At 44.8% G+C, this 72,089-nt stretch overlaps 1 protein-coding gene across 1 annotated transcript; it reads left to right on the forward strand.

The window, feature by feature from the left end:
* Positions 1-18,764: 18,764 nt before the first annotated feature.
* Positions 18,765-33,069, forward strand: CX3CR1 (C-X3-C motif chemokine receptor 1). Its single transcript, XM_045863743.2, has 2 exons — positions 18,765-18,848; positions 30,112-33,069. The coding sequence occupies exon 2, from the start codon at positions 30,121-30,123 to the stop codon at positions 31,189-31,191; it is 1,071 nt and encodes a 356-aa protein (XP_045719699.2). The 5' UTR covers positions 18,765-18,848; positions 30,112-30,120; the 3' UTR covers positions 31,192-33,069.
* The last annotated feature ends 39,020 nt before the right edge of the window (positions 33,070-72,089 follow it).

Here is a 72,089-nt window from a genome sequence, read left to right on the forward strand (position 1 = left end):
TACAAGGCAAGGTGGTGTTCATAGCAGCTCCTTAGAGGGACACCGCTAGTCACTTTGGCACCAGGAACCTCTGACATTTCCTGTGTGGAATGCCATCTGGGAGTTGGGGGGGGCGTGCAGAATTTTCTTGGTAATGGAACTTCTTTGTTTCTTTTTCACTTCCCAAGGACTTTTAACCCACTGGAAATAATTCAGATTGCAAGATTTAAGAAACCTTCTGGTCTTCTGTAACACTGCATGGCCTCAGTACTCCTTAGGAGATGAGGGAAAATGGCCTGTTAATGGGACATTAAGCTTCAATACGATGTATCCATTAGATCTCTTCTGCAGGAAACAGTGCAAATGGATTGAGATACCCTACGTTCAGACCTTCATGGCCCTAAATCAGGATCTAAGGGCCTTTTACAGAATGTGTTTGGCCACTAACCAGGCTAGAAAACCCCATCCTAATATATTGGATGATGATTGAACAGGCTTCTTTCAAATAAACCCAGGTTGCTGGAGGAATCCCTGACAAAGGGGACACTGACTCTCTTTCACTGTTCCTCCTAGTAGACCCAGATTACTCTTACTGTACCTATGGTCTTCTTTCTCATTCATTTCCCAGGTTAATGACTGTGATGACTGGAGCCAACTGTGGTTAGTCTACCTTGGGATGGGGACTTAAAGGAATATTCCCAAGCAGCTGCTGAAACTCCTTTTTTTCGGGGAAGTTCCCTGTCTTCTCCAGCCCCACATGGACTGCCTATTTCCACTTGTTGGTAGAAAGAAAACCTGTCTTTTCATCTGTCCTAGCTGATGAGCTTTAAGACCAAGGAATCCTCATTCTCTGCCCTCTGGGCTTTTATCCACCTCCAGACTTGCTGGCAGCACCTCACCTCTCCTGCCTTCCCCTCCCCCTCCTTCTGTTTCTTCACTTCCTTGGGTGCAGCTTGCATAACTGGCTCCTACCATCCTGGGTGCCTCTGGCACCATTGGCCCCTGCTCCTCCTCCCCTCACTGTCAAGGAGCAAAGAGCACCCCTTTGGACTTACACCACCCACTTCAGATTTCCCCACCAGTGCCCCAGGTAAAAATTGACAATGGGGAACAAATTGATTGACATTTAAGTGAACCCAGGTGAAACATATTCGATCTTTAAACTAATTTAAGTTTGTTGGTTTAATTAAGATAGACATGTCTTTTTTTTTTTTCTTTTTTTTCTTTTTTTAGGATTTTATTTGCGAGAGAGAGAATGAGAGACAGAGAGCATGAGAGGGAGGAAGGTCAGAGGGAGAAGCAGACTCCCTGCTGAGCAGGGAGCCTGATGTGGGACTCGATCCCGGGACTCCAGGATAATGACCTGAGCCAAAGGCAGTCGCCTAACCAACTGAGCCACCCAGGCGCCCAAGATAGACATGTCTTTAGAGTTGTCAGCATTAAATATAAAACTTTTATTCTACCAAGGTTTGTTGAAGGTCAAATAAGCTCATGATCTTTATTGCAATTTGTCAACAAAAAGACTTAAAATGGTGGTTCATTTTGTCAGTCTCAAAGTTTTCATGGGTAATTGTTAAGATAGCTTTCAAAGTCTTTGGTAACCTGAAACCTTAAAGTTTTGCTTGGATGATAAATTGGATTGAATTCATTGGACACCTAGGTTTTTTCCAAATAAAACAAAATACTAAAGCATTGATTACTGAACATAGGTTTGTGCTTTTGACTTCTTATTGCAGGGAAGCCGAGGATGCTTGGGTCTATTGATACACATGTTTTGTGCTTTCTTAAAATGCTGCACCATGGAGAAACAGGTCTTTAAAATTATGAAATATATTCATAAATTTGCCAACTAAAGAATTTTGGTGTAACAGATAGTTCACATTGGAAACATGGGTTATTTTACCAAAGCTTTTTACTAGAATGCCATATTTGAGAGACATGCATGGACTCAGATATGACTATACAGTTTTAAGGAACTAAGACTGACTTTATGAAGCATGAAGGCAATAGAGCCCCTTAGGAATGCTGGCCTGATACCTTGCTTACAGAATTCCCTGCAGCCTTACCTGGTGAGCAAAGAATGTCACTTCCTGGCAGGTGCAGGCAACTCAGGATATATTTGAGACCTCAAGCAGAGGAATTCACCCAAATCTACAGATATTGCAGGCTTGTCTGATAGCAAGCACTTGGCTTGGCTTCTGGCCTAGAGAGGCTACTAAAAGTTCAATTGAGATTCCGTACAGAAGTTCCAACAAAGCAGATTCTGAAAGATTTATATGATCAATCACTATTCTTGGTGAGCTTATGTAAATCCTTAGGCCAAGTTTGTTAAAATTGGGCTTTTCTTTTTCCCAAGTGAATTAGTCTTGATTTGGCTGCCTATCTTTGATAAAAATGAGGGTGATTATAGAGAGAAAGTATCTCAATAACTTATCTTTATAGATAGTATATTTTAATACTATTTCTCATAAACTAGACTAGATTCTGAATTTTTCTGGTTTCCTCAAATATCTAGCTAATGAATACTCAGACTGATGAAGAATAGTTGGAAGACAGGCAGGCAGGGACGAGTCCCCCGCCCCCCTCCCCACCCTAAGAGGAAACCACCCTTAAAAGGATTTTACACTGCCCAGGAAGGAGCCCTCCACCCTTTCCCATATGATAGGTGACAAAAACCTGATTGGATGACGGGTGCAGGGAGGGTTAATCATATTAAAACAGCCCACACCAGAGAACCCATAAAACTCCTAGACTTAGAAACTCTGGTGGCAACCCACTTGGGTCCCCTCCCTCCTCTGGAGCTTTCTACTCTCACTTTGCTATCGCTCAATGAACCTTGCTTTGCTGCCCACCACTCCGTCTGGTCTACCTCTTCATTCCTCGAAGCTGTGTGACCAAGAACCGCGAGCACCAACAGAGAAAAATTCTGTAACAAGACCACATGCTCCCTAAAACTGATCTGACAGTCACTAGCAACCTACCCCATATAAACCCAGGAGACAAGGTTTATTTAAAGGATTAGAAGTCTAATACAACAGGGGATTTTAACTCCAAAATGCAAGGGCCCCTACTGGGTCATATTATGTACTCCCACGGTCATAAAATTAGAAGGACATTCCTCATGGGCTCATATATCAAGAATTAAACCTGTACATTCCTCACAGAAATCCTGTGTTACCAGCTAACACACGTTCTTTTTCCTGTGAACCTGTGGAAGACCCCAAACTTCTCTTCAAATGACAACGAAGGACTGGAGGAGAATTTTGGCCAACTATTGGAAGTCTTTTTTATTAGGCTTCTTTTTCTCATAATAATATTAACCTTATTTTATTGTCTTTTCTGGTTTCTCCCTACCTGGTGCCAAGACTCCTTCAAGCCAACAGATGGTCCTTTCTACTCAAGGAGGTTCAAATATGTTGTCTACATTGGATTCGGCTGCCGGGCTTTGGTAACTCCTATATGTAAGTTCCCCAGCTGACCAATGTTGACCCATAAGTAGGGACATCTCTACACCCCTATTTAGCAGGAAGAAGTTACAGAAGATAAGACCTTCCACACTCAGCAACCTTAAAGATGTAAAGGTCAAAATTGCTCAGGGGGAAAAATGATGAGAACAAAGTCAAGAAAACTGTTGCTTAAATTAAATCTCCTTACAACCTGTAGCCCACTGATAAATACTTGAGACAGGCAGAGCGTGACGTTCCTCAAGGAACTCATGGCTGCCTTCATGTTGATGTTTTGCAGCAACCTTATCTTGACAATAGCCAGACCTCCAAGGTCTTGTAGACCTTGCTTTCTGCGTACAGATATTCCTTAGAAACTTACCTTATCTCTACCTCCGCCCCTCCACAAACTTAAATGTATATAATCAGTCACTCTTCACAATCACAGATGCAGTTCTTTCTGCCCATGGGTCCTGTCCCTGTGCAATAACAAAAACACCTTTTTGTACCATAAACGTCTTGAGAATTCTTTCCTGACTGTTTGCTCTCAGACCCAAACTTCAAATCACATTACCATCAACTTGTTGCCTGTGTAGGGGAGAAAATTTAATCCTCCTTCCACTCTAGGTTCTTTGAGCTGATCTAAAAATTAAATTGATATGAGACAGATTAACAGGAGAGAAACAAAAGTTTAATAACTTGCATACTTCCTGTATACACGGAAGAGACCCAGGAACACTGAGTAACTCTCTGAAATGGCAGAAACCATCACCTTAAACACCATCTTCAGCTAAGGACAAAAGAAGATGTTGAGGGTGGGGGTTCAGTTTGGGGAACTTACCAGGAAAAGCACAGTGAACATGAGTAAGGTCGTTATGTACATTTAAGTCCTTGCTTCTCCACTGAGAAGAGTTCTAGACATTTAGAGTCATCCCCCTCTTCATGGTACAGTGAGGGACCTGCACTTACAAGTTGAGATTTCCCTTATAAATGTCAATGTCTCTCACAAGAGTAACTTTTATATGGTTTTTAGAGGTTCTCCAGTGTTTGCAGTTTCCTCATGCCAAAGAGACATATTTTTGGGTTGGCAAATTCTGCTCCCTTTTGCCTGCACCCACCAGCCATCAGGACCCTGTGGTCTTCTCCCCTTGGTTCTGCTGCGCCAAGATAAGCACAAACCCTCTGAGATTTCAGGGCTTGGATACTGCCCACCCTGGGAAGCATGTTATCTCCTAAAGAACAGAGTAGAGCCAAGCTTGAAGGGATGAGCAAGTTCCTCTGAGATGGAAACTGAAAGCAGGGGCCACCCCCTGGTGAGGTGGAAAGCACTGGTATGGGAACCTGCCAGGCCTGGCTTCTAGTCCTGTTCCTGCTCTCACCCCACGGTGACTTTGGGTAGGTGGCTTTCCCTCCCAAGCTGGTGTTCCACCCCATAACTTAATTGTGACAGTGGCGGGGGCTGCCATGGGAAGTGATGACAAGGTGACACAGTGCCTACCGCAGAGTGGGTCCCTGGCAAAGAACCACTTCTCCCCTAATTGTGCCAAGAGTCAATGACAAATCCTTGCCGAGAGTTGACCATGTTGGTACTGCTTACAGCAGTGGACAGATCCCTGCACCCATGATGCTCCTGTTTAGTGAGCAGACAGACATTAAACACATTCCATACACAAGGGGTAGTGATGAAGTGTGCTTAGCTCTGTGAAGAGGAAATAATGGACTGAGACAATCAACAGTGTGGGAAACCTAATACAGCTTAGAGGGACAGGGAGTTCTCTATACAGAACCAACTTGCCATCTAGAGGGGCAGCCAAGTAGAGCATCCTGTTCTCTGCTCCCCTGTCTCCTGGCTAGAGGAACACTTCAGTGTGCCCATCTGGCAGAGAGACAAGACTTTAAGGTCACCTCTCCCCCAACCCCACCAGCCACCCCTAAATACTTCAGCAGACAAGCAGGCCTGCATTGTGGGACATCTCCAGGGCTTCCAGTATGTCATGAGTGTGTTAAAAAGAAAACCACAGGCACCTGGGTGGCTCAGTCAGTTGAGTGTCTGATTCTTGATTTCAGCTCAGGTCATGATCTCAGGGTCGTGGGATGGAGCCCTGCATCAGGCTCCGTGCTCAGCAGGGAGCCTGCTTGAGATTCTCTCTCCCTTGCCCTCTGCCCCTCCCCCCCACAAGCACATGTGTGCATGCTCTATTTTTCTTAAATAAATAAATCTTAAAAAAAAATCATTAAAAAAAAAAGAAAGAAAGAAAAGAAAACCATAAGCCCCAAGATGGGGACTTAGGCTAGGCAAGTCACCAAACTAGGGCTTAATACCTAACTTAATTGCAGTTTCAAGCTCCCTGAGAAATAAAGTCTAAACCGGTCAGTCAGGAATTTTCTGGTCAGCATGAGTGAGGTAATCCGTCACCTGGGCCCCCCATTCCCCAAAGGAGATGACATAATCTGCATGATAAGACCCTCTGCCCTTATCCCTAAACTAAGGTGACTTTGCTTGGAACAATCTTTCTTTTCTTTTCCTAATAACTTCTTGCCCCACCCTCCTTCCTATAAAAACCTTCCACTTTGTACAACTCAGAACATCTGTCAGTTTGCTGGACAGCCTGCTGCCCCGTTCAAGAATCGCTTCAGAAAGCCAATCAGATCTTCAAATCCACTTGGTTGAATTTTGCTTTTACTAAGGGTCAACCTAAATCTGTCAGGAGGCAATAATTAAGCAAAAGCATTGATTTGGGATCAAAGAATTGCAATTCAGCATACAGAGGTACAGGCAGCAACCAAATTGTGTCCCAGTAGGGAGCAAATGTCCCAGGTTTGCAGAGCAAAAGGGAATGCTTATATATGTTGTTTACAAAGAATTGTGACTGGTGCTGGTGGCAGAAAGCTGATCTTCACCAAACGTAATTCGTTGCTAAGGTTATCACTAAGCAAAAGTCCATCATTGTAACAAGCTTCAGGTGTTCATGCAGAGTCCTTGGAGTAGGTGTTCATGCAGAGTCCTTGGCTTAATTCAAAAGTTCAGGGTTCCACATGATGAGGACGTGAATAGAGGACGCACATATGGCTCATCTCTTTAATGGCCTTCTGGCTCCATTTTAAAACCCTTGGCCTCATTTTACTTCACCTTTCACATAAGCAAATTCACCAAGACCAAAACTCTAGATCAGTGATATCCAGTAGTAACATAATGCAAGCCACATAGGGTAATTTAAAATTTTCTGGTAGTGACTTTAAAAGTAAAGAGAAAAAGCTAAAATTAATTTTAGTAAATACTTTTTATTTCTTTCTTTTTATTCTTATGTTAATCCCCATACATTACATCATTAGTTTTAGATGTAGTGTTCCATGATTCATTGTTTGTGCATAACACCCAGTGCTCCATGCAGAATGTGCCCTCCTCAATACCCACCACCAGGCTAACCCATCCTCCCACCACCCTCCCCTCCAGAACCCTGTTTGTTTTTCAGAGTCCATCGTCTCTCAAGGTTCGTCTACCCCTCCGATTTCCCCCGCTTCATTCTTCCCCTCCCGCTACCTTCTTCTTCTTCTTTTTTTTTTTCTTAACATATATTGCATTATTCGTTTCAGAGGTACAGATCTGAGATTCAACAGTCTTGCACAATTCACAGCGCTTACCAGAGCACATACCCTCCCCAGTGTCTATCACCCAGTCACCCTATCCCTCCCACCCCACCCTAATTTTAATAAATACTTTTTAAACCAAATACCTCCAAAATCGTATTTCAACAGGTAACTAATGCAAAATTATTGCATATATATCATATATAATATATTCTACATATTAGATTACATTGTATTATTATACAAATATAATGCTACATTATATTATATATAATGTAATATATATGACACATATATATTATACATTATATCACATTATATATATTACATATTACATATATTCTTTTTCATACTAAGTCTTCAAAAAATCTGGTAAAATATTTTACATTTACATCACATTGCAATTGAGACTAGCCAAATTTCAAGTACTTGATCACTAACACGTGGCCAGTGCTAGACCTTGTAATATTGAAACCACCGCTTCCAGGAGACACGGACCCATCAGCACAGGCTTTGGTCACCTGCCAGAGCTGCTCTAGAACCATAGTGGGGGTGGGGGCGGGGGGCAGCCAGCACTTACAGCAACTTGTGTGGAATGACAAGGCACTCCCTCCTCCAGGGACATACAGTCAGGCCTGGAGAGGAGCCTCGACCTCCGTCCCCTCTTGCAGAGCCCCCCTCCCCAGGAGTCTGCTCTCATGCATCTTTCCAACTTGTTCTTTCTCCCCAAAAACTGACTGTACCTGATCTTTTTTTTCTCTCTCTCTCTAAGCTTTCACCTGTAGCGTTACCTGCAGATACTGCAACCGGATGTCAGGGCCAGTGTGAGGTGGGAGAAAGAACGTGATCCAGTGTGTCAGAGAAGACAGGTCCCAGTTCCTGTCCATCTTTTACCAGACATTGATAAATGGTGATTAGTAAACCCTGCTTTATAGGGTTCTGTGAGGACCCCAAGAAATGACAAATGTGGAAATGTCTTGTGAAACCGGGAAGCCCTTTGTAAAGCCAGAAACAACTCCTGAGTTCCACAGCCTCGTCCAGGCCCTGCCTCTAAAAAGCCATTACAAACTCACAGTTAGGAAGGGGAGTCTGTGTTAGACCGGGAGCTCCCTCCCCGGACGAAGTCTAAAGCCCAAGCTTCAGCACCCTTTTCCTGAATAAACTCTGGTTTCAGTTCCGTCTTCTCATTTTTGTGATGTGCTATGAACACCCGGCTCAGGGTGTTCAGGTCAACAGGCTGAGGATCAAATGAGCCCCTGGCTATGGCGCGCCTGGCACACGGGCCACCGAGGGGACCTTGCTGCCTTCAAAGGGCTCAGCCCTGGCCTTGGCCCGCAGTTCATGTGATAACCACTAGAGGGAGCGCCAAGACTTCCATTTCGAACATGCTTCCACCCACCAGCAACCCCAGCTGCTCTCCAGAGCCAGGAGGAAAGCCCTTTAGGAAGGAGCTGTGGTTGCCCACCTTGAGCGTGCCTGGAAGGCATCTGTGTTGTGTTCTGTAAGCTCAAGAGAAACAGCCAGACACTGCATGTAGGGAAATTCCTGACCTCGGGGGACTCCCTGCCCACCCACCAACCTACATGCCAAGTGGCCACAGGTAGGTTACTCCTCTAACCTCCTCACTTGAAAGGGGACCGGAGCTCATGGGCATGCTTCATAAACCGTGTCTGAGCTGCCCATGCACATCGTGGCTGGCCTGTGCATCGTTCCCATTCTGTGGGCTGACCATGTGGGAATCCCTCATATAAGAAAAGAGAAGGAAAACTTGCCTGTCAGTGGCCTGACCAAGAAGTTCCCCCCGAACATCACCGATGCTCAGACAGGACCACCCCACAACTGCAAAATTACCAAAACACCCATCATCCCTGACCAGCATCAGTAATCCCTGCCTCTTTACCAGTGAAGTCTCTCAGCCAACTCCAATCCCCCCGCCCCCAACCTCCCAGGCAGAATTTCATAATATACCCGTCACTGAATGCCTCTGTGTCCTCACAGCCTCTGACCCAGAACTGACTCTGTCTCCTGCATCCCTCCTGAGCCTCATCCATCAGGAGCCCAGATCCTCTATGTCCTTCCCAACTGCCCCTTACGGAGATGCTCCCTCATTCCTCTGGCTCCTCACTGTTGCTCACAGTCTTCAGTCTGCAAACACTGAGAAAGAATTCCATTCGGACTGACATCAAACTGGGGGTATTTGTTTGTTACAGCTGCGAGAACAAAATACCATAGACTGGGTGGCTTAATCGACGGAATTTATTTCTTACATTTCTGGAGGCTGGAAATCCCAGATCAAGGTGTTGGCGGGGTTTGTTTCTCTGGTGTCAATGGTAACGTTCGTGCTGTGCCTTTGCATGGCCTGTCTTCGACATGCACATCCCTGGTGTCTCTTCCCCTTCTTGTATGGACACTGGTCCTGTTGGATCCGGGCCCTACTCTTATGAACTCACTGAACCTTAATTACCTCCTTAAAGATCATATCTCCAAATACGGTCACATTAGAGGTTAGGGCTGTAACATGAATTATGGAGGGATGCAAACATTCAGTCCATAACACTTGGATTTTAATTTTTCTTTAAGCACAGTACAAAGGTCATTTGGGGGAGGACCTGGAGAAGACTGTCAGAGTTCGAAGTAGAAGAGTCACTGTCACTCAGAAATCCTAAGCCCTGGAGACCCCAGGAGAAGGGGCACATTGAACGGCTTCCCCGGTGTGAGGCCTCTGACCCTCTGTACAGCTCGGTCCGTCTGCTGGCGTGTCCTCACGAGGGGCACACATCCACCAAGCCCTCTTAGGAAAAGATTATTCCTTCCCCCACGTGACCCCAGCATTCAGATTTCTAGTACTCATGACCCCATTTGGGACCTTCTTGCTTTGAATAATCCTTGATTTGCTGAAGGCCCACCATGTTCCAGGCACCGTGTGAGGTACTTGACCTGTGTTGTTGCTAATCCTCATGCCACCCTGCCACATGGGTTTTATTATCTTGACTTTCACAGAGAAATAACTTGTTCGAGGCCACGCAGCTTGAAAGTGGCAGGGTCCGCCTTTTAACCAGCACAACGTGACTCCAGATAATTGTAGGTCTGCAGGTTCTATATAAAATCGTCATCCAAAACCTCACAGTGTCACCCACACATACCACTCCTTCCTGGGAAATGCAGCTGTGGCAGATGTTTTGGGACACAAAGCCATGAGCTTTGAATGAAACCAGTAAACTGGGAAGAGTCCTGCAGACAAAAGTTGTCCCTGAGGCTGGGCCGTGTCTGCTGATGGGCAGCCCAGCCAGATGCTCCTGACCCTGGGGAGTGCTATGGAGAGGTGGAGCCAGGATGGGGAGGGAAACAAAAGAGCTGGTTGGGCAGAGGCAAGACAGAGCATTCCTGCATCCGGATCCCTACCTGTTAACTAACATTCCCTCAGCTGTCTCTTTTTGCAGCCTCGGACAGTGGAAGGCTGCCCTGTTCATCTTTGTGGTGCACACAACCAGCCCTGAGAATGAGCATCAATAAATACCTGACAAGTGAATGAGCGAGCAGAGTCAGGCAGATGATGCATGGCCTGTGAACAAAAGTGTAATGCAGACAACAGGGCTTACTAAAGACTGCTGAACAGTTAACGTGCAAATGATTACTTGTTTGGGAATAAAGGGGCACTTTTGCTTTAGTTTGCAATGAGCCTTTAAGACTTCTGCCTCCACCTACTGAGATTGAGAAATAATTCAATGCAAGGGAGACTCCTGGAGAAGAACGACACACATTTTCTTTTCTTTTCTTTCCTTTTTTTAAAAAAGATTTTGTTTATTCATTTAAGAGAGAGTGAGCACGAGTGGGGTGCGGGGCAGAGGGAGAAGCAGAGTCCCCACTGAGCAGAAAGCCCGAACGCGGGCCTTGATCCCGGGACTCCGGAATCGTGACCCAAGCTGAAGGCAGACGACCAAACAACTGAGCCACCCAGGCGCCCCCATAGTTTCTTTTTAAAAAAAATTTCCAGGGACGCCTGGGTGGCTCAGCCTGTTAAGCATCTGCTTTGGCTCAGGTCATGATCCCAGGGTCCTGGGGTCGAGCCTGCTTCTCCCTCTCCCTCTGCTGCTCCCCTTGCTGTGCTCTCTCCCGCGTGCAGTCTCTCACTCTCTCAAATAAATAAATAAATTATTTTAAAAATAAAATAATAAAAATTTTAAAATTTCCAGTATTTTTTCCGGCTTTATAGTGTTATTGACATACAACATAGTATAAATCTAAGGCGTACAATGTGATGATTCGATACACATATATTGCAAAATGTTTACCACAGTAAGGTTAGGTGATACATCCTTTGCCTCACATAATTACCATTTTGTTGTTGTTGTTATGATGGAACATTAAGAAGCAACTTTCAAGTATATGACACAGTATTGTTAACTACAGTCACCATGCTGTGGATGAACTTATTCATCTTATAATTGAAAGTTTGTACCCTCTGGCCCACATCACCCCATTTTCCTCACCCCTCAACCCCTGGTAAACACCATTCTACTCTCTGTTTCTCTGAGTTTGGTATTTTTAGATTCCACACATAAATGAGATCATACAAGTATTTATCTTTCTTGGACAGACACATTTCCACATATGAATCACAGATGGATTTCATTTATTTTTAAAAAGCATACTAGGGACGCCTGGGTGGCTCAGTCGGTTAAGTGACTGCCTTCAGCTCAGGTCATGATCCCAGGGTCCTGAGATAGAGTCCCGCCTCGGACTCCTTGCTCAGCGGGGAACCTGCTTCTCCCTCTGACTTCTGATCCCCCTGCTTGTGCTCCCTCTGACAAATAAATAAAATCTTTAAAAATAAATAAATAAATACAAAAGCGCACTAATCATCACACACACACACACGTGAGCTTTGGAATATAAAAAATGTTGCCTAATCTGAGTCTTAAATGCTCCATATGGAGAAATGTCATAATCCAGGAATTATAGTTACATTGCTGGATATACAATTTCACCCAATGTTGGCTTCTTTACAAGAGCCCAGACATACACTTAAGCTGCAGGACATGTACTGGCTTTGAGGAAATATACCTCTTTGGCCTCTTTTGCAAGCAAGTTAAATTGACTTGACATCGGAGGTTTACAAAATCTTGGTCATTGATCGAAAAACATTTTTGAAAAGGGGATTTTTAAGTGAATTTCCCATCTAATCCACTCACAGTGTTGAAAGATATGCCTCTTTGTGGCCAATTCAGATTTGAGGATATTCCAAATTTGTCAGAAGTCAAAGTGCTCACGGTACTGAAACAGCCTGATGTCTAGTCACCAAGTAGAACGTTGAAGCCTTTGAAGGAAGCCTGGCGTCAGCATGTGGCTCTTTTTAAGCTGAAGTGTTACTGCAGATTCCATCACGAAGAAGTGTACCAACTGAGTAAAATGACTCACCATCGCTCCCTGGCCACCAAGCATGCCCTTCTTGCAGCTGTCCCTTGAGGACCCATCAGCATGTCTACAGGATAGCAAACAGTCAGAGATGTCCTCAGCAGCTGCATGCGAGCCCAAGCCTTCGTTACCTACAAAGGTGCATCGAAATGTAACTGGGATTTACTCAGAACTGATTCTTTGGGCAGCTGGTTCAAACAGAAATAAATATTGATATTCTGTTTTAGAATTGAGATTCGAAGCTGGCTCTGAATAAAATACAGATCGATCTATTATAACAAGATTTTTTTTTTTTTTTTGCTATAAGAGTAAAAGCCTATAAAAGTACCTAAGAAGAAAGCATCTCACTGTAACAACAAGATGATTGTTGTGCAGAAACTCTGCAATCTGGTTTGCCTCTATTCACCTGTGGCCACAGCCATAACTTCACGGTGTCCAAGTTTGCAATGACAAGTGCTGCCATTTCAGATGCTCCGCATGCTAAGAAATTAGATGGCCAAAGATTTTTTTCACAGCCTTTTCTATCTTTGTACCTTATAACGTACCTTTGAAACAAATTTCAGTCACTTCAGGTGACATTATTGGTCCTGAAGGATTACAAAGTGTACCTGAGGTGCCTAAAATCTTGGTTCAAGTCCATCTGACCAAGGAAGTTCATCAGGAGCTAATCTGGAAGCACCGGACGCCAAATCCACCTTCTGTTTTGTGGTCCAATTACAGTCTTACATTAAACAGTATCCACTCCAGCCCCCAAAGCACAATAGGACCTCATAACACCCTGGCATCCATTTCTTAGGGTCAAGGGGAGCTGACGCAGTCGTGCAAACTAGTGCAAGCCTACCACTGGATTTGCCCCTCTACATTTGTACTTCACTATGAAGTTTTTGTTATGTTTTGAATGACAGTGTTCGAAATAAAGAAGATCCTCCTGGACACGTGAGTTTGTCTGTCACTGCTATAGTTACTGATGCCACATACAAGGTTATCCTGTAGGTGAGCATATACACAGGCAACTGGCGGACCTGACAGCTTATTTTTTTTTAAAGATTTTATTTATTTATTTGATGGAGAGAGCAAGCACACGCAGGGAGAGCAACAGAGGGAGAAGGAGAAGCAGACTCCCCGCTGAGCAAGGAACCTGACTCGGGACTCGATCCTAGGACTCTGGGATCATGACCTGAGCCGAAGGCAGACGCTTAACCAACTGAGCCACCCAGGTGCCCCAACAGCTTATTTTCAAGAGCTCCTCAATGATGGGGACCCAGGAGCTCTACTTTATTGCCCCTGGGTATTGAGCACTAGATCATCTCTAAGGCAGCAATAGAAAAAACTGCTTTAAGGGCATTGCTTGTGAAAGACAGCTATTATATATATATACATATTTTTTTCCCCTAAAGCAGACCCTCCAGAACATTAGAAAGCAATATAAAGACATTCTGGGAATTAATTTGAATTCCTTATGTAGTTCAAAGGGCTAAAATGGAAATATTTTTATAACTCCAGTTGGCAGTTCATTTGTTCATTTTCTTTTTTTTTTTTAAGATTTTATTTATTTATTTGAGAGAGACAGTGACAGAGAGAGAGAGAGAGCACAAGAGGGGGGAGCGGAGGAAGGAGAAGCAGACTCCCTGCTGAGCAGGTAGCCCGATGCGGGACTCGATCCTGGGACTCCAGGATCATGACCTGAGCCGAAGGCAGTCGCTTAACCAACTGAGCCATCCAGGCGCCCTATTTGTTCATTTTCTATTATTCTCCGTTAGTAAGTCCTACATGATTGGGAACACACACCATGTTTGGAGGGAGCAAAGTGGAATTTTTTAATATTTCCAAGAAAATAACTTAATGATGCCTAAAAATATTTTATCCAAAATGCTCCTGGAGCTCTTTGCCAGGTCATTACCTGTGTACCAAAGAGGAATGTTTTTTGTCCCTGTTGAGCAGAAATTATGAAACAAGCCTAAGAAATTGCAACCAGTGGTGTTAAAATGTAAACATTAGGGCAGAGGGAACAAGTAATTAGTATTTATTTTGTCTAACTTTACTCCTTTCTAACTTCTTAATTTTCTACGTCTGGTACTTCTCTTTTGGGGAAGAAGAAGAATGAGGAACCTCCTTCTGCTTCTGAAACCTTCTGGTATAATGGTACTGACTTTTTGGTAGCAAAATGGTCCCTGGCTCCTTGCTTGTTCCTAAATCAGCCCAATCTTTCACCGATTCTGTGCACTCTCCATTAGCCAAATCACCCTCTCTCTCCTGCTGTCCACCCCCTCCATGTCCTTCTCCCTGCCTACATTTAGAATCAGGAAGTTCAAGTCCTGCCCCGGCCCTTTTCCAGCTGGTGGCCGAGGACCTGTTGCTCCTGTCTCCTCATCTCCTCATCTGAAAGCGTGAAGGTGAAGATCAAAAGGAGACCTTATAGGCGGTGTACCCTGGCCCAGTGCCTGGCACGGAGAAGCACCTGACATGCCTCTGCTCCTTCCCTTGTATTCCGGCAGCTTTCCCTCATGTCCACTCAACCATCGGTGTATTTTTCTGAAGATGTCACTCTTGTCCTATTACGCCCTGACCCCAGGTTTTAAGCACGAGACACAGCTCCGTGGTCTGATTAAGAGCAGAGACAACGGTTTCTCAACCTTTTTTCCATTATCATCCTCCACGGAGGTCTTTTTAAACATTATATTCTTAATCACCTGTCATGAAATTTCTACAACATAGATACATTATCTATTTATGTGTGTGTATCTGCACAGTAGACACAAAGCACAAGAATCAATTGTCACCCCCTGGGAAACAATGTCACACACACACACACACACACACACACACACACACACACCAAGAATGCATGGCATAGACCAGGAAACCGAAAGGCTAAATTCAGATTCTGGCTCTGCCACATATAAGCTGTGTGGTCTTGAGCAAGTCCCATCACCTCTCCTCCCCTCAGTGTCCTCAACTGTCCATGTCAAGGTGCTTCTGGGGTCACTGGGTTATGTGAGTTCACATGCACAGAGGACTTAGCTCACTGCCTAGCACATCTGCTGTGCAGAGTAAAGGTTTGCTGTGCTTACCCCCAGTGCCCCCTCAGCCTGTAGTGTAAAGTGGGAACACACTAGCCTGGCCTTCAAGGCATAATCGTATCCTCATTTCCCTTTGCTGTGTCCCTCCCACAGAGCTTTATTCAAACCAAGTCTCCAGTTCTCCCCTGCCTTGTGTGTCTGTGCATGTCACTGCCAAGCTGTCCCCACCATCCCCACGGCCTCTCTTGCCTGGAAGCCCGCCCAGCCCCCCTTACCCTTCCACCCAACAGAAACCAGGCTACGGTAGGCAGTTACTGGCTCAACTGGAAGAGAAACCGAGGGCGACAAGGACTTACAAGCAAGTGTGGGGAAGACAAATAATTCTTATCCTTCACTGGCTTTTGCCTGTGTTCCCAGACTCTCATCTGTAAGGCGTCTCAGAGGTCCTGTCTGGGTCACCAGAAACTGTCAGGGAGGAAAAATAATTTTCCCTCTACCCTTCTAAGTTCTAGGCTGAGGCTGTTGTCATAAAGACAGATTGCCAAAAGAAACACAAAAAGATTATTAACACGTATGTATTATATATACATGGGAGGTACGTAGAGAAAAATAAGTGCCTCCTCAGGGTGGATTAGAATTCAGGCTTAAATACCAGCCTCGTAGAGAAAGTGTGGGGAGGGTGTTCTTCTTAGAGAGTAAATGATTTGTAGGAAAGATGAACAGGTCCTTAGAAGAACAGATGGGAAGTATGTTGGTTTGTGACCAAGTGTGCCTAGGTGTGGGGACTTCTAGTTCCTTCTCTCGTGACAAACATCAATGCTCCCTGGTTCTTGAAACTCCTGGGGGGAAGATCTGTGACAACCAAGCTCCTTTTGGAGGCTCTGTCTTGAGGCAGATAGGAAGAGTTCAGAAAAACCTCCCCCTGTATTTGCTATTTCTTGAGGGCTTGCAGCTCAAAATAATGGATATACCCAAGTGGCATATCTGGTGCTGGCGTATTCCGTTACCCTTCATTAGGAACAGCTCAGACAAAGGGTGAAGCCAAAAGGGCTGTGAAAATGAGGGATGGAGACCGGCCCAAGGCAGCACAGCATGGGAGCACTGGGGAGGGAAGAACAGGGGTCCAGGGAGGAGAGGGTCCCCTGGGCAGAACCTGAGGGGCCTCCTCCGAGGTCCGCAGAGGTGGGGCCCAAGTGGGAAGGTTGCTGCGCTCTGCCATCTCTCGGAGCTGCCCTTTCCTTGGCCCATTTCTCAGGGTGGTGTTTGCAGCCTGAGGGATGAGGTAATGTCTCCCTCGGGGCCACTAAGCAGGCTTGCTCACTGCTGGCTATAAAATGGTGTGTTCCTCAAGCTCACACTTCCTCTCTCGTCATGCAGCCTCCTTCGTGTGCAAGCATCCATCTGGGTCCACCATGCACGTCGTTCTGGAATTTGGGAGGCCAGGGAACTGGCACCAGCGTGGCACTTGCTGGGCTGCGAGTCACAGTCCTGTCTGCTTCTAGCTCCTATGGGACAGTGGAAGCCGGCTCGTTAGCTTCAAGGAAGTGAAATCAAAGCCAGGCCTGCCAGCCTGGTGAGGTGGGAAGGGAAAAGCCGCCCACACATGCACTTGGGGTGGGGGTGGGGGGCTGGTTAGAACAGATTGGGATGTCCAAAGGGGTGGGATCATGCCAAGGCCATGTTCACAAGCCTGGGACTGAAACTCACAGTGAGGAGAAACCCTGGAGGGTTTAGGTGGGCAGTTCGCACTTTGGAAAGAGCTCTCTGGCTTCCAGATGGAGGAGAATTGTCAATGGGGTAAACTGCAAGAGGTATGAAGGACACAGATGGGCACTGGAGGTTACTCAGGCCCTGGCTGGAGACAAAGATGGGGAATCAGAGCACAGAGGTGGTCACTGATGAGCAGTGAGCGAGGTTGTCCAGGAAGACAGGACAGCTGATGAGGATAACAGGGCAGTGGATGAGGTTGTCCAGGAAGACTGTGTGACTGGAAGAGAGAGCGCCTTGGCAGGATCCCAGAGAGGAGCATTCAGAGAAGCAGGAGGGGGGTCTCCAGCAGGCAAAGGGAAGCTGAAGCAGCTGGCCCCACTGGGTGGGCCCTGGGACAGGTGGCTGTGGGGTAGAGATGAGGAAGGGGTGCTGCAGGCTCCTGGCCGGAAGAAGGGAAACCGACCACAGACTTCCTCAAACGCCAGCAGGTCGCCCAGCCCGGGACACTGCAGTCCCACCCACAGCTCTGTCCTGGCCGCCAGGACGTAGGAGGAGAGCCGGTGGGGAGCACGCAGGACAGCCCTGCCCGCGGGAAGACACAGCTACGGGAGCCACAGTGGTGCCGGCGAGCAGGCTGCAAGACGGGCAGTGAGGAGCCAGGAAGGCCTTGGAGGAGTCCCTGACCCTCTAATAAATGTGTGCCAGGGGTGCTAGACCCAGGGTAGGCCCCAGGAGAGGGAGCCATCAGAAGTAGTGTTTGCCTTGTGGGTGAGCCAGGCAGGCAAGGAAGTGGTGGGAAGGCAGTGAGACCACGGTGGTGGAGGTTCGAGCTGCAGAGAGGGAGCAGGCTGGCCGGGGCAGGGAGCAGGGACTCGGCCTGGAGGAGTCAGGAACAGCGTGGCCTGGGGGAGACAGCGGGGAACGAGTCTGAGCCAGTTTGTGGGTGAAGCCTGTGCCCAGGAGACACGGACCTTAGGCTTGACCGGAGGGTATAGGGGAGTCGCCAAACGCCTTGGAGGAGGGAGGCTAGGAGTAAAAAGTTTGGAAGCACCTACCAGGTGCCCGGTACTCACTAAGTGCTTTTTGTGCCAACGCATCTCAAAATTCATGTACTGATCAATCTCCTAAGAATTTCATCAAAATGCAGAGTCTCGTTCAGTGGCGGAGCCCCAGGGGCTGCATTTATAGTAAGCTCCCAGTACCTGGGACTGTCCTTTGAAGAGAGAAGCTGTAGTTCATCTCATCTGCATGCCAATGCAGCCTGGTGAGTGCTGTGGGCCCCTTTTTACAGGCAGGAAAACTGAGGTTCAGTGGGCGTTAGTGGTTCCTGAGAACTGCACTGTTCCCTGGCCTCCCCCGAAGGGGGCAAAAACACAGCCTCCACATCCTCACTTCCTCCAAGCTGTGGGGGGCAGACCCACACCCCCCACCCCCACCGTGGCTCTGTCCTCCAGGTTTGTGCATTCAAACCCTCCTGCCATCCGATGGTCTCCAGCCTGGAGCTTCTGCGCTTGACTGCGCCAACATCTAAAGATAGTCGACCTCACAGGAAACCCACTACTATTGGCTAACTTGGCAAATAAAGATGCTCTCAGAGGGAGGGAGAGGGAAATACTCTGTGACAGAGACAGAGACAGTGGGACGGGGTGGCTGATTGTCACGTCCGGAGGTTTCCTTCCCAGGCCCGGCCCAGGTAGGAGCAGGGAACTTGCCAGCACCTGTGGGCTTGCGGGGCGGGGCACCATGGTCAGAGGTCATGGTGGGTGCAGATGCTGGTTTGCTTTCCACGCTAACAAGAGAGACCGTTTTCCCAAAGCTGTTGCAGCCTAATGTCCAAGGGGCTTGAGGGGTGCCGGGCGGTGGGTGATTAGACCATCTTGGATGCACTCGACATGGGATACGATTAGAAGCAACAGTAATTACATGTTAGGGGCATGGAGAACGTTCATGGGTAGGTATTACCTGAAAGAATCATCATTTGAAAGTGCATCTGGATGACCGTGAGGATTTAGTAACTTCTTAAAGTGAGAAATAGTATCAAAGTTACTATTTTGTTTAAAAAGAGTTCTTATTCTTTTGGAGACTCATACTTACCTGTTTATGGGTGAAATGGTATGACACCTGGATTTATTTTGAAATAATCTAGTAAGACACAGAGTGGGGAATAGATGAAATCGTGACCATTAGTTGCTAATTGAAGCTATGTGGTGCGCGCCTGGTGGTGTTCTCTGCTTTTATTTATGTTTGAAAATTTTATAATAAAAATGGTTTAATATAACACTTGCATCTTAAATGTAAATATAACTACACTTAATATAAATATAAAAACACGCAGAGTGATTTCACGGGAAAAGGCAGAAAGCTCGCTGTGGTTGATTCTGGGAAGTTGGATGGTAGATCGTTCGCTTCTATGTTGTTTTTCCTTTTCTTTCCATGCTTTTTTTGTGCCACCTACATTTGTTACAAAGAGCACCTATTGCATTTACAATGACAACTATTTTAATGAATAAATTGCCAACACAAATTCGATGTCCACTATTAATATATGCTGTTATAATCATTGTGAGGACACGGGCTCAGAAGGTTTGTGTCATGGGAAAACAGTCTCAGGAATTCAGAGAGGACACACGCATGGGTGTATGAGAGGAGGAACTACATGGAGGACCCAGGCAAGGACTGACAGGGCCTCTCATTTCTCCTTGCTTGACCTTTATCTGGCCATCTCAGCCTGACAGATTCCACAGTCTCTGCTCTGTAGGTTCTCAGCTGAGCTCAGAGAGAAGCCAGGGAGTTTTAGGATTTCCCCTCCCCCCAAAAAGTTCATTTTCTTTTTCAAATACTTTAGATAGATAACTCAAGGTAGAAAAAAGTTGAACCTAAAGGAGAAAAGAAGACTGGATTGTGTGAGAAGCATACAAGAAAGCTTCCTGGCGGAGCCCCCCGGGTGGCTCAGTCGGTTGAGCCTCTTGGTTTGGGCCCAGGTCATGATCTCAGGGTCGTGAGATCCAGCCCCATGGCGGGCTCCACGCTCAGTACAATCTGCTTGTCCCTCTCCTTCCCCCTCTGTTCCTGCCCCTACTCAGCGTGCTCTCTCTCTTCCCTCTTTCAAATAAATAAATAAAATCTGAAGGAAGGAAGGAAGTTAGCTTCCTGGTGAAGCTTCTGCGGAGCTTCCAGGGTCTGCTCAGGGGCAGGTCATCCCATGCCCAGGGGTGCCTGGAGGGGACTGGGTTCTATGAGAGGAGGTAGGTGGCCACTGGGCACCACTGCGTGTGGGTGTGTGTGTGGGTGTGTGTGGGTGTGTGTGTGTCCGTGTGCATGCGAGCTGGTTCGGATTTACAACCTTTGCCTGCCTCTTGGCTTGGCTTCATTTTCACACAGGGATGCAGGGCAGGATGTGGCTCTTGCCCACACCCCCCAGAAGGGAGCCGGGACTGTGTGTCAGCCACATGCTGACCATACCCTAAGCCAGGTTCCACAAGTGTCACTGTCTCCGCTTCACAGTGGGTGGGAGAGGGAACTTGGCTTTGGAATGAAGGCTTGGCTCTGCACTTGACCTTGCTACGCCTCAGGTCCTGCTGTAAAATAAATACTAGTCATCGCTGAAGCCGAGTGATGGGTATAGGTTGAATATCTGTGAGAATTACGGGCAAGGTAGATAAAGTTCTGACCGCACTGTCTGGCCATGTTTGGTGCTTAATAAACAATATGTGTTGTCATTGTGGGAAGCTGAAGATCGGAAGGTTTGTGTACCTTAAGACCACTAACCACGTTCAAATGAGGTTGGGAGGGGCAGGGAGAAGGGGTCTGCCAGAGCCCACCCAAGTCAAAACCAGCTTCCACTCCCCACCCACCCCCTTCCACCGTGGCCGGGCTGTGGAAGGGCAGCAATATCAGGTATGGTCCCACTCCAGAGACCCTGGCCTCAAAGACCCTCCTTCTCAGGGTCTGGGACATTCAGCTACCCCCTCCCCTCCCTGGCCAGACCTCTGACCCAGAACAGAGTCCTCGGCTACCCCTGTTTCACTCAGGCACACAGATTCCCCCTCGGAGAGGGCCAGAGTCAGCACCCACAGCAGCTGAGCTGGACAGGGAAGGCAACCCCTGCGGTCCCACAGCGGGTTCCAGGGACGAGGAGGGGGCGCACAGGCCCGGTCTCTGCTGGCTTTTCCGGGCACTGGCTCCAAGTCCCAGCGGCACAATCCAGGGGTTCCAAGGGCTGGCCTCACCCACTCTGCCCAGGAGCACCAAAGCTGGGGCTTCCAGCTGAGTCCTGATCCTGCGCGCCCGCCGTGGGGGCTCAGAATGCACCGGCTGCCCCGGGGGCTGCCCCAGTCGGGCTTCAACTACCCCCTCTTCTGATCTGGCCAAAGAGCAACTCTTTGGGGTTATGCATCTTTGTAGGGAAGAAAACCTATATCACATCTCTATAAATATATATTTTTATATTATATATTATATATAGATTTTATTTTATTTTTTAAGATTTTATTTATTTATTTATTTATTTATTTATTTATTTATTTATTATTTATTTGAGAGAGAGAGAGAATCTCAAGCAGACTCCGCACTGAGTGCAGAGCCTGACGTGAGGCTCGATCTCACGACCCCGAGATCATGACCTGAGCCAAAATCAACTGACTGAGCCACCAGGAACCCCTCTTTAAATATCAAAAAAGAAATTTTGCAGGCCCTCTTTATCCCTTTCCTTAAACCTATGTTCATTGTGAAATATGGCACACTCAAAGAACAGTGGGCAGATTAACAACTTATAAATCAACCTGCCACCCAACCAACCACCAGCCAGACAGCAGGAGAAACCCAGGCCGGCCCCCAGCAGCCTCCCTTACGTCCCTTCCTGACTGCCACCCCGCCCTCCCAGAAGTCACCGCTTCCTTACTCATCCTTAGAGTTCTACCCCTTAGATATGCATCCCAAAATAATATGCATCATCGTTACTGGTTTTTGACCTTCGTAGGCATGCATTCACACAGTAGGTCTGCTTTTGGGTCTGCATTTTTAAAATGCATCCATGCTGTGGGAGATGTAAATGCACACACACCACTGTTCGTGACGGTGTTGTCCACAGCGGCCCCGGGCCGAAAGCCACCCAGGCGTGCATCAACAGTGGAAGAGATCACCGTGGAACGCTCACACGGTGCCCATCTGTTCAGCAATGGCAGTGAGCAGACACCAGCCACCGCAGTAGCGTGGATGAGATACTTTCAGAAACACTGGGAGAACATACAGATACATGCAAAATTGGTCCATAACCACAAGGGCAGTTATCAAGCACGTCTCCACCAGACACAGTTTCTATTTCTGCAAACAAGATTATTGCATTGCTATCAGTATCCTGAACTTAGAGAGCTGTATGTAGGCCAGAAAATGAAAGGGGAGGTAGCCCAGAAGGGTGTGCTAGCCAGGACACCCAGGAATTTCCCCTCTCTTTCAAAGTCTTATAATTCTCCTACAGTTCCTTAGCATGGAATTTGAGGACCCTCTGTTCACCTCTCTTCTGTCTTCTCGGCCCTTGCTCTCTCTGCATCTTTTCCTGAACCCTCCACACAGACTAAACTCGACTTCCATGAAGGCTCCAGGAGCATGCCGGCCCCTTCTAACCCCACCATCCTCACTTCCATCTGTTTCTAGTATATTCCCTCACACCCCCTCTGCAGAGTCTTGACCCTGGAAAACATCCCTGTGCTCAGACCTTCCAGTGCCTTTGGCTTCAATACCCCCACCCCGCTTCCCACCTCCACATTAGTCTACCTGGAAGAAACCCCCAGCTTTAAGACTCAGCTTAAATGATCCAATCCTTGGGTTTCCCCTAACTTTTCTTATATTCTGTTACTGAACATTAACAGCAACTTAAAGACTGTATCTTAGCCATTTTTACCTCCACCAAATGGAGCACAGAGCCTAGTGTTGCAGAAATAAAATTAAAAATAAGATCTCCAACCCAGAAAAACCTCTCACAGAGATAATAGAGAAAGAAGACATCTTTATTATTAACTAGGCATGAAACCAGAATGTGATGCCCATCTCGGGCAATCTGCTAAGAGATTGCAGAGATGGGGGGAAAAATCCTACCTCTTTACACAGCCAAGCAGATACAGTCCCTAACGTGAGAGACACATACCTAGTCCTCACTCGAGAGAACTCGACAGTCACACACATCCTAACTTTACCATGGTAACTGGGGTGACCATCTGTGTTAGCTGATTGGCTTCATCCCGAGAAGAAATAGACTCATATCTTTATGACGGGAAGTATTTTTGTAACTTGGAGCAAGGCACCCACCTACTCTTCCACAGAAACTGGGTGACAGGGGCACTAATTCTTTTTTTTTTTTTTTTAAGATTTTATTTATTTGAGAGAGAACGCAAGGAGGGGGAGTGGGAGAGGGAGAGGCAGACTCCCCGCTGAGCAGGGAGCCTGACATGGGGCTCGATTCCAGGGCCCCAGGATCATGACCTGAGCTGAAGGCAGATGCTTAACCGACTGAGCCACCCAGGTGCCCCAAGGGTGCTGATTCTTGATGTTTGCTTTTCAAAGAGAAGGCCCCCAGGTCCTTGAGAAAGATTCCTGGGTCATAAAGCTGACAAAAGAGGTGATCACATTTTCAAAAGGACACATACCTACATTTCAGAGTGGAGAATGTACTTCCAGTGACAAGTTTTCTAAAGCAAGCATCCTAGGAAGGAGGAGGCAAAGGAGAATCTCATCCCTTACTTTCAAGGGGGAGAAGTAAACCTCTTACGCACAATTTTTTTTGTCCTTACACAAGCATATGGTTAATATACATAACAGATATTGGCTTAGTTAATAATTACTTTAAAATCCACCTCTTCCTCAGTTACTAGACAAAAGTCCTAAAGCATTTCCTTTCAGAACCTCACAGTGTGGCGGAGATAAGAAAATGGCATAGTGTACTTGGAAGAGGAAACGAGAGGGAGACGCGTCAAACCCAGACCCACGGCGGCTTCCGTGAAAGGTCGGCTCACCGAGCAGCCTCAGGGTTGTTTTCTCCTGCTGCTGGTCTTGGAGGGGCATCCGTGTGGCCGGTCCAAATGCTGGTGGGTGGGTGAGGCTGTGTTGTTTCAGGTGGGCTGCTTGCTGACGTAGAGAGGGCCACTCGGGTCACCTGCACAGGGTAGGGGCTACAAGGTGTAAAATGTGCCCTTAGAGCTCCTCTGTGTGCAATTCGGGTCCCCTCCATATGCCCCTCTTTTGCCTTCACATCCTCACCTCTCCCTGCATCCCACAGGGTGTCTCAGAAAGTTAGCCGTCCCTGTAAATGGGAAAACCATCAGGACCTGGTAAGACTCTGGCGCCCAAACAGCTGAGGGTGTAGGCTTGGGCCCAGACCCAAAAGCCTCCTATCCAGGGCAAAGTGAAGCCCAAGACTTGTTAGGACCACAGTCAACTGACCCAGCTCTCTGTCTCCAAACAGAACCCCACCTGGATGCTGGCAGGCTGCCAGCCCAGAAGATTCATGTTCATGAGCAGCCACTTCTCTTGACACTAGGCCATGCTCTCCCTGACCCAGGACTCATGTTGTGCTTGAGTTTGGTTCTTGTTGGAAACTTAAGTGCGCCAGACTGGCCAGGCCCTTAGGGTCTGTCCGGTCTGATGCTTTCATTTCACATATGAGGAAACTGAGGCAGAGCCAGAGTGAGCTGCCCAGGGCCTCCCAGCCATCTGTGGGATGTGTGGGCCTCTGTGAAGCACACGGCTCAGAAGAGCATCACCCTTTTTTTGTTAACTTTTTATTTTAATTCCAGTATGGTTACCATACAGTGTTATATGAATTTCAGGCGTACCATACAGTGACTCAACAATTGCGTACTTTTCTCCGTACTCTGCATGAGAAGGGTACTGCGTCACCATATATTTGAAGGCAGGAAATAAGCCGACCCTACAGCCTTCAGCCTCTTCTTCTCCAGAGAAAAGGATTCCAGATTTCTTCACCAGCATTGATGAGAGCTAGATTCCGGGGGTCTGGCAGTGAGGACCCCCTGGTGGAGGCTGGAGGTCGTGAATATCCCCCCCCACACCTTCATCTCCCGACTTCCTGCCTTTCCCCTCAGGGTCTTGTGGGTTCTGAGTCCAGAGGGGAAAAATGCAGGACAAGTGTTCAGGCTGGCATCATGGGTCATATTCTTTCCAGGGGGTGCTGAGTCTGCTATTTCTCAGTTCTAGATCTAGAGAAGTGGTGTGCGTTAAGCTGCAGACTTCTGCTCCAAGAGGGAGAGCCTGGTGCCGTGCAGGGAGCGTGGCTCTGTGGAGAGGCTCATGTGGGCTGAAATCCTGGCTCTGTTGCTCCTTGAACGAGTTTCCCGGATCTCTCAGAGCTGCTGTTGGTTCAGTCGTACAGGAAGGACAACCATTCTCATGGGGGGTTGTCAAAGGAATGAAATAGGGTCTTGTGTATGGAGCGGGGCACTCAGGGGGCACCCGAGAATGGTAGCTTCCTCTTCTTCCACACTGGGCTTTCCGAGGACAGCTTCAGGCTCTGGGACATTTTCAGCATGGTGGCACCCCCATGCAGAACGTTGGGGTCAGGGCTCAAGCAATCTTTACCATCCTCTAATTTCCTTTGCAAAGGAAAAGCATTCAACCACACTTTTCTTGGCATTAGAAACCAACAGAACCTCAAACCCGGTCTTCACTCAGGGGTCTAAAAAGCCATAAGCAGAGAGCAAAGAGGGAAAAACAAACCAACAGAAAACAAAAAAGGACGCACTGGGTCTAGCAGACAATAAGCAGGATGTGAAGCCAAAGATGGGGGAAGCAGCCCAAAAAGGATGTGGGACAGAATAGGAAAGTGGACCCGGGCTGTTTAAATGAAAAGGGAAGTAGAGAACAGGGAAGCTGATTGGAAACAATGGGTAAATGATGACCCCAAAAAAGTTGAAATATAAATGAGCAGGCCTGAGAAAAGGAAGTGGGCCGGAGGAAGCAGAGCAGGATCGGAGATGGGAGGCGAGCGAGTGAGTTGATCGAGCAGGTTTGTTTCTACTGGAGTATGCAACCCATGTGCACTCAAAGCTCTGCTTCTGGGCTCAGCTCAAACTCTTGCAGTTCAACAGCATTTGGTAAACCTTGACTGAGGGGACAAGAGGCTGAGGAGAACTGAGAACAGCCTGGAGCGGTTTCTGTTCTTGCCACGGCCCTCAGCTCATCCGGCATGCATCTCTCCTCTGGAATCCCCATCTGTATGAGACTCAGCCGAGGAGGCCCTGCAAAGAAGGCTAATCTCCTCGGATTCCTGCGCTTGGTCCCTGCTGTCCTCAGGGGCCAGGAAAGCCGGTGTCCAGCCAATCAGATCCCTGGTGGCCCTTCAGCCTGCCCGGAAGACCGCCCTCAAGGACTGGCCCTGCTCCCATCTGCTGCCAGAAGGCCCCATTGTTAGGCTTGTCTCCCAATCATGGGACATCTCAGAGGACCCAGAAATAATAAGAGGACCACCGAGCTCAGACCCACCGTTCCTAAAAAGGTCCCTCCTTTGATCAGGCTGTCCAGTTCAGCGGCATAATTCAGTGACGTCCTTCCTGGCTGTCAGGTTTCTGATGTAAATGGTGCCCTCGCATGCTCTGGGCTTCTCAGCCAGCAAAGCTGGGTTCAGACTGGCCCGCGGGCTCAGACTGCATAGAAACCTGGGCCACCCCGAGCTGCGCCGCAGGGAGGCAGGGCTGGGCCCTGACACCAGCACAGAAGAGTCTGCGGCCGCAGGCAGCTGTGATTTCTGAGCCTGGAGAGCTGGTGGGTCTGGGCTTGTCTCCAAGGGCTCTCCAAGGGTGGCCAAAGTGGCACTTCTGTTTCTGTATGCCCTCCATTCATTCATTCGCTCACTCATTCATTCCTTCATTCAACACACTAGGCATCCACTAAGCATCCAGAGTTCAAGCAAGGGCCCCTGGCCCAGGATCAGGAAGGACATCCGGGTGCCCTATGGGCACCTCTGGGAACCGGACAATCGAAAGGCCACTGTCACTATTCCTCCCACAGAGCAATTTGGAATGAAAGTCTAGGAGACAGTATTTACCCTCCTGCAAATATTCCTGTGGCATTGGCTTAGGGCCAGGCCTCTCCCTCTGTTGAACACCAGTCTGCAGAGCTGAAGGAGACCCTGTTCCTCTCTCAGGAACTCCCAGTCTTGGGCAGGGCAGACAGCCTGGCCACACATGGGCCCAAACAGTAGCCCTGCCACATGCCAGCTGTGTTGCCTTGAGCAAGTTACTCACCCTCTCTGAGTGCATCTACTTGCCCATAAAGCAGAGAGAAGTATCCTGTTATGTGTTGGCTACCATTTCTTGAGCATGTACTATGTGCTGGTTATCATATTAGACTATTTACTTACTTATTTATTTTAATTTTTCATATAACTCATATTATATTTTTATTTTTATTTTTAAAACTTCAAGGCAATTCATGAATGTTTTTCCCAAAATAGGTGATAAGTGTTTAGCAATGAGCCTAACAGCTGAGTAAAAACTCAGTAAAGGTATGCTTTTTTTACTCCCCTACATCCCCCCCCCCCAAAAAAAAACCCTGAAAAGAAAATATTTTTTATTTCAGGGAAAAAAATAAAACCAACTTTACAGACCAATACCTCGGGTGGGAGTGAACAACACAAGAGTTCACAGGCAAACTGGATGATTGCAAAGGTCTGAAATGTTTCTGCTTCCTCACCAAAAGCATTTATTAAGTGCCTGCTGTGTGCAACACACCGTGCCAGGTGCTGTCCTCAGAACAGCACTGTGGGCAGACATGAGAATGAGTCTCAGTCTTGCAGATGAGGAATGTCAGACTCAGAGGTTCCAAGTTCACCCAGGGTCACTTGGCCAGAGAAACAGACATGAGATTCAGCCACGGGATAGCCCGAGTCTGCCCACCTCCCTGTTCTCCCTCCTCGGTGACCCAGGGACACCTGCTGGAAGATTTAGAGGAGGTCCCTATGTATAAGGCACAGTGCCAGGAGTGGAAATTAAACCTACGCCATGCAGCTTTGGCAAAATCAAGCCAATGCACCAGCACAAAGTTCCTGGGCCACAGGACTGAGCATAGGTATGAAGAGATACCACGCAATCTTCCTTGTCCTTGACCTCCTCTCAAGGCCAACTGTGTCAGCTCCTTTCACTGGGGGAAAATGGAGAAGGAAGAGGGTGGTAGCTCAGGTTCCCTAACTTATGATCACTGAGGGCTTGACTATTTCCACTCTCACACAACTGCGCATCTGGGAAGATGGGCTGCTACCATAAGCCACGTGCACGGAGTAGGAATGTCCCCGTCTCCCCATATCTCAGCTTGAACCATTTGAAACTGACACTTGTGTAGCTCAAAAGGGATAGCACATCAGCCATTTTATGTGGTTAAATTAAATATTATTGATTAGGGTCACAAGTAGAGGTTCATCTCTGAGGAAAGGGGGGGTGCGGCTTAAAACAAAGAAAGCATACACTCTCCCTGGGGGTTGGGCACTCCATCCCAGCCTGAGATGCCCAGGTCAGAAAGGCTTAACCAACTTCATGCTGGAAGAATTTGGGGAAGATGCAGAGATGGGCCAGAACACAAAGCAGAGGCTGAGAAGGGAGAAGCAAAGCCCTGGCTGGAAGGGTGGGCCCTCACCTTGGCAGAGACACAGTCTTGGTAAAACCAGAATGAAAAGGATGCAGTGAGGTGTGAAAACTCCCTTGGTTAAAGAGGTGTGTACTTTGTTTTTAGTTGTGGTGGGAGGGAGGCAGCAACAACCAGGAGGTGTGCTCTGAACATACTTGGGGGTTTTCGGGGGCCTGTCTGTGGCATCACAAGGAAGAGGAGGAGGCCCCAGCAGGCCAGAGTGAAAGGGTTGCCCTTGTAGCCTCTGCAGTGACAAACGAGTCCTGGCTGGGGAGGTCAAGGGAGAAGGGGACAAGTGTTACTTCTCTACCTGTGCAGAAATGTCTTGTCTTTCAATTTTTGTTCCGAAGAAACAAAATTCTTATGAATCGCCAGGCCACAGTGAGTGCAGCACTGGTAATTATGGGATAAATTAGCCACCTGGGCCCAGTACAGCAGGCTAACTGAGCATGATCCCCCATACAGGATCAATCAGTCCTTTCATAACAGCAGAGGCCCTATGATGGCAATGGCAACACTCCTCTCTCTTCACTTGGATTTGTGGGATGGCCATCCATGGCTGTCTACTTAGAACTGAGGGGTTTCCAACTTTGGGTGCTAAAACCAGAAAGTCTTGGGCAAACCAAGACAAGGTGGTCACTTTAGAGTGTATGACTCTGTGTCTTATCCCTTAAGGAAGAGAAGGACCTGTTGGTTCCAAGAGAAAGAGAAAGGGTTCTCAAAAACAAAGATGAGGGACTTCTGGGTACAGGTCTGCTCAGGGCTCTGTGTGTCTGAAGAGTGTCTGAGACCTCTCTCTTCAATCTCAGCCTCCTGCAGGAGAAATTGGGATCCAGAGGGTAAAGGAGGTGGGAATAAGGAAAGAGTTGGAGAATTGCTTCAGCGAAGTTTGGACTAGACATGTGAATTATGGCTGCACCCCCCTACCATCCTACCCCCTCTTCTCCACACCCATAGTCCTCTCTCCCACTATCCACACACTGGTCAACCTTTTGGATACATGTTTGAAAATCAAAGAAAAGATCTGTCTCAAGCTTCAAAAGGTCTAGATTCAAATGCTAGCTGAGCCATTCACTGTGTAGCTCTGGGCAAATCTCTGAACCTCTCAGAGACCTGGTTTCCTCTTCTGTCAGAGGAATCTGTTATAGCCTCCATCAAGAGTCTATTGTGGAGATTAAACAAGATGAAGTGCGTGACATTGGGAAGTGTATTGGTTAGGCACCCAACCAATATTTGTTCCTTCCAGCCTTGCTTATGTATGGGGCCAGATACAATCCCAACTTTGTTTCTCTGAGAACTAATGCTGTTACTTGTTTTCCTTCCTGATCCAGGCCCTCACCATGCCCACCCACTCCCCTGAATCAATTTTAGAATACTTTGAGTATGATGAGTCTGCTGAAGCCTGTGATATGGGGGACATCGTGGCCTTTGGGACCGTCTTCCTGTCCATACTCTACTCCCTTGTCTTTGCCTTTGGCCTGCTGGGAAATTTGCTGGTGGTGTTTGCCCTCACCAACAGCCGGAAGCCCAAGAGTATCACCGACATTTACCTCCTGAATCTGGCCTTGTCTGATCTGCTCTTTGTAGCCACCTTACCCTTCTGGACTCACTACCTGATAAGTGAACAAGGCCTTCACAACGCTGTGTGCAAACTCACCACCGCCTTCTTCTTCATCGGCTTTTTTGGAGGCATATTCTTCATCACTGTCATCAGCATTGATAGGTACCTGGCCATTGTCCTGGCAGCCAACTCCATGCACAACCGGACTGTGCAGCATGGCGTCACCATCAGCCTAGGCGTCTGGGCGGCAGCCATCTTGGTGGCAGCACCTCAGTTCATGTTCACAAAACAAAAAGAAAATGAATGCCTCGGTGACTACCCTGAGGTCCTGCAGGAACTCTGGCCTGTGCTCCGCAACGTGGAAGCAAATTTGCTTGGCTTCCTGCTCCCCCTGCTCATTATGAGTTACTGTTACATCAGAATCATGCAGACACTGTTTTCCTGTAAGAACCACAAGAAAGCCAAAGCCATTAAACTGATCTTTCTGGTGGTCATCATGTTTTTCCTCTTCTGGACACCCTACAACATCATGATTTTCTTAGAGACACTTAATCTCTATGACTTCTTTCCCAGTTGTGACATGAAGAGGGATCTGAGGTTGGCCCTCAGTGTGACCGAGACAATTGCGTTTATCCACTGTTGCCTCAATCCCTTTATATACGCATTTGCTGGAGAGAAGTTCAGAAGATACCTTTACCACTTGTATAGGAAATGTCTGGCTGTCCTGTGTGGTCGTCCTGTCCACGTCAGTTTCTCCCCGACTGAATCGCAAACGAGCAGGCGGGAAAGCATTCTGAGCAGCAATTTTACTCACCACACCAGTGATGGCGATGGGTCCATCATTCTCTGAAGGGATACCCAAAGCTTTATTCCCACAGAGAGCCTGGAGTTCCTGAGCTTGACACTGAATAATGAGGACAGACTCTTTTGTTTCTTACATGCAAGAAATGATGAACCGAATGCTCCAAAACAACCCTAAAGCATTTTTGAGAATTCTGCCAAGATTTGAATGATAAAGGGGAGGTACGTCTCTAACTGCAAATGTCAGGACTTTTTGTTTACAAATGATAAAAATTCAACTCAGACTAGCTTAGCTAAAGAGGAGGTGGGAAGTATTATTCACATGGTGGCATGAACAAGAGGGTGGCCGAGCCCTCCCTCAAAGTAGAAACTAGGGCTTGAGTCCAGCTAGAATTTCCTCTCTGGCTCTCAAATCTCTGAGGGGTGACAGAGCTTCCAGACACAGCTTAGCCAATAGTGAGGGACTGAAACCCATCCTTCTCTGGCCTCAAGGTTAAAATTCCCAGGGAAGGGCTCTCATTGACCGTGTTTGGATCAGATGTCCATCCCTGGACCAGGTTATATCCAAGGGGAGAGAATAGATAAGATGGCAGCTTCCATTCCAATCTCATGGTTAGAGGTGCGGGAAGACATATTTCCAAGAAACTGGAGGGGCGGGTGCTGTTTAGATCTGACAGAACAAGAGCTGCCCACCAACCTTACCATGTGTCTGGGCCAGCCTCCTCACTGATCACACCAGCCAGCACACACTGCCAACGCCCTCTCCCTGAAACCCCTTTCTATCATGCCCCCAAACCTACAATGGTTGCCCAGTGCCTACTGCATCAAATTTGAGACTCTCCATTATGCAGTCCCACCAGCAGATTCCCCGTTTCTTCCCCTTCCCAGAAGAATCCAGCCTCTCAGCCAGCCAGGTCTCTTCCATCCAGCCTTATGCATCATCACCTACTTCCAGGACCAGGGAGATAAGTAGAAAGAACCCTGGCCCAAACTGAGAAAAGACGGTTTCCAATCCCAGTTCATCACTTGGCCTGCTGGGTAGCCTGGAACCAGACCAGCTTCAGCTTCCTCATCTATAGAATGGAGATAATGGTATTTTTCACATAAGGAGCATCCTTTCCAGCATGAGGAACCAGCCACCAATTCTTACAGGTCCCAACCCTCTTATCTGATTCTCAGACTTCAGCTTCCCCCCCCCCCCCCCCGCATTTGGCACAGTGCTTAAGGGGGAATGTTGGCAGAGCCTTGGCTCTGCTGTTTGATGTAGCTCAGATACAGAGGAGGCTGGTTCTTACAGTGGCACTCAGTGGACACTCCTACATATACAGATTGCCAGTCCTCCCTGACCCAGCCCTCCAGACTGCCTTGAATGTGCCTTTCCAATTGTTTCGTGGCAAGCCCCTGCCCATCTGGAGAGAACCCCCATCATTCATGCCATTGCCAACCTGGAGAGCCAGGGCCCTAGGAGCAGATTTTTCCCCCTTTTCAGTAGACTTCTGGGTTGGTCTAATACTTCAGAGCTTGAAAAACAATTGTATTAAAGCTAAAGAGAATGTCACCTATAACCTAAACATGCAATACCTTCATTTGCCCACCAAGAACTTGTTCACACTTTCACATGTTTAGAGTTGAAAGCATCATGTACAGACTGTTTTGTAATATGCTATTTTTCTCTTAACATTAGGCCCCAAATAGTTCTCTGTTTCTGTATAGTTTTGTTATGATGGCTCTAGAAGTCTCTGCCAGGTTGTGTACTCATTGAAGGCATCTGACTCACTGCTGTATTTCCGACACCCCCTTGGCAGTCAGTATGTTGGTTTAATCAATGAGAGAATGAATCATGTTCCATCAAGATTGTGTACTGTAATTTACTCACCATTATCCTGTTGATAAGCTTGTTTCCAATATTTAGCAAATACATATTTACAGCACTTCTGTCTGTGTAATTCCCTGTCTTCTCTTCAGTGATTTCCTTTAGATAAATTCCTCATCATGGGGGTAACTGGGACAAAGCGCACAGGAAACGTTTGGCTTTGGACACATACACACAAAATTATTATGAAATTGTTATTGGGCATATATTATATGCATTATGTGGACTCAGATCCAGAGTGGTTCCAAAGATGAGTGAGGCCAGGCCTCTGCCCTCACTGATTTAACATTCAAGTGCAGAACAGAGAAGTAAACAAATAAACATACTCTGCATTAATTGGTCACACAAGAGCAGTCGGACCTGAGTCTTTAAGGGTAAGGAGCTCTCCAGGTAAAGGAAGGGATGGCATTCTAGGCTCAGTGAATGTCATACGTAAAGGAGGTGTGTGAGGGCATGGGGATCTTAAGATCTGGGAAAAGTGTGTGAATAGTGAAAGGCATTAGGAGCAGAGTGGGTGGGGAGACTCTCCTGGAACGTTGGCTCAAACAACTAACAGAGGGGCACATTCTCCTCAGGCTATCCACAAGTTTGTTCCATTATCACTTGAACCTCATTGCAACTGTTGAATCATAAAACTTTTAATTAAATTTTAACTTATTTCTGGACTCCCAAGAAAAGAGGGAAAAATTCTTTTGGCTTGAAAAACAAAAGTAGAGAGACAAAGCACTTTCATTTCTAAATGAAAATTAAATTTGTGTCATAAGAAACATTCACTCATTCATTTTGCTGAATAAGACAGAATAGGGAGGAAATAGGGAAGTTCATTGAAAAACCCTAAATAGCAATGATGTTGGTGGCTAAATAAAGGAAGGCACATTTGAAAAAGACAGTTGGCCCTAAGAGCACAGCTGGATCAGACCCAGTACTGCTTCTGAGTTCCGGGCTTCCCAAAAGCAGAGGGAAATGGTGGACTCCAAAAGCAGAGAGAGATCTGTGATTGAGTCCCAACATGTTAACTCTGTGACCTTGGGCAAGTTACTTGACATCTCTGAGGCTCAGTTTCCTCAATTGAAAAATAAGAATAAAAGTAGTACCCTCCTCCTAGGATTATTGTGAGGATTTAGGAAGATTACCTTCACAATGCTCACAGTGTAGGCCTGGCAAAGCAAGCTCAAATAAATGGTGGTGACTATTTTTGGTTTTTCCCTTCTTCTTCTCCTTTTTCTTAAATTGAACCTTTCCCAGCAAAGAAACTCATACTATCTTGTCCTTGCCTTCTTATTCTCCTTAGTCCCAGAGTCACAGAACTGTAGCACCGATGAGGGACAGGAGACCCAGATGGGGCTGGAGGCTGGTCCAAGATCACGCAGGAAATTAATGAAAGAGGTAGATCCCTTGACTCTCAATCTACTGATTTTTTTCTCATCTTGATATAAATAGACACCAATCCTGTGATAACTGTAGTTAACAATGTTGTATTGTATATTTAAAAGTTGCTAAGAGAGTAGATTTTAAAAAATTCTGATCCTGCACACACAAAATTGTAACTATGTGAGGTGATAAATGTCTAAACTAACCTTTTTGTGGTAATCATTTTGTAACATATACATATATAAAATCACTACATTGTACACCTTAAACTTACACAATGTCATATATCAATTATATCTCAATAAAGCTGGAAAAAAAATACAGACCAACCCTGCCTCCAAGAGCAGAGAACGCAGGTGAGCATGGAAAAAAAATCCAGAAGGAAGGTCTGCAGGTGGAAGACAGGCAGGGAGGGGATGTCTGCCCTCCAGAATGCCAAGTTTAACAGACTCAATCCACTCACAATGACAGATGCAGCCTGGGTGGGGCAGCTTTCGGCGACAGCTATTCTGTGACATCAGTATCTCTAATGAAGAGGGTAAACAGACATTCATCAGCAAGGATCCCAGGATTACCATAGGCAAATCTATAAACAGGATATGGGTTGGTAGGCGGAGCCTTAGTCGAGTAGGGCCACTGTCCAGGGATGGCCACACCCTGGGGAAAGTGCCCAGCCCTTTCCAAATAATCCTACCCACTTTAGGCTTATTCATGCTCATCAAATGATCATCTGAGGGAGAAGTTGGCTTCGCAAGGATGTTGCCACCAAGAAAGCTGAAGAATACACTCTTCGGATTGGTGGGAAGAGCTACTACCCCAAAATCTACTGCATCTGAAGTGTACATAAGGTCTGGTGGGCTTTCCATTGTCTCTCTCTCTGTGAGTCTATCCCTGAGCACCCAAGGAGAGAATTGACCTCTGGCCCCACAAGGCTGCCAACTATATGTGGGAACATGGCAACTTGACTGAGAGGTCCACCTTGCGTACCACCTGCCCCTGAGTTGATGCCTTATTAGTGCCCTCAAAATTAGGGTAGTCTGCCCCAACTCAGAAGTTAATTTTCTTCTCCATCCACACCCATTCCCCGGGTCCATGGGGACCACTTCAGTTTCAACATGACTTGTAAATATAGCTAAGTTGGCAACCCCATGGTGGGCTACCCCAAAGTAGTATTATCTGAGAGCAAGTGACAAATGTAGTTCTTAGCAAATTTAGAAATATCTGGTTTCTCTTCAAGACACCCTCCATCCATAGGAGGGCCAACTCGTTTTCTCAAGGATACAGGCTCTATGTCTCCATTTCTGTTGAATAAGACATGTTGTTAGGCAACAGCCACTGTTCCTCCACAGACACGCCCTAGACAGCTCTAAAAAACCACAAAACGTGCTCAGCAGGAAAATTACTCTTTTACTCCATATTTCCTCATTTCTTTAGTTCGTAGAAACAAAAATAAATTTTAATTTGCATTTCTTTGGGTACTAGGTAAGATTGTTCCATTTTCAGTGTGTTTGTTTTATATTCTTTATGTCTTTTTCTGGATATAAAAGAGGCGTACAGTCCTAGGAAATACAAAAAATAAATAAATGTATAAAAAGTTAAAATTACACAATATTCCATCTCCCTGAGAATTGTTTAACACTGAGGTGGTTCTCTACCATGTTATTCTCTGCAGATACAAATTTAAGAAAAGATTTGAGATCATAACATATATATATAATCTTATATTTTTCATTTAACATTATAGCATAAACATTTCCCCATGTATCAAACTCAAACATGGTTTTTAATGATTGCGTATAGACTTTACCTAGCCCCTACCAATGGACATAGAGGCAACACCCGGTTTTCATTATTATGTGCTGAACATAAATCTTTGTGCATCTCTTTGATTGTCTAAGAGGAATTACTGGATCAACGGACTGAAGCATCTGTGTGTCTTTTGCTAGCTACTGCAAAATTACTTTTCAGAACAATGACACCGTATAGTTAATGCTCTAAGAACCCCACTCCCTGACTCTAGCACACACATACCAGCCCCACCTTCCCAAGCTTTGGGATCTGGACATTATAGACTTTTGTTATTTTTTTCCCATATCTTGTTTATTTTTTTAAAATTTTTATTGTTATGTTAATCACCATACATTACATCATTAGTTTTTGATGTAGCGTTCGTTCCATGATTCATTGTTTGTGTATAACACCCAGTGCCCCATGCAGAGTGTGCCCTCTTTAATACCCATCACCAGGCTAACCCATCCTCCCACCCCCCTCCCCTCTAGAACCCTCAGTTTGTTTTTCAGAGTCCATCGTCTCTCATGGTTCGTCTCCCCTTCCAATTTCCCCCTCTTCATTCTAGACTTTTGTTATTTTATAAAATACCAGCTACTGACTTCAAGAGCCAGAGAAAGAGAAAGACTTCCATTCCTCAGAGAAAGTAGTAAGGCTGCGATCTAGGAGAGAGAGAAGAAAAAAGAGATGGGGGATTTTTTTTAAGTGAATAATATCATCACAAAAGTAGTTGTTTTAAGATACTGCTTAGTGCTTGGGTTATGGAGACACAGAAGAGGCCACCTGAGTCATAAAAAAATCTGGGGAAGGGAGAGTGGGGAATTATTGTATCACAGTATTAGAGTTTCAGTTTTGCAGGATGAAAGAGTTCTGGAAATGGATGGTGGTGATGGTTGCACAGCATTGAACGTACTTAATACCACTGAATTGTATGCTTAAAAATGGGTAAGATAGTAAATTTAATGTATATTTTACCACAATAAAAATTTAGGGGGAAAAAACCTCTAACAAAATCAAGGAAGAGAAGGAAATGGCAACATTTGCTCTGGGGGTGAGGGTGGGAGTGTCTTAGAGGGAGAAGTAAGGATGAACAGGGCACTCAGAGAGTCCTTGTGCAATTTGAAGGTGTAAAAAATTCACTACTGTACAAAACACAAATAATCTGAAAAAGGCAACAGAAGAGAAAATTTGTTCAAGATTTAGCACATTTGGTTGCAGGGAAGTCTACTTTCAATGCACCCACCATCCTTTTGGATATACTTGGATATGGCCGTCTCAGTGTCATGGGGAGCTTGTTACCTGCAAAATGAAAGAAAGGAAAAACCGAAGCACAGGCAACTTTATTTAAATCTCTAGTAAATTCTCTTCAGAATGCATTTCACAGATTGTTTATACCTTACATGGGAGTGAATTTATTAGAAATCCAAACCACAATGGCTTATGGACACCCTTCATCTTGGGCTTCTGCTAGCAGGTGCGATGCTCCAATGAGCCAGGGAACTCCCATCTGTGCCGACTCCGAGAATCCAGGGCTACCTGGTAGCCCTGGCGTATCCAGGTTTCCCTGTTTGGGGACAAGAGGATGCCCAGCAGCTAAGTTGGGAAGCCCAATGCCAAAAGACTAAGATACACTTTTATTGACAAGGGATAAGTGTCCATTTCTAGGCACCTTATTTCACTGAGAAATAGAAGAAACTGGAAAAGAATTTCTACAGGCTCTCCAACTCACATCTCCCACCAACCTGCAGCTGTGCCCACTTGCTCCTCCTCCTCTCCGGGTTCTATAGAAGGATTTTCTTTGCTCTTGTCTAAAGCCAAACCCTCCACTTATGCACTATATTCACCCCCATCTTACCTCCCCAAGGATTGTATCCCTCTCTGCTGGAGGATTCCCAGTTAGCACATGAGCACACCACAGTGCCTCTCATTTTTAGACCCTCCTCTGGACTCCATACCTCCCACCATTCTTGCTCTTGTCTCTTCTCCATTTGGAGACACCCAAGAGGCATCTCTAGTCCCTTGGCCCCCATCCTCTCTTGCTCTTCCTCTTCACCACTCCCCCAGACACCCTTAGCAAAGTCACAGATGTTCTCCACGTGGCTGGGTCAGAGGGTCCACGATCAGGCCCACCTCACCACACATCAGCAGAATTTGACAAAGCTCATCTCTCTCTTCTTCTTGAAGCACCTTTTCCTTTTGGCCCTGGAGATAACAGTCTCCCTCCTGCTTCGCTGACACCCTCACCGGCCGCCCTCCCAGGCGTCTTCTCTGGCTCCTTTCTGCCTCCCTGACCTCTAAGCTACATCCCCAGATCTCTTCTACCTATACTCACTCCCCTGGAGAGCTCAGCCAGTTGCAAATCAGTAAACACCATCTCTCTGCACTGACAACATCCAAACAATTTTCTGCAGCCCCAAATTCTCTGAAGTTCAGGCATGTCTATTCAGTTTCCTAACCATTTCCCTTGGATAGACAATAAGCATCTCCTTTGCAGTCTCACATCCCAAGACTTTCCTCCCACACTCTGTTTAGTCACTCAGGCCCCTGAGCTCTTCCTGAAAAAAGCTGAGCTCTTCTCTACCACAGGCCATTTATACTTGCCCCTTTCTCTACTGGAAACTTCTTTTTTGGGGAGCAGGGTGGAGTCTCTTTTACCAGATCTGTGCATGGCTCACCACCTAGCTTCACTCAGTCTCTGCTTCAGTGTCACCTCTGCAGATAGGCCTTCACAAATCTCCCCTTCTAAAACCTAGACCCCACCACCACCCTCACTCTCTATCCCTATTCCTGCCTTTATTTGTTTTCTTACCTTTATCTCTACCTGACATTATATTAGATATTTGCCTATTTCTGATTTATCTTCCACATTAGCATGGAAGGACCAGATGCCTGACACATAGTAGGAACTCAACAAACATTTACTGAGGGAATTAATTTCTATTTTTGTGTGACTTGCCTCTTGGTGGATTTTGCACATGTTTATTAGTATGCTTGACATTTTAAAATTGATTTTTTTAATTTTTTAAAATTTAAATTCAATTTAGTTAACATATAGTATATTATTAGTTTCAGGGGTAGAGTTCAGTGATTCATCAGTTGCATATAACACCCAGTGCTCATTACTTCAAGTGTCCTCCTTAATGCCCATCACCAGTTACCCTGTCCCCCCACCCACCTCCCCTCCAGCAACCCTCAGTTTATTTCCTATGATTAAGAATCCTCTTATGGTTTACCTCCCTCTCTGTTTTTATCTTACTTTATTTTTCCTTCCCTTCCCCAATGTTCATCTGTTTTGTTTCTTAAATTCCACAAATGAGTGAAATCTCTTTCCCTGACTGATTTATTTCACTTAGCACAATACCCTCTAGTTCCTTCCATGTCATTGCAAATGACAAAATTTCATTCTTTTCGATCACTGAGTAATATTCCATTGAGTATATATATACCACATCTTTTTTATCCATCATCTGTCGATGGACATCTGGGCTCTTTCCATAGTTTGGCTATTGCTGCTATAAACATTAGGGTGCAAGTGCCCCTTTGAATCACCATTTTTGTATCCTTTGGATAAATACCTAGTAGTGCAATTGCTAGGTTGTAGGGTAGTTCTATTTTTAACTTTTTGAGGAAACTCCATACTGATTTCCAGAGTGGCTGCACCAGTGTGCTTTCCCACCAACAGTGTAAGAGGGTTCCCCTTTCTCTGCATCCGCACCAACATCTGTTGTTTCCTGTGTTGTTCGTTTCAGCCATTCTGATGGGTATGAGTTGGTATTTCATTGTGGTTTTGATTTGTATTTCCCTGATGCCAACTGATGTTGAGCATTTTTTCATGTATCTGTTGGCCATTGTATGTCTTCTTCAGAGAAATGTCTGTTCATGTCTTCTGCCCATTTCTTGGTTGGATTATTTGTTCTTTCGGTGTTGAGTTTGATAAGTTCTTTATAGATTTTGGATACTAGCCTTTTATCTGATATGTCATTTGCAAATATCTTCTCCCATCCCATAGGTTGCCTTTTCGTTTTGTTGATTGTTTTCCTTTGCTGTGCAAAAGCTTTTTATCCTGATGAAGTTCCAATGTTCATTTTTGCTTTTGTTTCCCTTGCCTTTGGAGACGGGTCTAGCAAGAAGCTGCTGTGGCCGAGGTCAGACAGTTGCTGCTTGTGTTCTCCTCTAGGATTTCGATGGATTCCTGTCTCACATTTAGGTCTTTCATCCATTTTGAGTTTATTTTTGTGTATGGTATAAGAAAGTGATCCAGTTTCGTTCTTCTGCATGCCTGTCCATAAAATTGATTTTTAAGAGCTTGTTATAGAGGAAATGGAATCTTTTGTCTTTCATACATGTTACAAATATTGTTTCCTGATATCATTTACTATTTTTCTGTTTCATAAGGCAAAAGTCACAGTGGTTTCTCTTTTCAAATGACCCTGCCTTGTAGTTAATGCAGATCGCTCCCCTATTCTGTCAAGGTTGTGTTTAGTCTTAGTCTGTGGTGTTACTTGGCATTTTCAGGTTGTCCTATGGGTGCATTAGCATTTTAATGAAATATTGCAAGGGGCTGCCCCAGAGGCTGCTAGCCAGATGCTGTTCAAACCTGAAAGTCAAGAAAATGACTTTTAGCTACAACCTGGTTATTGCAGTCATGGATGTAAGTTAATCAGAGGTAGCAGAAATCACACTGCATTAATTCATTGTTACTCAAAGCATGGGCAGGTACACAGACTGGGGAATAATGGGCACGGGATGCTGATGCCAGTTCTTTGGAGTATTTATCACCCTCGGTTTGTCACCTTAAGGCATCCAGGTATTTTACTTGAAGAGGCATGAACCAGTAAAATGGCAGCAGAACCTTACAGAAGGAAGGATTTTTGAAAATGCTCAGTCTAGGGATAGTGCAATTGCAACAGTGAAGAACTGAGACTATGCCTGAAATCTCCTGTACCTTTACTGGCCACAGAGGACAATGAAAGCACTGTGTGCAGACCCTAAATATACTGTCAGAGCAACCCTAGGAGATATAAGGAGCCCAGGTAATCAATCTTAGTCTCTCAGGAAGTTCTATTTCACTCACCCTGATAACCTTTGGCCACTCCCAGGCTAAGGGAACGCCTGCCACACAGACTTCCTCCTCTTTCCAAGTATTACAGATGTGCCAGCCCCTGGGTCCAGCGCCTCTGCTCCACAGAGCCTTCAGTGAGACCAGAAGGAGCCCAGGGCCATCTTGTTATTGTCTTGTCCATGAAGATCTACCCTCACCCCTCCTGATGAGCCCAGACTTGAAGGTTAAGCATCCCTGCTCTGGCAGTGTTGGTCTTTGGAAATTATTTAACTGCCTTGGGTCTTAGTTTACTCATCAGAACAATGGGGTCTTGATGCCTATAGTCAGAGGAGAAAATGAGAGAGCGCTGTGCAAGCAGCTGCCACAGTGTCTAGCCCAAGGCAGGGGCTAACACACGTTCACATCATGTTTCCTCTGCTGCCCCAGAAGGCACAGTCTAGCTGCCCTTACCTCAAGTCCTCCTGGCCTCATTTCCAGTGTTTAGGACCCTTCCCATGGGCTTCTCTTCCCTCTTCAGGAGCAGAGTGGGGGTGAGAATGTGTAGCACAAGACCTCGTGTACACAGGTATCCTGAGTAACCTTTGGTGATATCCTGAAGTGCCGGGGCTGCATATGCAGGTTTGGGCCCACCACGGGTCTCAGGTAGGACCCGAAGTTTTACATGCATTTTCATGAACACAGTTTTGCTTACCAGAATATGAAGAGTGAAATGCAAGAGGTATTATTCTGCTCTGCAGTTAGCATGAGTGGGCCCTTGGAGGTATATGACTTCTGTGTTTACTGATATATGCTGGGTACATTCAACAGCTGCTATTTATTTACAGGGGTAAAATTAATACAGCAAAAAAAAATAGTGATTATCCAATCAAAAAATGGGCAAAGGACATGAATAGATTTTTCTCCAAAGAAGACATACAGGCGACCAACAGATATGTGAAAGGGTGTTCAACATCACTCATCATTGCGGAAATGCAAATCAAAACCACTGTGAGATGCCACATCACACCTGTTTGAACATCTAGTATCAAAAATAAAAGACTGATGCAGCCACTGCAGAAAACAGTATGGAGGTTCCACAAAAAAATTTTAAAAATAACTACCGTATGACCCAGCAATCTCACTTCTGAGTATTTACCTGAAGGAAATAAAATCGCTATCTTAAACAGATATCTGCACCTTCGTGTTCACTGCAACATTACTCACAATAGCCAAGATATGGAAACAACCTAGGTGTCCACTCATGGATGAATGCATAAAAAAAGACGTGATGTATATATTCAATGGAATGTTATTCAACCATAAAAAAGAAGGAAATCCTGACATTTGAGACAATATGAATAAAACTTGAGGTCATTATGTTTAATCAAATAAATCAGACAAAGACCAAAATTGTATGATCTCACTTACATGTGAAGTCTAAAAAAGCCAAACTCATAGAAACAGAGAGTAGAATGGGGATTGTCAGGGGCTGGTGGCTGGTGGGAGGTGGGGGGCGGGGGGGAGGATAGAGAGACGTTAGTGAAAGAGTACAAACTTCTACCCATAAAACTGATAAGTTCTGAGGATCTAATTGCAGCGTGGTGACCATAGTTAACAACACTTGGACTTTGTCAAGAGAAGAGATCTTAAATGTTTCTCACCAAACATGAAGAAAGATAATTATGTGCTGTAATGGATGTGTTAATTAAACTTATTGTGGTAATCCATTTGCAATATATATGTATGTCAAATCATCAGGCTGTATATCCTTTTTTTTCAATATAAAGATTTTATTTATTTATTTGAGAGAGAGCAGAGAGGAGGGCGTGGCAGAGGGAGAGGGAGAAACAGACTCTCAGCTGAGCAAGGAGCCCGATGCAGGACTCGATCCCAAGACCCTGAGATCATGACCTGAGCTGAAGGCAGATGCTTAACTCACTGAGCCACCCAGACGTCCCCAGGATGTACATCCTAAATGTATACAATGTTATATGTAAATTATATCTCAGTAATAAAGCTGGGTGGGGTGGGCAGAGGGGGGAAATAGTGACTAAGTTTCCACTGGTAAAATGCTGCCGTTTGGCTGAGGAGGAGGCAACTTGAAGTTACAGGAGTAGCTATAGTTAGTTAGCACACTGATATTTGTGAGCTGTATTTGAATATAACTAAAGAAGAATGCACTTCTATAATTATGACTCATTTTTTAAGGGTGGATCATTTGCATGGACTAAATTTATTTCCTAAATCAAAAACCACAACTTGCTCCTTCTTTTTCAGAGTAAAAGGAAGATAAAGAAGGAAGGGGTGAGGTGCCGGTGGCCGGGTGACACGGTGACAGTGCTGTATGCACTTGGGCTGCCCTAAGTGCAGAAGTCACAGAACCTCCCGATGTTCACACCACGAGGCGTTGGATTTTCTGCTGCTTGCAGCTCCATGCAATTCTACCTGGTAGCTACCCTTCCCTTCATCCCCCCTCTCCATGCACGTGCCCACCAGACAGCCACCGTCCCCTCTACATGCCAGCCACGGAGCCAAGCAAGTGGACTGGCTCCCCTTCCAGTCTGCCTTGGTCCTCCGGTCCAGCTTCTGTCCTCACTTGTCTGTGCCACCCGTGGGCCCAGAATTCACTGCGCTGCTTCTAGGCCACAACCCAGCACAGGGTATGCTGGTGATGGCCCCGTCTGCCTAGATCTATTCCCTGTCTGGGGGACTGCTCCCTTCCAGGGCTCAGCCCAGGAAGCAGGGCACAAACCCCTTTGCCCCCAGGGCCTCACGGATGATTGAGGGCCCTGCAGCATGTCCAGGCTTCTGCCAGGACCAACGTCCATACATTCCCAGCGCCCTCCTCCTGCTCAAGGAAACTTCTTAGAGTCTAGAAGGAAAGAAAAGAGGAAACTTCCCTCTTTCCCATTGCTTACGGAATTTAGGTGTTAGAAAAGTAATCAGAAAAATATTAGGTGAAAACCCCCTGACTTTTCCTGCCCTGTAGGGCCTGGCACACATTCCAAATGGGGTAGATATGCATGTATCTGGAGAGAGGGAATGAGAGAAACGACGGACAGTGTGCTCCTGGGGTGGCCGAGCCTCCGGGCCGTCCAAGGTCAGAGGAAGAAGGCGGTGTGCGGAGGAGTTAGGTAATGTGGGTACTGTGGTGGCGGGCTTAGAAACCAGTGAGGCGGGCAATTTTTCAGCCTGGTGAGGAAGCGGCTGACTTGCTAAGTGTGGTCTCGCAGAACGGGAGGAGCGACCAGAATCACTGGACACTGGGGGTTGAAGGGGCCCCTCGGGTCCTCCAACTCCCGCCTCCACAGCCAGCCCTCAGAGTGGCCTGCTCACCACTGTCCCACACCCCGGGACCCTCCCTGCTGTCACTCACAGCACCCTCCTCTACCCGATGCCCGCCAGGCTGGCCTCAGCCTCCCCAGCGCTGCCCACCGACCTCCTGCAAGGTGTGATCTCCTCCTCCAGCTTCCCACAGCCCAGGCTGGACCTCCCGGCTGCTCCTGCCCAGGCCACTCCAGTCCGAGGCCACCCCACAGAGAGGACCTGGGGCTCGCCTTTGCAGGGTGCCATTTTCTCTGTGTCAGCTCTTCAAAAGGCCCACCAGCACTGACTGGGGATCATCACCCCGCCGTCACATTGTGAGGCTGGCACTCTTCCTGTCCTGGGGGCTCTGCAGCCAGGAGTGAGTGGGGCAGAGGCCGAGCCCTGAGTACGCCACACATGCGTGCGCACACACACACACACACACACACACACACACACACCCCCTTCCTCGGGCCAGCAAAAGGGGCAAGTTGGTACAGAACAGCAGCAGTGGCTTTATAACCTGGAAGTGTGGATTTTCTGTTGGCAGAAGAAGAAAGCATCCCCATGAGAACCCAGGGGACCACTAAGAGGAGCCTCAAGCCAGCTGAGAAGGTCAGCGATGGTTGAAAGAGCAGTGATCCTGGGGGCTCAGAAGGTCCTGTTGACATGTGGGCAAACCCACCCAGCCGCCCTCACAGTCCAGACAAGCCAAGCAAACATCCTCCGGGCCTGCTGCCCTCCAAAGGACCTGCTCCTGGTGGGGGCCTGACATCTTCGGAGATGCACCCTCCCTCTTGTCTTTTTCTATCTCCCTGTTTCAGAGCATTGCCGTCCCCCTATCCACCCATCATTTTGTATCCTAGCTGCTGTTACTTCCCCGTCTTCCAGGTCTTTCCACCACTGATTCAGAGAAGAGCAGGGCTTTCATACACCAAGGCAGATGCAAGTTTGAAGCTCAGCTGAGGCAGGATGTGCTGTCCGAGCCCTCCCAGAACCCAGACATGCGCTGCTCCCTGGTAAGCAGGATGCAGCCTTTTTGGGGGTGCTGGCATGTAGCTCGGGGAGCTGCTCCCGTGCAGAGCTACTTGGGCCTGGTGATGCAAAAGGAGAAGGAGAAGCAGGAAGCATGTGGCCCCAGCCCTTCCTGGGACCTTGCCAGACCATTTGAGGAGCAAGACCATTTCCCCAGATGCACATGGAAGCCAGCAAGCCTGCAGCCGCTCAGAGCATCCAAGGTACATGGCACACAGCTTCGCAGGAGCCATGGACACCAGGCAGGAGACGGCTGATGTCTGGCAAAACATGGGGGATGCCATCCGAGAGCATAGACTTGTCCCTGACACCTGTGAGCTGCCCCTGTGACTCCGGAAAGGCATAGGGAGATGTCATCCCCACCCAGGAGGAGCTCAGGGCCCCAAACCACTGAGGGTTGGTGTTCCCTGGGTTAATATGTACCCTGGGGCATCTGGGCCACAATAGCCACGTGACAGCGGGTTCACCTCTGACCTTACCTCAGACTCTGTCACCCCATGTGTGAAAGGGTATTGAGAGCGGATGGTGGGTACGCAGGAGGGTTCAAGTCTCAGCGTGGCCACATACCGGCTGCAAAACTCGAGGTAATTCACTGTAGCTCTCTGTGCCCTGGTTTTCCCAAATGTCAAGTAAACATAACACTAGTACCTAGTGTTAGGGTTTCTGCTACTTCTGGTCCTCGGAGAGGAAGAGCTGGGCTGGGAAGGGACGAGACACACAGGAGGACCTGCGGGGAAGTTGGGAAGCATGGAGAGCTAGGACAGCCTTCAGACCATCAGGTAGGTGTGTCCCCTGCTGGATAGAGGGAGGACAGTTGGGGCAAGGCCACTGGGGTGTCATGGAGCCAAAGTCACTGCCAGAGGAGTCCCGTGTCTCCTGGAGATGGACCAGTCCTGGTGTGGGGTGCCACCTCGGGGCACAGTGGCCCATTACACCCCCACAGCCAGAGGTCTGAGGGAGCTCTGCAGGTGCCTTCTCACACCACTGCTGTCATGAGAATGTAAGCATTTGCTTAGTTCTGGTCGGAGTGCTTGGTGTGGAGCTGGGTCAGGTCTGCAGAAATGTCTCCAACTTCCAGCCCTCTGGGCCCGCTTTCCTTCTCCCCACTCTCCCTGCTCCTTTGACTTCAGTGGCCCCCCTGTTTTTATTCTTTCCCCCTTCTCTTCTTCCTTCTCTCTCTTTCTCTTTAAAGTCCCTTCCCAGACGTGCCCTCCAGCCACAATCCCCAGCCAGAAAGGCAGGCCACAGAGGGGCAGTGGGTGAGAAATGGTGGGAAGGGCTTGGAAGGGCCTAGTGTGAGGAGGGAAGGTTTGCACGGACTGCCCCACATGCCTCCTCCTGCCCATGTAGGACTTGAGCGCAGTGTGGTCCAAGTTGGAGGCTGCCTCCAGAGCCGAGGCCACACTTCCTGCTTGCAGGATGTGCTCCTGGGTCTCTCTGCTGGCTGATATCCCTCAGGGAAGCCCGGCCCCCCCAGCACCCAGCCTCCACTGGTCAGCGCCTCTGCTGAGGACAGAGGGAAGCTGGGAACTTTTGGTGCCCTCACTCTCCTCCCAGCATGATGCAAATCTATTTTACTGCCCACTGTCTCTTGGTCACCAGTGTAATGACATTCATCTCCATTGTCAAGGGGAAGCTGAGGAAGCCCATACTTCTCCTTTGGGGTGTGAGTTGCAAAAGTCTTCTTCAATCCCCAGTATTAGAAATCCTGTTTTTGCTTTCACAGCTCTGTGTGCAATCTAAATAGCGTCCTTCTAAAAATGGACAGAAGAAGCCACGACTTATCTGGAAATGAACCCAAGACCCTAGGAAGTGAGGACTGAGAGAGGCTACTCCAGCGGGGGCACCTCTGTGCTTGACAGGACAGGAGAGGTGCCACGAGGCACTCTGCAGGATGAGCTGATTCCCTCCCTTGTGTTTCCAATTCCAGGCACCTGGCCAGGGTGGGGTAGTCTGGAAATTACGCACACCCAAAAGGGTAGCGTCATGTCATCCAGGGAAATGTCAGCATCCCAGGATAAACCAACTCACAGAAAGGAACTCTCTTTGGTGTGTATGTGCCGCACAGAGGCACTGAGCTAGGTCGCTATGCCGAGGGTGTCTGCAGCCTCCACAGCCCCTGGCCTGATTGTTACCCAACCACAGGGCAGCCCCCAAAATCTGAGAACTCAGTCCCTCCAAGTCAGTCACACCATCGTACACCTACATGAGGCTAATAGGGAAGTTTGGGGTACAGCTTCAAGTTGACAAGGTCAAGTGCATGATCTTTCCTGGAGCTCATTCTCTCATTCCCAGAGAATATCTGTGACTGGTTCCTGCCCCAGCCCCCATGAGGGAGCCTCTCTGGCTAAGCTGACGGGAAATCCACTCTGGGTGCTCTCTTCCATTATCAGTGGAGGGGGAAGGAGTGTGCAGCAAAGAGGAGTAAGCATCCAGATTTCCACAAGGAGGACATTCAGGCACATATCCCCCGTGGAAAGGCTGACTTTCTAGAACTTGCTAGCTGACCCACCTACCACCCAGAACTGAATTTGATGGACTTTTACTTCATTCCATATAAAAGATCTCCCATTTTGTGGACTGGAGTTGGTTCCCTTCAAAACTATCCTTGCAGAGACCTCATCTGGAATGGCCCAGTCATAGGATGACCTCTATGGTGAATCTAGTGCGGGCTTTATCTGAGAGCATTAATGGTCATGCGCATGCACTGGCCCTCCTCAAACCAGCCAGTTGACTTTTACCATGATTCTTCTCCCGAACAACCATATCTGAAAGATTGTATGGTGGCACGGTGACAAGTGGGAGCTCCAGAGGGACACAGCCTGGTGCAAATCCTAGCTCTTTCATCCACCAGTTGGGAGACTTTGGGCCAGCTTTTAACAGTTTGGGGCTCAGTTTCTTCCTCCGTAAAATGAGAATGACAGTAATAGCTCCCCTCATACTGCTATAAGAATTGAATGAATATTTGTGAAGTTCTCAGACCCGTGCCTGGCACATAGCTAGCATCCCCTGAGTACTCGCTACGGTGCTGATGGTCATCTTTATTAGACATGCCCTGCTAGCAGAAGCTGGGATTTGAACACAGGACCATGTTACTACTCAGTCACACTTTTTTCCATGAAGCTGTTTTTAACTTGGAAATTTCCATTCCTTAAAGTTCAAAACCAAACATCAGGAACTGAAAGGAGAGGCTACCTGCTCTCTCTAGTTACTGCTGTGTAACTAGATGTTTTTAAGTCATGGTGGCCTTCTCTTTCAGCCTGCTGATTCATGTTGCCTGGGCCTCCCCCAGGCTGAAAGCACCCAGTTCTCCTCCTCTCGGACAGAAATCATCATTCTATCTATGGGAATAGGAAGAGAATGTCAGAGGGATTCTGGGGATATTCACTTCAAATTTTTTCATCTTTACATTCTGAGAAAATTAAATGAATCATTTTAAGCAGCCTGAAAAATGACTTCTGGAATATTTAACCCGATTAAGAATTAAGATTAAGAAAGTTTTCTTTCGCTTTTTTCTCCAACTTTTACTTTGAAAAAGTTCAAAGCTAAAAAGTCAAACAAGTTATTTTAACAAACACCAGCCTTTATCTGGATTCACCAATTTTAACAATCTGCTACATTTGTCTGGCCTTTCTTTATAGACATACACAAACAGAGAGATTTTTCTTTGGCTGAAGAATAAGTTACAGACATCCTGATATTGAACTCCTAATTGTATCAGCACATATCTTCAAAGAGGAAGGACTCCTCCCACATAACCACAGAACCATTATCACACCCAAGAAATTTAACATTAATCCAATAATATAATTTAACATATAATATATAACAATATAGTTCATATTCAAATTTTCTCCAATTTTCCCCAGATTTTCTTTTACGGTCTTTTAAAAAATCCAGAATCCAATCAAGGTTCAGCCTTATACTTATGGTTGATTGTCATGTTTCTAGTCATCACTAATCTAAGGCAGGAGTTGGCAAGCTTTTTTGTGAAGGGCCAGATAGGTGTCTGTTTCAACCACTCAACTCTGCTCTTATAACACAAAAGAAGCCATAGACCATATGTAAACAAACGGGTGTGAATGTGTGTCAAGATGTGACCTATGAATTATAGTTTGTCAAACCCTCATCTAAGGCATTCCTCCCATCTTTTTTGTCCATAACGATATCAGCATTTTTGATGAGTCCAAGCCTGTTGTCTTGTAGAATATCCAATATACGGTTTGTTTGATTGTTTCTTCATAATTAGATAAGGTTAAAATCGGGGTGCCTGGGTGGCTCAGTCAGTTGAGCATCTGTCTTCGGCTCAGGTCATGATCCTGGAGTCCTGGGATTGAACCCCATGTCTGGCTCCCTGCTCAGTGTCAAGCCTGCTTCTCCCCCCCTCTGCCCTTCCCCCCACTCGTGCTCTTTCTCTCTCTCTCTCAAATAAATAAAAAATCTTTAAAAAAAAAAAAAAGATAAGGTTAGAATGGTGGGCAAAAATTCAAGACAGATGAAGCTGTGGACTTCACATTACTTCACACCAGGAGGCACATAAGGTCAGTTTGTCCCATTATTGGTGAGATTAAGTTTGATCTCCTAAAGTGGTCTCTGTCAGGTCTCTCCATTGTAAAAGTACTTTTTCCTTCTTTATAATTAAAAAGTAATTAAATTAAAATAATTAAAAAGTGAGGAGAAATTTCAGAACCATGTGAATATTTTGTTCCCCCAAAACTTTTCAACAAATCTTTTTAGCATTGATGGTCCAGGCATTGATAATCTTTGCCTAGATAGATGAATACATCGAAATTTGCGAAGTTGTAGTTTTCAAATTCTATCATTTCTCCACATTTATTATCTGGCATTGTAGTGGATGTGGTGGTGTGCTTTCCTGGTTCCCCCTTCAGGACGGGCCCTCACTCCTCCAGCTGCTCCGTGTTGTCTGCTGAGAACTCTCCATTCCCACTGTTATTCTTTTCTGAGGCTCAAATTCTCCCAGATTTGGCCAGTGGGAGGCTCTTCAGGCTGGTTCCTATGTCCTTTTCACAGGTCCCTATTAGTATTTGAGTAACTTCCTTGCTTTCTGGCACAAATAGTGCTCCAAATGTCCTTAACATCCTCAGACATGGAATTTGCCTTTTTTTTTTTTCAAGGAGTCCTAGTTCTTTTAGTGAGGAATGGAATTTAGAAACCAAAATCTGGGTGCTAAGCATCCTATGTGTTCCTGGATATACTTGCTTCTAGACTCTTGCAAAGGACAGAGGTAGGATAAACACACACACACATAAACGCACATGCACACATGTAAAATCAAGAGTCCATATTGATACTGACTTCAAGCCACCATTACAGGTCCCCCATTCCATATTTGTATTTCCCTTCTCTTATAGTAAAAACAAAACCAAAAAAAGTGCTGAATAACATACAAAATCCACCCTCTTGAAGGCATACATTATCTGAAAAAAGAGGAATACTCATGCAGGGACTTATTTAGTATAGGTAAATAGAGCCCCGAGGCCAGGTTCAGTCTTAACAGCATTATAAAACTTTGTGAAATTGAGTATGACTTTTTCTAGTCAAGGAGCAAAGAGACAGAAGAGAAACTTATGACTTGCCCAAGACAGTCTAAGAAGGGATGCCTGGGTGGCTCAGTGGGTTAAGCGTCTGCCTTTGGCTCAGGTCATGATCCCAGGGTCCTGGGATTGAGTCCCATATCAGGCTCCTTGCTCAGCGGGGAGCCTGCTTCTCCCTCTCGTTCTGCCTCTCCACTGCTTGTGTTCCCTCTCTCTCTCTCTGATAAATAAATAAAATCTTTAAAAAAAAAAAAAGACAGTCTAAGAGGATAATAGCCCTAAAGCTGGATCCCCAAAGGACTGCATCCATAGTAAAACAGTGACCTAATAGAGACCTGCTTACTCCTAACCCAGGAAAGTGAAAGTCTTGATCCTTAGTGTGGAACAGAGAGAGGAACTATCTCCCTCATAATTTTTTAACCACACGCCATTACTTCATATGAATTTGAAGCCCAAATTTACTCTTTCCCACTGGTCAGCAAAACCTCAGATAATCACTTGACATAAAGTGATTTTGGAAAGACAGTTACTCTAGTGCAAGGTAAAAGCAAATTCAAATCTCTGGAGGAAACTTTCCTACCCTAGTTCGGAATGTCCACAAATTCCCAAGAAAAGTAAAAATAAATAAACAAACAAAACATACAAGGAAAAAATGCACCATGAGTAAAGGCTATCAGGAAGAAAACTGACAGAACAATCAGTTCTAAAGAAATTCAGATATTGGAACTATCAAAATGAGAAAATAATATATATTTAATATGTTTCAAGAAACAGTAGGGAAACTTGAAAATGTGAGTTAAAGAAAAGCAGCTTTAGAATAAAACCAAATAGATCTCCTAAAGATAAAAATTATAATAATTAAAACTAAAAATTCAAAGGACAGGGTTAGCAGTAGAATAAATACAGCTAAAGAGAGAATTAGGGAGCTAGAAGATAGAACTTACGAAGTTAACCAAAATGCATGCCACAGAGACAGAGATCGAAAACATTAAAGAGAGATTTAAGAAAACAAGGAGAATAAGATCATTTGAAACACTGGTTGATAATTGAGGCTCAGTTCTATGGACCAGCTTACTTAAGGAAGGGGAGTGCAAGAGAGATGAAATCTACTCTCCAGCCTCATCTGAAAGAGTAATACATTGTACAATTTTAAGCTGTGTAGCATGCTGTTTCATGTCTTTATGCCTTTTCACATGCCATTCTGTATGTCCCGAATTTTCCCCAAATCTTATCTACCTAGTAAATTTGTATTTATACTAGAAGACCCAACTCAACGTTACCTTTCTCTGTGAAGTCTTCCCTGATGGACAGTCAGATTGATCATCTGTGCCACTAATATACCTTTTCATGACTCTATTTTTGTACTTATTATACTACTTTGAAATAATTTCCTTACATGGCCCAGATTGTTCCCATATGAAGGGAGAAGCCATATATTATTTATCCCACTATTTAACAAACACAACAAATCTTTGTTGAAAGAATAAATGCATGAATGGATCTTTAATATCAACTAATATTTCTAAACCTAGAAAAAATATATTTCAAAATTTGGATGGAAAAATTATATTCAGGGGCACCTGGGTGGCTGTCAGTTAAGCATCTGCCTTCAGGGACGCCTGGATGGCTCAGTCGGTTAAGTGTCTGCCTTCAGCTCAGGTCATGATCCCAGGGTCCTGGGATGGAGTCCCGCATCAGCCTCCTTACTCAGTGAGGAACCTGCTTCTTCCTCTCCCCGCTCACTATGTCTCTCTCTCACTATGTCTCTCTCAAATAAATAAATAAATTCTTTTAAAAAATTATGTTCAAAGAATTAAAGGAAAATTTTGTTTTAATGACTGAACAGATAAGGAATATTAACAGAGAAACAGAAACTATAAAAACAGAGATATGGACATTCTAAAACTGAAAATTATAATACCCAAATTTTAAAAATTCATTTGATGAAGTTAGCAGCAGATTGGAGGTTATCAGAAGAAAAAGCCAGTGACCTTGAAGGCAAATCAATAAAAATTATCCAATTTGAGAGAGGTGGGGAAATAATGAGGAAAAATGAGAGAGCCTAGCAACCTATGTAATCTTATCAAATTGTCTAAGATATATATAATTGGACTCCAAATTAGTAAAGAGGGGAAAACTGAGTGATTAAAACATTCAACCCAGAAAAAAGCAAAGAAAATAGAACAAGAAAAATAACAGATACAAAAAATATAGAAGCTTAAAATATGATAACAAACATTAGTCAAAATGCCAATAGTTACAATAAACCTTGTTTGGGGACACATACCTAAGTGGTAAAAAAATAATAAAGCCAAACAGGGAATGACTGCTATAAAACTCAGGATGTCATTAGCTCTGGGACCAGGAGAAAGAATGCATTTGAGGAGCATACACAGGGGCTTCTGACATAAGCTAATGTTTTATCTCTTAGTCTGGGTAATGACTACATGGGTGCTCCTTTTATTGTCTTTCTCTAAACTCAACTATGTCTTCATAAACTGTTCTGCCTATAGGGTATGTTTCACAATTTTAAAAAGATTAAAAAAAATTCTAAAATCAGCTCTGTTTGTTCTCCTTTCCTATCAGCCCAGGGATGTCTGAGTGAGAAAAAAAAAAAAAAGGAGGGGAACCACTCTTGTTCCTTTTTGTTTGTTTTTCTCCTCAAGACATGTAACTGACAACATGGATGTCTCTGTGCCAAAAGGCACAGATATGCCCTGTGGTGTTCCCAGGGTCAGGACCAGGATCAATGGGGGAGGTTACCAGAAATAAACTCTCCAATCAATGTTTGAAAGAACTTACCTTTTTCTATATTGTTTGTAATATAGGTAATAAAGGCTTATGGAAGAAAATTTGGAACATTATAGAAAGATATAAAAGAATTACCCTTGAGGACACTGTCCAAAGATAAATATTTTACATAGGTTTATTAACTATTATATTTTCTTTTTTTTTTTCATTTTTTTAAGGAGAGTGGGGGGAGGGGCAGAGGGAGAGGGAGGGGGAGAGGGAGAGAGAGAGAATCTTAAGCAGGCTCCATGCTCAGTGTAGAGCCCAACACCGGGCTCAATCTCACAGCCCCGAGATCATGACCTGAGCTGAAATCAAGAGTCAGATGCTTAACTGACTGAGCCACCCAGGATCCCCAAATACTATATTTTCTTCTTTTTAATTTCATTTACTTATTCAACAAATATTTGTGTACATGCTCTATGTGTCAAGAAACAATGGAAGAAACTAGGGGTGCAGTAGTGAACAAGGCCAACTTGTCATCGCAGAACTGACAAGCTAGAGGGGGACAGATAGATGACACATGTGAGCACATAGACACCAAACCTAGCCTTGGAGTAGAAAAGATCAGTATAGTCTTCCCAGGAGAAGGGAACACCTAACCTGAGAATTAAGAGGTAAAAATAAATTTTCTTAGGTGGAGATGTGAGGGAAGAGTCCTCCAGGTAAAAGAAACACTACGCATAAAGCTCTGGAGGAAAGAAAAAAGAAAGAAGGATAAAAGAAAAGAAAAAAAATCAGTGTACCTGGAAAGTAGATGGAAAAGATGAGAGTAGGGCAAGGGAGGAACCTAGACAGACTTGGAAGGCAAGTCTTGAGGCCTAACAGCTAGTTCTTGGAGGACTTTGTAAGTTATACAGAAGGAATGGGACTGTATCATACAGGTGGCGTGGGACAATTAAAAAGTTTTAAGCAGGGTGATTATGCAAGATTTATAAAGATAACTCTGGCTGCAATGCAGAGAGATAGGGAACATAAAGGAATAGACATATTTGGAAACATTGATGATATTGTGGACTTTATGGCTATCTCCCCAACAATTATTCCTCCCTCACCTCATTTTTATAACAGCTATGAAGTTTGGTGGGTTTGACCTCACCCAGCTCCTGGGGTGGGGTCTGATGGACTTAGACGAAATAGGATAATTTCATCTCTTTCCAAAGAAACTGTTTCAAGAACCAGGTCTAAGCCAATAGGCCTGTGGCATTTCCTTGTCCCTGGATGGGTTTAAGGATGATCCAATCAATGTGAAGATCAAGTGTTTTGTTTGGAATTCTTGATCACACACTCTCAAACCAGAGAGAATGATGTCAATCTATGAAACCCCGAAGCTGCTGCAGCCTTTTTGTCACCATGAGGGCAGCCAGCCTGAGGAAGAAGTTGGACATGGGAAAAAAGGAAGAGCAGAGGGGATCTCAGAGAAATAAAACTAGAGCTCTGATCAAACCATACCTGAAGCCAATGTACCTCTCGTCTTTACATTTATAGTTTAAACTAGTATGTGTAACATTTTCTGTTACTTGCTTGTTTTTGTTGCTTGTAACTGATACGAATGAGGGGGTCCATTTTGCAATCTGATTTTGGTGTATTTGTGGGATGTCTTAGTGGTGCTGTCAATTGACCATTTTTCTAAGTCACAGAGGCAGTGTTTTTCTCATCAGTGTGTGTACTCTATATTTTAAGACTATAATAAGACTATTAACCATGAATTAGGCAAATATTTTTGTTCAATTTTCTGTTCACTTTTGTTTATCATGGATGTTGACATCCAAACACTTTTAATTTTCCATTAGATAAATCTACTAATTACTTCCTTTGTAAGTTCTTTTTTGTCAGAAAATCAGGAAGGATTTTGATAGGCTGTCCAGAGCTTGGATGGAACCCAATAGGAAACCCATCATATTCCACTCCTCTGACCACAGAGATTGATCAGGGGTAAGCACCTGTTCCAAGACGGGCCAATGAGAGTCCATTTCAGAACATTTGTGGGAACCACTGGAAAGCAGATGTTCTCTCTCTCTGCTGCAAATCCTCAGTTGGTGGAGTGAAAATCTAAACATGTTCCTCAGTGTCTTGCTACCATTTGGGAAAAATCTGCTATAGAATGAGGCCCACACAGAGAAAAGCAGAACCAAAACATGATGAAAAAGAGACCAAGTCCTGATGACATAGCTTAAGAACTTGCATCCCATCACACCCAAACTTTGGCCCGTAAATTCCCTTTTTTATTTACTTCAATATGATTGGGGTTTTCATTGCTTGCAACCTAAAGAATTGGGCAATGAAGAACATGGAACAGAATCTCACCCTGAGATAGCTCTTTTAAAGACCAGGACTTTCCCAACCACCTCTGCCTCAAAGCACCTTTGCCCAAGCTGCTCACATACCCCACCTAAAGGGCCTCCACCTGCTTGGGACACTGCCATTGTCCAGTTCCCCTCTGCTCCCTGATGGTCTCTGGATGACTGTTACTTGGAGGGGGATAAACAAGGACAGCCTAACAGAAAAGGACAGGATGGAAGGATCAGAGGAATAAAGATACCCACTTCTACTCACACCTTGGTCTCATCTCAACAATACTTAGCTTGTGATAGAATGTTGTGAACATCAAATGAGATAAATTATATTATGTGAAAGTATGTTTTAGTTTGAGACTTGTATTAGTCAGAGTTCTCGAGAGAAACACGATCAATAGAATATATATATACCTATTAAATATAATATGGATATCCTATTGGTTTTATATGAGAGAGAGATTTATTTTAATGTGATTGTAGGAACTGGCAAGTCTGAAATCTGCAAGACAGTCTGGAGATAAAATTATTTTTTCCTCTGGGAATCTTAGTCTTCTCTCTTAAGGCCTTGAACTGATTGAATGAGAGTGGGCCTCATCCTCGAAATGAAGTGTACCATTCGGAGGGTAATCTGTTTTATTCAAAGTCTACTGGTTTAAATATTAATAACATGTAAAAAAAATACCTCACAACATTCAGCCCACCTCATCAAAATGATTTCTAATGATCTGTCAGCTGCTAACTCCATTAGTTTCTTCCTCAATTTTGCTGAAAGCACAAAAATGTACCTCTTCTTATCTGGTTCCCCTCTAAAGACAGGAAACAATTACAAAAGATCTCATACTCTTCCTTAAACCCTGAAGATGGTTATAGATTTTTATAAACAGATCCTTATCTTCCACTCTCCTCCCAGGATCTGTGAATGTTTCAGCTACTTCCTCACTATTCTCAAGGCCCGACCCTACTTTCTGCTCTGATTGCCACATTCCTAATTGCAGGTCATTAATTCCATCACCATTTGGTGTCCACTAGCCCTCACTTCTTAAATAGTTCTTGCTTTCCTCTCTGGGATGAGCAATGTTTTTAATGCCCCGAGTCTATGGGGCATCTGGGTGATTCAGTTGGTTAGGCGGCTGCCTTCTGCTCAGGTTGTGATCCCGGGTCCTGGGGTTGAATCCTGCATTGAGCCCCACGTTGAGCCCCCACCCAGTCGGTGTCCCTACTCAGTGGGGAGTCTGCTTCTCTCTCTCCCTCTGCCTTTCCCCCCCATACTTGTGCTCTTGCACATGGTCTCTCTCAAATACTCTCTAAAATCTTTTTTAAAAAATTCCCCAAGTCTATTCCCCTGCAGTTGTCTATCGAGAAATCCTTAAATGTCCAGTTTCTCTAATTTATTGGTCACTATTGATGCCTTTTTTCCTGAGCTGTGGAACCTCATCCAAAATGGTATTTCTGTAACCATCAGTGCAAGTCCTTGCAGCTAGGAGTCTTTGCATCTAGATGCAAGGATGCCTTACCCAGCCAGCCACACCCACCCAGGACAGGAGAGGCACACAGCAACTCTGGAGGGTCTTGGCACACAGCAACTCTGGAGGGTCTTACCATAGGGTGTGTTATTCTCACTTCTTAGCTGAAGGAGACACCCACTTGTTGCTAGGGTCTCAGGAGGCACACAGCACTTGGCAGGAAATAGAACCACTCCCTCCTTCACCCCCTCTTTTTAAAGATATGGTTATTTATTTTAGAGAGAGACAGCGAGCGTGAGCCCAAGGGTGAAGAGAGAGGGAGAAGAAGAGAGAGGGTCTTAAGAAGACTCCCCACTGAGTGAAGAGCCCAATCCAGGACTCCATCCCACCACCCTGAGATCATGACCTGAGCCGAAATCAAGAGTTGGCCACTCAACTGACTGAGCCACCCAGGCACCCACCTCAGCCCCTTTTCAAAGAAAAGTTAACCCAGACTGTTCAAGGCAAAGGGCAGCGTCCTGAATTATCACTGAGTAAGCTCTCAGTACCTTCTAAAGTCAGCAGTTTTCTCATTTACTTTTGCTCATTCTCTCCAGCACAAGTTCTGTGGTCTGCACACGCCCATCACTTGTCTGCGTGGGTTACGTTCCTTCATAGAGAGACAGAAAAACTCTGAGAACACAGGCGTGCCCCTCCCCACCCCAGTGCCCCTCTCCTTGCAGAGAGTGATCTGCCCATTCTTCAAATCCTAAATCAGAGTTCTCAGCTCAACCTGTGAACCTCCCTGGATGGAGTGGAAAAAGCATTTATTTTACGTAATCCTTCCCATGCCTCCCACGCAGTTTGATTGAAGCCTGGAGGCAGAGCCTGAGAAAGATTCTGCCTTCAGTGAGTTCACCATCTCCTGAGGAAAATTAGCATGATAAACTACCTTATATCTGCTGTGGTGCTGGTTACATCAAAGTCCACACAGCAGAGGAGACCAAGCCTCCAGCCTCTCTAGGAAGAAGGCTGTAAAGCAAGAAGGAAAAAGGTGCTGGCCTTTAAGAGCTGAACCTAGAGCTAAATTACAGGCTGAGTGGAAGTTGGGAAAGGAGAGTAAAGGTGATGTGGGAAACAAAGGCAAAAGAAAAATTATTAAATTCCCTTACTACTTAGAGCCCACTGACAAGTCCTTGAAACAGGCAGAGTGACATTCCTCTAGGGACTCAGCTGCATCAATGTTAATACTTTGCTAAGGGCAACAGGTAATCTTAGCCCAATCCCCAGGATCTTGTAAGTCTACTTTAATATATAAAAATTCCTTTGGGGCACCTGGGTGGCTCAGTTAGTTAAGTGACTGCCTTTGGCTCAGGTCATGATCCTGGAGTCCCAGGATCGAGTCCCGCATCGGGCTCCCTGCTCAGCAAGGAGTCTGCTTCTCCCTCTGGCCCTCCCCGCTCTCATGCTCTCTCTCTCTCTCATTCTCTGTCTCTCAAATAAATAAATAAAATCTTTAAAAAAATAAAAATAAAAATTCCTTTGGAAACTTCCTTTATCTCTATCCCCCAAGATACATGTTGGCAAGCATCCCCCAAGCATATGACCCACCAGTATACATCTGAAGGGTCTCATGACTCAAGTTTTATTAGACAGTAATAAGTGACCTTTTCCCAACAATAGCTAGCCCCCTCAGGGTCCTGGAAACCTTGCTTCCAAAATTCCTTAGAGACTTAGCTATCCCTAACCCCCTCCCAACTTGGAAGTATATAATGGGCCACTCCTCATGACCCTGGTGCAGCTCTTTCTGCCCATGGGTCCTGTCCCTGTGCTTTAATAAAATCACCTTTTTGCACCAAAGACGTCTCAATAATTCTTTCTTGGCCATTGGCTTTGAACCCTAACATCTTTCTTACATCAAAGGGAGCATCTGAATCCAAAGGAACAGCCTGTGCACAGTGGACAGCTTTTAATCTCTCCTAACGGCAGGGATGGAGGAAACAGAATTGGGAAGGGGTCCTCCATGGAACAACACCAAGGAGAATTAACAGAGGGGATAAGATGAATCAAAGTGGGCATAGGAAACAGAGTTTAGCATAAGGTCTAAAAATTATACCAGCCTTAGTGATTGTCAACCACGTATGAGTTTTTTCACCTGATTTTTTAAAAAGTAAGTTCCATGCCCAATGTGGGGCTTAAACTCACAACCCTGAGATCCAGAGTCACATGCTCTACTGACTGAGTCAACCAAGCACTCCACAACCACATATGAATCTTTTTGAGGAGTCGTGGCAGAAGATCAATCCAAGTGGTGACAGAGTCCAAAGTTTAAAGATAAAAGGGAGGAATGCAGAAAATCTTCCCTTCTCCTTGCCTCTCCCTACTCCCCCACTTCCCAAAGGTCTAAGGAGAGGAGGAGCTATGATGAGACCTGCCAAAGGCTGTGTCAATTTCCAAAGAAGAAAAAAGAGTCCAAAGGCTTGTGATTTTTAGAAAGTGTCATGACACAAGAAAAGAAGAAATCTGGGTACTTTGGGGAGAGGATTGAAAGGACATTGGAAGGTAAGGAAAAGGTGGTAGAGTGAAAAAAGGTGAGGTGGTCTGTGTGGGACCATCTGCACCAGTAAAGAGACCATCCACATGGTGATCACAAAGATCTGAGCAGGAGGACAAGGAGAGATTAGACCAGGAGACAATTCCCACTCCATATGGTTTCCATTCTATTGCTGGGGATCTGGAAGAAAAATGAATAAAAGTCTGTGGTCCTGTGCAGGTGCATGGGTTCTCTAGGCAGAGACAGAAAAGCAGGCCATCCACACACACCTCACAATCTCCTGGCTAAAGCCAGCACTCCTACACAAATCTGTGTACTACAAAAGTCCATGCTCTCTCCACTGTTCCTGTCTCACCACCTTCTAGAAGTGAGCAACTTTTTTAGTGGTGGTCCACTGAAAGAATGTTTCAAGGTGCCTCCTTTGTTTCAAGCATGGTGGCAAATGCTGAGGTTACAAAAATGAAATAGATGCAGTCCACTTCCTAGTGGGGCAGACATTAGAGAGCTGAAAGAAAAGTATAGCAATACAGAGAGAATCTCCCATGTAAATAACAAAGATGAGCCAAGCGGTCCACAAGGAAGGTAGATTAGGTCTGGGAATGCTGCACAGAAGATGAGGTTTTCTTACTGTTTCTGGACAAGACAAATTCACTTCTCACTGATGGTGCCTCTGCCTGGACCACTCTTCCCCCAGATTTTACCTGAACCATTCCCTGGCTTCATACAGGTTTGTGATCAATAGTTATCTGCTCAGAGAAATGGTCCATGTAAGATAGCATTCTTCACCACCACACTTCCTCCTTCTACCTTCTTTTACTATTCTTCAATTTATTTAACTGCATTTGTGCCCATGTTCTCTGCCTTCACATCCATTACTAGATAAACTGTCCATTCTCCTATTTAAGGCTAAATCTTGGGCATTAGATGTCATGCCCCTTTCCTCCTCCAAGATATCTTACCAGCAACTATCTCTTCATTCCCTATGTCATTCCTGTTTTCCCTACCATTCCTATCAGCATGCAGATATGCCCATATTATTTCACATCTCAAGAAGATTTTTAAAAACCTCCCCTGAAACTCTGCCATTTCTGGGAAGATGGAGTAGATATACACCTATCTATTCTTTCTCCTAAGTGCAAGTAAAAATCCTGGACATTATATATAAGACAAATACAAGAAACTCTGAACAGTGAGAGAATAAGGCAGACTGTCAAGAGACCTCAGGACCCAAGGGAGGACATGATAGTGAGTTCCTTAGCTTTGTTTTTTGCCTCATATAGCCTAAGCAAGAGCCTAGAAAACTGAAAACTCAAAACATTAAAGGGCATAGATAAAAAATAAATAAATAAAACCAAACAAAAACCAAGAAAAGACTTCTCTGTCTAACCTAAGGACCAGGAAAGAGGCAGCCTAGCAAGACAGAAACCTTTAAATAATAACCACTCTATTTCAGCACCACACCACAGAAAACAAACCGGCCTCACCCCTACTCATGCCAGCAAAAGCGGGTGGGGATCCTAGACTTTGACCTTCCTCGTCTGAAACAAGCTTTACCCTCCAACCCCCACATTCCGTGGTGTTAGTGAAGACCATCTGGGAGCCTGGACTGCTGCTCCCACCAGGCAGTAATGAGGCACCCCTCCACTTCCCTACTGGGGTGGTGTTGGTGGAGGCCTACTGGAGAGGCAGGACTTCCGCCACTGCCTGGTGATAATGAGGCCGCCCACTCACTGTGGTGTCATTGAAGTTCACACGGGGAGTAGTAACAAGGCCCTCCCACCTCTTGTGGCCAAAAGAAATATCAGTGGAAGGCAGGTGGGAGGCAGAACTCGACAAGCATAGCCAACAGCAACAAAGAGTTTCCCTCCTCAGGTACCAACAAAGGCCAAGTAGGGAATCTGGACTTCTATGTTCACCAGCTGCAACACCACCCCTCCCCTTGCTTGAGTGGTATCAAGTGGAAGCCAGCTGAAATAGAAGGTTTAAATAGAGTCTCATAACATGGTACCCCAAATGTCCAGGTTCCAGTAAGAAATCATCTTACTGGATGGTCTCAAAATGAATCAAGACTGTCAGTAGATGCCAACACCCAGATGTCAAAAATGTTAGAATTATCTGACAAAGACTTTGAAGCAACCATCATAAAAATGCTTCAACACACAATTACAAGCACACTTGAAACAAATGGGAAAAAAGTAGAAGTTCTCAGCAAGGAAATACAAAGTTTCAGTAAATAAATAAAAGATATAAAGAAGAATCAAATGGAAATTTTAGTACTGGAAAATACAATAACCAAAATTAAAAAAAAAAAAAACAGCAGATGAGCTCAGCATCAGAATGGATGAGACAAAGTAAAGCATTCATGAACTTGAAGATAGAACAATAGAGAGAAAATAGACTGAAGAAAAGAATAGAGACTAGGGGATGTGCGAGACTATAAGAGATCTAACAATCATGTCATGGAAGCCTTGGAAGGAAAGAAGAAAGAGGGCCAGCCTAGAAAAGTACTTGAAGAAATAATGGCTGAAAACTTCCCAAATCTGGCAAAGGACATAAACCTACAGATTCAAGACACCATAAACCCCAAATGGGAAACCTAAATGTAAAACATAAAGCTATAAAACGTTTAGGGGAAAAAAAACCAAAAACTTAAGATGATATCTTCAAGATCAAGGCAGAGAGTTCTCAGACTTGACACCAAAAGTATAATCCAAAAAACAAAAAATCAATATATTGGGCATCATCAAACTGTAAAATTTTTGCACTGTAAAAGACTGTGAAGAGGATAAGAAGACAAGCTGTATGGTGGGAGAAAATACTTGCAAATCGCATAGCCAACAAGAGACTAAGAGCAATAATATATTTTTTCAGACTCTCAAAATTAACAGTAAAAAATGTAAACAATCCAATTAGAAAGTAGGAAAACCATGTGAAGGACATTTCACTAAAAAAGATATACAGAAGACAAATGAGCACATGAAAAGACGTTCTACAAGGTTCACCATTAAGGTAATGCAAATTAAAACCACAATAAGATACTACCATGTATCTATCAGAATAGTGAAAATAAAAAGCGGTGACGCACCAAATACTGGCAAGAATGTGGAGAAACTAGATTACCCATGCATTGCCAGTGGTGTAGACATTCTGGAAAACAGTTCACAAGGTCTTTAAAAACGAAACGTACAGCTACCATATGGCCCAGCATTTGTACTCCTAGGAATTTATCCTAGAGAAATGAAAACTTATGTTCACACACACACATTTAAAAAAAAAAAAAAAACCTGTGCACAAATGTTTATAACAGCTTTATTTGTAAAAGCCAAAAACTGGACACAGCCCAGATATTCTTCAACAGATAAATGGTTTAAAAAACAAACAAACTGTGGTATAGCAATACCATGGAGTCCTACTCAGCAATAAAAAGAAATGACCTTTTGATACAAGCAACAACCTGGATGAATCTCCAGAGAATTACACTGAGTGGGAAAAAGCCAATCCCAAAAGTTTCCGTACTCTACAATTCCATTTATATAACATTCTCGAAATTACAAAAGTCTAGAAATGGGTAACAGATTGGTGGCTGCCAGAGGTTAAGGATGGGGTGTCACTCTTAATGGGCAATAGCAGGGATCTTTGTGGTGGCAAAAATGCTTTGTCTCCCGACGGTCAATGTCAACCTCCTGGTTAAGATACTCTTCCATAGTATGTAAGATGTTACCATTTGGAGAAACTGGGAAAAGGGTACACGGAGTCTTTCTGTGTTATTCTTTACAACTGCATGTGGATCTACTATAATCTCCAAAGAAAAACTTTGATCAAAAAATAAAAAAATATTTAACTGACAGAAAAAATGATAAAGCATTAATTCTAAAAACACCTCTTGATACCACTTCCCAGTTCTATACTACAGCCCATCTCTAAAGCCAGAAGAACAGAGGGGGTGGCAGAAGGAGGTCGACAGCCAGGTGGGCAGGTCCTGGCGCCAGCAGACCAAAGCCAGCAAGGATCTAGGAGCAGGAAACAGACCCCAGACTGGAGCTTGGGATTCAAACAGATCCCAGCCTAGCAGGAAGATGGAAGCCCAATTACCCTGTGTTCTCCTTCACAGAAAAACTCTTAAAAAAAAAAAGTTTTCTGTTTCCTGACTCCTCTTTGTCTCCTTCCCATTCTCTCTTAAATGCACTCCAATCGAACTTTTGCCCACATGGTTTCTCCAAAAGAGCTCTGACCAAGGTCTTTTACTCCACCCTTCAAGCTTCTTCTAGCTGGTCTAAGAATTAAATTAACATGAGACTGATTAACAGGAAAAAAGAACAAAGTTTAATTACATGCACACAGAGGCCCAATCATGAAATTGAGACCTAAAGAAATGACCAAGGCAGGCAGCTTTTATAATTTTTAGACAAAGAAACATAAATTTAGAGAGGAATTAACAGGACAAAGAAAACTTATATTTGGGAGCTTTAATTAGCAAGGAATTGTAAGCAGATTTTGGGCTGGCTTAATAAATTAGTAAAAGTAACAAGTTTGTTTATATAGGCCTCTTCAGCCCTAAATTCCCTGTCTCTGATGATAAGGATGTCTCTACACCTGCTGGTGAAGGGAGGGTACCTTTCATGTGGGAGATTTATTTTCTGCTTTCTAGAGACAAAGCAGGGGTCAGAGCGTTCTTCCTGCACTTGCCATTTCTTAAATGACTTTATTTTTTTATTTGCTTTTTTTTTTGAGAGAGAGAGAATGAGAATGTGCACACACAAGTGGGGGGGTTGGGCACAGGGAGAGGGAGAGAGAGAATCCTCAAGCAGACTCCCCACTGAGCTCAGAGCCCAACCTGTCCCACAACCCTGAGATCACCACCTGAGCCAAAATCAAGAGTTGGATGTTTAACTGACTGAGCCACCCAGGTGACCCTCTTAAGTAACTTTAAAGCAAAATAATCAGTATGCCAAACTGGTACATTTGGCACGGGAGACATTGATGGTAAATATAAGAAACTGATATAATATGATGCAAACACAGCTGATATTCATCAGGTATATAGTAGTAAGCCAGAGCAGTTGAAATATTTCTGTACATCTGCCCTCAAGCCCAAGTGCCTCCTAGTCTCCTGACTTCCCAGGAACACCACCTGCCGCCATCTTCCTATGATCCGAAAGGATTGATCCTCAGCCCAGCAGGGGTCTCTAGGATCTATACCCTATTCTGCACTCTGTATTTCTATACCTATAGTGTGGGTTGTTAAATATTTTGAATGTCCTCCCCACTAGAAAGATGGTTAGTGCCATAGAAACGAAAAACAGAGCAAGGCAGTGTGATAAGAACCGTGATTTTTAATTGAATGATCAGAGTAAGTCTCATCAAGAAGGTGGCATTTGAGCAGAGATCTGGAGAAAGGAAGGGAATGAGCCTTGCAATTATCTGGGAGAAAACAGTCTATTTAGAGGAATAGCAAAGGGGGCAGAAGAGCAGGAGGTGAGAGCAGTGAAGTAGTGTGGGACCAGATCCTGGTGGACTTTGTAAGGGCTTTGAACCGACTCGAGATGGGGAGCCCTTGGAGGGTGCTCGGCAGAGGCAGGATGTGATTGTAGATATATATAGATAGATAGATAGATGTAGGTGTGGATGACTTTAATGAGATATAATTTATATACCATATAATTCACTCAGTAAATTGTACTTTACTGCTTTATAGTGTATTCACAGAGGTGTGTAGCCATCACCAAGGGCAATTCTAGAACATCTTCATCATCCCAAAAAGCAACCCCTTCCTTTCAGATGTCACCTCCTAATCTTTTCACCATTCTTCACCCCCAACCACAGTAATCACCCATCTACTTTCTATCTCTATAATATTTGCTTATTCTGGACGTTTGGTATAAATGGGATTGCCACTTTTTGGCTATTATGAATAATGGTTCTATGAACATTCATATATAAGTTTTTATTTGGGCTTATGTTTTCATTTGTGTTTGGTGTATACCTAGGAGTGGAGCTGCCAGGTCAGCTGGTAGCTACGTTTAAATTTTTATGAAACTGCCAGACTGTCTTCCTAAAGTGGCTGCATTTTACACACCCACCAGCAATGTATGAGGGTTCTTTCTTCACATGGTTGCTAACATTTATCTTATTTTTATACTAGTCATCATAGTGGGTGTGAAGTGTTATTGCACTGTGGTTTTGATTTGCATTTTCCTGATGACTGATGATATTAAGCATCGTTTCATGTGCTTAGTGGCCATTTATTTATCTTGTTCAGAGAAATGTCTATTCTGATACTTCACATATTTTTTAATTGGGTTATTTGTCTTTTTATTGAGTTGCAAATGTTCTTTATATATCCTAGATTTGCAAATATTTTCTCCCATTCTGTGGTTTGCCTTTTTGCTTTCTTGATGATGTCCTTTTAATTTTTAATTTTGATGAAGTGCAATTTATCTTTTTCTTTTGTTGCTTATGCCTCTGGTGTCATAGCAAAGAATAAGTTGCCAAATCCAAGGTCATGAAGATTTACAACTATTTTTTTAAAGAGTTTTGGCTTTTTTTAAACTCAAGATTTCCATGGAGAGGAACTTGGAGTCTTTTTTTTTAAGATTTCATTTATTCATTTGAGACAGAGGGAGAGAGCATGAGCAGGGGGAGAGGCAGAGGGAGAGGGAGAAGCAGACTCCCCGATGAGCCAGGAGCCCAGCTCGATCCCAGGACCCAGGGATCATGACCTTAGCCAAAGGCAGACGCTTAATTATCTGAGCCACCCAGGCACCCCTCCTTTTTTTTTTTAAGATTTTATTTATTTATTAGAGAGAGAGAGTATATAAGTGGGGGGCGGGCACAGAGGGACAGCAGACTCCTTGCTGAGTGCAGAGACCAATGCAGGGCTCGATGTGGGCTCGATTTCAGGACCCTGAGATCATGACCTGAGTTGAAGTCAGACGCTTAACTAACTGAGCTACCCAGGCGCCCCTAACTCACCTTTAAACCAACTTTTTGAGGCCTTGTCTTGGCAAGGCTATAAAAACACACATAAAGAATTTGGGCTTTTACATTTAAGTCTTTAATTCATTTTGATTTAATTTCTGAGCATGGTGCAAGGTAAGAGGTCCAGCTTCATTCTTTGGCATGTAGCTATCCAGTTGTCCCAACACCATTTGTTGAAAAGACTATTCTTGGGGCGCCTGGGTGGCTCAGTTGGTTAAACGACTGCCTTCGGCTCAGGTCATGATCCTGGAGTCCCGGGATCGAGTCCCGCATCGGGCTCCCTGCTCAGCGGGGAGTCTGCTTCTCCCTCTCATGATCTCTGTCTCTCATTCTCTCTCTCTCAAATAAATAAATAAAATCTTTAAAAAAAAAAAAGACTATTCTTTTCTTATTGAATGATCTTGGCATCCTTAATTAATGAACCAGAGATATATGGATTTATTTCTGAATTCCCACTTCTACTCCATATAAATGTGTATATCCTTATGCCAGTACCACACTGTCTTGATTATTGCTCCTTTGTAGTTTTGAAACTGGAAAGTGTGGGTCCTCCAACTTTTTCTTCTTTTATCAAGATTGTTTTGGCTATTCTAGGTCTCTTGAATTCCCATATGAATTTTAGGATCAATTGTGAATTTCTACAAAGAAATCATTTGGGATTTTGATAGAGACTGCATTAAATCTATAGATGAATTTGGAGAGTATTGTGATCTTACTAATATTCAGTCTTCTGTATTAAGAGCATGGGATGTTTTCCATTTATGTAGATCTTTAATTTCTTTCAACTATTTTTTGTAGTTTTCAGAATATAAGTTTTGCATTTCCTTTGTTAAATTTATTCCTAAGTGCTTTATTCTTGTTGAATAAATTCTTGTTGCTCTTATAAATAGTTTTCATAATTTCATTTTTGGATTGCTCACTACAAGTGTATAAAAATGCAATTGATTTTATAACTGGTATCTTATCATTTCAGTGACCTCATTAATTAGTTCTAACAGTTTTTTAGTGGATATCTTAGGATTTTCTGAATACAAGATCATGTCATCTGCAAATAGAGATAGTTTCATTTCCTTTTCAACCTGAATGCCTTTTAGTTCATTTTCTTGCCTGGTTCATATTTTAATAAATCCCTCTGGCTGCCTTGTTGAGAGTACACCAAATCAGGGTGAGAGAAAAGCAGAAGTCCAGGTGGGAAAAGATTGTGCGTGGGAGCAGGCGGGAGCAGAGAAAGGGTCACAAAGTGATTCAGGGCATTTTTCTTTTGATCTTCTCTCCTTTATTTCTTCTTTGTCTTGCTGACCTTCTTGGTGATTTTTTGCCTTGACCAACAACAAAGCCAGCACTAACTTTCTTAAAATCTTCCTGTGGTAAAATTCTTAGTAAGCAATTCTGCACAAAGGAAGCAGATACCAGACAGGAGACAAGAGAAACCCAAACCCTACATGTTCCATTTCTGCAAGAACAGATCCTATAAGACTGGTTGGACTGAAGTCCTATTTTTATGAAAGGGGGAAGAGAGAAGTATCCATCATCAGGTCTCAGAAATGCTGCAACCCTCAGCAACCAGCTAAAGATAGCCCAGGCAAGGAACTCTGTGCCCAGACTTGGGGGGCCCTCGATGCTCTGGGTATAGAGGATATTTCAGGCTTCTCCAGTGAGCAGCCACCCCAAATGATCAGATCCTTCACCTTGGGGAAACCAGGTTAACCAGTCTTCCTCAGGAACTTCTCCCTGAAGAGAGCAATGCAGGAAAATTCTCCATAAGTCCCCCTCACTTAAACCCTTCAAATCAGATGTGATTGATCTGTCCTTCCTGGTAGGCAGGATCCTAGAGTTCTAATCGGGGCTGGGGCCTAGGGTGAGGCCAGGGAGGCACCTCAGGCACTAGCATGACTCTGAGAGCAAGGGCCTCCTTAAATTGTACATCCTCGGTGCTTTGTTTGCCTCACTGTACTGCCAACCCTGGTTCTCATACCAGGTCTGCCAGTGACAAGCCATGTGGACCAGGACAAATCCTTTGTCCTCTCTGGCCCTCAGTTTACTCATCTGAGAAGTTAAAGTGCTGGACTTAAGTCAGTGTTTCTCAATGATGATCCATGAACTCAAACTAATCCTTAATTTTCAGATTCACAAAACCTTTACCAAATGTCCTCACTTCTTAAAATCTATAAATTGATTTTTTAAAAGATTTTATTGAGGCATCTGGGTGGCTCAGTCGGTTGAGCATCTGCCTTTGGCTTGGGTCATGATCTCAGGGTCCTGGGATTGAGCCTTGCATTGGACTCCTTGCTCAGCAGGGAGCCTGCTTCTTTCTCCATCTGCCTCTGCTGCTCCTCCTGTTGTGCTCTCTCTCTCTGCTAAATAAATTTAAAAAAAAAATCTTAAAAGATTTTATTTGTTTGTGGGGGAGGAGCAGAGGAAGAGAGAAGAGAGACTCTTAAGCAGACTCCACACTGAGCAGGGAGCCTGATGCAGGGCTTGATCCCAGGACCCTGAGATCGTGACCTAAGCCGAAACCAAGAGTCAGACTCTTAACCAACTACACCACCTAGGTGCCCCTATAACTTGATTTTTAAAAAACTTGCCTTATGAGAACTTAATGTATGACTATAGATTTAGTAGATAGGTTCTGTGTCCTCCATATGACTCATCCTTCTTAAAGAAACTGCTTCATCTTATCTACAGCTGAGGGGGTCTCCCCAGGAACTATTCTAACTTTGCTCCCTGCCCTGACCCAAGGTAATTGGACCAGAGATAGAACCCCCAGACCCAAGATGAACCTATCTATAGCCTGGACTGAGTCAAGCAGATTATCCCTTTCAAATGGGCATTGTAGAGACCCCATAGTCAATAATGGTGTGCAGTCCAGTGGTCAAATCAGACAGATTGAGGTTGGTAGCCATGAGGCACATGTGCAAGCAGAGGAAGCTGCTTATAAGAAGGAGGAGGCAGAGAGAAGCAGTGATGAGTAAATCCTGTGGCCCATGAAAGATGACAAACTACTTGGCTCTTGAAAGATGTAGAGGATCCCCAGTTTCTTGACTTTCCTGTTATAGTGCCAATATGAGTCATGAACTGTCCTCGCATTCTTGAGTTGAGTCCTTACACAAACCACAGCCAAAGGAATTGTGATTAAAGCAGAAGAAAGGACAAACTCTTCAACAATACAATTGATTGCTATACTTGCAAAAAGACTGAGAAAGATTCCTGCCTCATACTGTAAAGAAAAAAATTCCAGAAGGATTAAAAAACAATGTTAAAGAAGTGAATTTTAAAAATGCATATTCCCAAACAAGACCCATCTCTATGCTGCCTACAAGAGACTCATTTTAGACCTACAGACATCTGCAGATTGAAAGTGAATGGCTGGAGAAACATTTATCATGCAAATGGATGTCAAAACAAAGTGGAGTAGTCGTTCTTACATCAGACAAACTAGACTTTGAACCAAAGACTGTAACAAGAGATGAAGAAGGACAGTATATCATAATTAAGGGGTCTATCCAACAAGAAGATCTAACAATTGTAAATATTTATGCCCCCAACATGGGAGCACCCAAATATATAAAACAATTGATAACAAACAAAGTTTTTTGAGTTCATTGATAATAATACAATAATAATAGGGGACTTTAATATCCCACTTACATCAATGGACGACAGATCATCTAAACAGAAAATCAACAAGGAAACAATGGCTTTGAATGACACACTGGACCGGATGGACTTAAACAGATATATTCAGAACGTTCCATCCTAAAGCAGCAGAATACACATTCTTTTCAAGTGCACATGGGACACTCTCCAGAATAGATCACATACTGGGTCACAAATCAGGCCTCAACAAATACAAAAAGATTGAGATTATAAAAGCATATTTTCTGACCACAACACTATGAAACTTGAGGTCAACCACAAGAAAAAGTCTGGAAAGACCACAAATACATGGAGATTAAACAATACGCTACTAAACAATGAATGGGTCAACCAGGATCAAAGAAGAAATTTAAAAAAGAATACATGGAAACAAATGAAAATGAAAACACAACAGTCCAAAACCTTTGGGAATGCAGCAAAAGCATTCCTAAGAGGCTGGTATATAATAATACAAGCCTACCTCAAGTAGCAAGAAAAATCTCAAATAAACAACCTAGTCTTATACCTAAACAAGCTAGAAAAAGAACAAACGAAGCCTAAAGCCAGCAGAAGGACAGAAATAATAAAGATTAGAACAGAAATAAATGATACAGAAGCTAAAAAACAATAGAACAGATCAATGAAACCAGGAGCTGGTTCTCTGAAAAAATTAATAAAATTGATAAACCCTTAGTCAGACTTACCAAAAAGAAAAGAGAAAGGACCTAAATAAATAAAATCATGAATGAGAAAGAAGAACAAACAACCAGCATAATGGTGATTAATTCAGACAAGAATCATCAATGGATACTAAGTCAAATGAATGTAGGTTTAGTGGGATGAGGATATTGCCATAGTTTGAGAGTATCTTTTCACAACATACTTATCAATTACAAAGAGAAAAATGATAATGTAATGTGGACAAACCTAGCAGACATCAAATAAACCAAGCAATCAAGATTAACATCACCAGTGGTCAAACAAGTCAGTATCAGGAGTTCCCCGATGTGATGAATTGGGAAGAGAACAGCATCACTTCTGTATATTCCTCCCAAGAATGCATGTCTGAGTCCTGTCCTGAGGAAACCACACCAAGCAACATCCTGCAGAATGAAAGGTTTGTACTCTTTAAAACTTTTAAGGTTGTAAGGACAAGGAGAGGCTAAAGAATTGTTCTAGACTGAAGGAGACAAAAGACATGTGATTATTAAGTGAAAAGCATGAACCAAACAGGAGAGAGACGCTGTTGAATAGTTGGGGAAATTTGAATGGTCCTTGGTT

Source organism: Mirounga angustirostris, unplaced genomic scaffold (genome assembly GCF_029215605.1).
Source record: "Mirounga angustirostris isolate CCGP_5_RB_7025 unplaced genomic scaffold, mMirAng1.0.hap1 SCAF_1, whole genome shotgun sequence".
Lineage (NCBI taxonomy): Eukaryota > Metazoa > Chordata > Mammalia > Carnivora > Phocidae > Mirounga > Mirounga angustirostris.

Bases quoted from the DNA above. Each gene is read 5' to 3' on its own strand.
- CX3CR1 (XM_045863743.2), top strand. From the start codon at position 30,121: ATGCCCACCCACTCCCCTGAATCAATTTTAGAATACTTTGAGTATGAT.